The sequence below is a fragment of the Brienomyrus brachyistius genome, unplaced genomic scaffold (genome assembly GCF_023856365.1).
Source record: "Brienomyrus brachyistius isolate T26 unplaced genomic scaffold, BBRACH_0.4 scaffold37, whole genome shotgun sequence".
Classification (NCBI taxonomy): Eukaryota; Metazoa; Chordata; class Actinopteri; order Osteoglossiformes; family Mormyridae; genus Brienomyrus; species Brienomyrus brachyistius.
The window spans coordinates 3,357,665-3,429,469 of NW_026042312.1; the positions used below are offsets into that span (position 1 = coordinate 3,357,665).

The 71,805-nt window shown below is 44.7% G+C and overlaps 3 protein-coding genes across 4 annotated transcripts; 1 reads left to right on the plus strand and 2 right to left on the minus strand.

The window, feature by feature from the left end:
* Window positions 1–18,909: 18,909 nt before the first annotated feature.
* LOC125722177 (E3 ubiquitin-protein ligase rnf213-alpha-like) lies at window positions 18,910–33,206 on the minus strand. Its single transcript, XM_048998363.1, has 10 exons — window positions 32,983–33,206; window positions 32,560–32,698; window positions 23,843–23,911; window positions 23,447–23,603; window positions 23,101–23,299; window positions 22,847–22,918; window positions 22,524–22,721; window positions 22,153–22,242; window positions 19,999–20,165; window positions 18,910–19,688 (listed from the first exon to the last, which is right to left on the minus strand). The coding sequence occupies exons 1-10, from the start codon at window positions 33,085–33,087 to the stop codon at window positions 19,535–19,537; spliced, it is 1,350 nt and encodes a 449-aa protein (XP_048854320.1). The 5' UTR covers window positions 33,088–33,206; the 3' UTR covers window positions 18,910–19,534.
* A 1,090-nt stretch (window positions 33,207–34,296) lies between these two features.
* On the minus strand, window positions 34,297–43,619 carry LOC125722178 (E3 ubiquitin-protein ligase rnf213-beta-like). Of its 2 annotated transcripts, none has more exons than XM_048998365.1 (8): window positions 43,467–43,619; window positions 41,346–41,448; window positions 41,085–41,190; window positions 39,711–39,894; window positions 37,858–38,042; window positions 35,927–36,019; window positions 35,354–35,437; window positions 34,297–34,671 (listed from the first exon to the last, which is right to left on the minus strand). In XM_048998365.1, exons 1-8 carry the CDS (start codon window positions 43,528–43,530, stop codon window positions 34,312–34,314), a joined length of 1,179 nt encoding a protein of 392 aa, XP_048854322.1. In that variant the 5' UTR covers window positions 43,531–43,619; the 3' UTR covers window positions 34,297–34,311. The 2 variants fall into 2 exon arrangements, with proteins under 2 accessions (XP_048854322.1, XP_048854321.1); XM_048998364.1 differs by having other exon boundaries at window positions 37,858–38,048.
* A 10,528-nt stretch (window positions 43,620–54,147) lies between these two features.
* Window positions 54,148–55,905, plus strand: LOC125722189 (serine/threonine-protein kinase pim-1-like). Its single transcript, XM_048998374.1, has 5 exons — window positions 54,148–54,310; window positions 54,757–54,851; window positions 54,995–55,039; window positions 55,130–55,508; window positions 55,673–55,905. The coding sequence occupies exons 1-5, from the start codon at window positions 54,208–54,210 to the stop codon at window positions 55,888–55,890; spliced, it is 840 nt and encodes a 279-aa protein (XP_048854331.1). The 5' UTR covers window positions 54,148–54,207; the 3' UTR covers window positions 55,891–55,905.
* Window positions 55,906–71,805: the final 15,900 nt, after the last annotated feature.

Below are 71,805 nucleotides of genomic sequence, written 5' to 3' on the forward strand. Positions count from 1 at the left end.
TATTACTGTAATCGTAGTTATTGTGCACATGATATTTTGGATTATTTCAATTAAGTGTATGTCACTGATTTATGTTATATATGATTATTATGCTTTACAGTAATTTTATTTAATGTTAATATTTATTTACAATGTTGTGTTGAATGATTAGATTTAATTATTATCTTATCTTATTTATTCTCAGTTACAGTACTGTATTATTTCATGTATTACATTATCGTTCAGTATGTTCCCTTAGTTAATTGTAATATTAGTTCCTACTTGCCCTGGTACACGGGGGACAGTTTAGAGTGGAGACGGAGAGTGGAGACGGAGAGTGGAGTGCGGCTGGAAGGTTGTCAGTACTGTATTGCCGAGTGGTGCTTATTAAAGAGAATTGTAATCAGGAACTGTAGCCCGCTCATTACCCACAGCCCACAGAAGAGACTGGCACACGCTACCCAGTGTCAAGGAATAAGGGTTACAGGCTGGTGGCAGCGGTGTTTCTGTAATTCAGAATAATTCGCCAAGGCATTCAACTCTTTTTTTTTTTGGTATGGAAAATGGCCGCGGTGTACGCGCGTATTTTGTGAGTCGTTTGTGTAGTGACACGGACTCTTGCGCAGTTAATCGGGCACTGCCTGTAGTACAAAAAGTGGAACGTATTCTTTTTCCCGTTAATCTTGAGTTGCGTAGTACTGAACTATGTCGCTGCAGTCGTTGGTTAATGATCTCGAGGACGACGATATGCTTCAAACCGACGGCGCGTGCAGAGCGACCCAGCGAGGCGCAACACCGAAGGCTGCGATACATTACAGGGTGGAGCTGCTGCCATGTTTTCATGGAGACGGTAAGGACAAGGACAGTTTTTCTCTGTGGAAGACTAGGCTGGAGCTAGCCGTTAAAGCTTGCGCAGACGGACAACCCCTAGATATTGCCACTATTCTTCCCACTCGTCTTAGTGGGGACGCATTAGCCTACTGGCTATCTTTGCCACCACACGTACAGCAGGACTGTGAGGAGTGTGCAGCTAAGCTGAATGACGTTTTTGGCCGGAAGGAATTTTTGCTTCACTTCCAGACCTTTGTGAATGCCCGACAGCGTGCGCCTAAGGAGCCTTTAGAGGTCTACGCTGCAGAAATCACAAGGCTGGTGTTGGAAGCATTTCCTAATTACGGTAAGCCAGCTGTTACCATGGAACGTTTTAGAAGATTTGTCGCTGGTCTGGATCCGGTCCTTCAAGCTAAATGCCATGAACATGGTGCTACTACTCTGGAAGAGGCGTTGGCTGTGGCATGTAAGTGGGAACGTGCGCAGGAAGCTTTAAAACTCCTTCCTCCACCAATGGTTTCACAAACGCCTTCATTTCCTACCACCTCCCTTGCATCTCAAGGGGAACCACTCTCAGCTATGGTACATACCAAACATGACCATCGTCAGTCAGACCAATCTGCAGACCTTTTTAATTTTGTTAAACAACTTTCAGATGATGTTCGTGCACTTAAATTGGAAGTCACTCAGCTTGGGAGATATCGTCCCTTCTCGGCCAGTTCTTGTGGTCCCCATGCTGATTTTCCCAGACACAAGTACGATCTGGCATCTGAACTGAGGCATGAGCGTGGAAGAGAACGTTCTCAACGCTCCCCATCTGTGTCTCCTGAACGGGGTATCTACTCCTCTGCATCTAACTACCATAGATCCAGTGGATCATACGGCGAACATCGCAACCCCAGGTACTCGCACCGTGATGGACATCGCTCTCCTACACCCCCACCTTCCCCATATCATCAATATGACGATCGCTCTACCAACAGCCATAGTTATTACAGAAACTACAGCACAGATAGGCATCGCTCTCCTGACCCCTACAGGGAAAGGGAAGCACCCCGAGGCGATTCCTCTAGATATGCCTCTTATTCTCCTCCACGTTACGCTAGGAAACCCAGATATGACTCACCCCAGGCACGCTCATCTAGAGAACGATACCTTGTGAATAGGGAAAGGAGCCGTCGTGTGAGTTTCACGGAAGATCCCTCTGAGTCGGGAAAAGACTGGTAGCAGATACTGAGGGCCAAGTGGCTGCTACTACGGGTGTTAAGGCCCAACAACAGGTGTTGCCTTCCGAATGCAGGACTCCAACACGTTATGTGATGACGGTTATTGAGAACGTTGCCACTAAAGTATACCTGGACACAGGTTCAGACATATCACTGATTAGTGAGGCCTTTAGAATGTCTATTCCATCTCTCCAAACAAAGCCCATGCAGCGCTCTCAACTCTTTCCCCGGTCAGTGACTGGTGACTATTTAGACAACCTTGGCACGCTTTCCATCACGATCAGACTCGGTAATGAGGTTTTCACCCACACAGTCCAAGTAATCAGAAACATTACACAGCCGGTAATCTTAGGGTGGAACTTCCTACTCCTGCACCATGCTGTTATTGACTTGCGTACAGCTGTTTTTAAGGTAGGGAATCGCACTAGTGTCCCCCTCCTGTGCGATACAGAGACAGCTCTTCTGAGCTGCAGTGCTGTCACCCTAGCTCCTGTCTTAGTTTCCGCCATGTCACAGATGACCGTTCTAGCTAAGGTTCGGCCAGCTGTTGGCATGCCTGATAGTGAAGCCGATTATACGGGTATTCTAGAGCCAGAACCACCAGGCTACCAAGGTCTGTTGGTGGCACGTACGCTTGCTCCTGTACAGGCAGGACTGATTTACGTCAGAGTGATGAATCCAACTAATACTGACCTTCAGATTCCAGGTGAAACTAGGCTAGGAGATTTCCATCCGCTGGGAACAGTCAGTGATCATGACTACTGTGTAGTAGAAGCTAAAGTAGCCACAGTTACTTCAAAAACAGGACCCTCCCTTCAGCAGTCAGTACCAAATGTCGACCTGAATCAGACAGAACTTACTCCTGAGCAGAGACAACAGCTTGACGCTTTACTGCTGACTTACAGTGACATTTTCAGTGTTGATGATCATGACTATGGACGCACTGACGTAGTCCAACATCGCATCAAAACCGCGGAGGTTCCACCTATCAAACAAAGAGCATACAGAACCTCTCCAAACATGAGAACAGAGATAGACAGGCAAGTGCAGCTGCTCCTTTCACAGGACATCATTGAGGAAAGTTGTAGCCCTTGGTCCTCGCCAGTTGTTCTTGTCCGGAAGAAGGATGGCAGCTACAGATTCTGTATTGATTACAGAAAATTGAATGCAGTGACCATTAAAGATTCATACCCCCTGCCACGCCCGGCAGATGCACTTGACAGCCTGTCCGGCGCATGCTGGTTCAGCACAATGGACTTATCAAATGGGTATTGGCAGGTCAAGCTTGATCCACATGACAAGGAGAAAACTGCATTCAACACAGGAAGTGGCCTATATCAATTTAAAGTTATGCCCATGGGTCTTACTAATGCCCCACCTACTTTCCAAAGACTGATGGAGTTAGTGCTTCAGGGTCTGCATTGGAAAGAATGTTTAATTTACCTGGACGATGTCCTTGTGTTCAGTCGTTCCTTTGTGGACCATCTACACAGCCTTGGAGAGGTGTTCAGTCGGTTCCGTGCTGCTGGTCTCAAGTTGAAAGCCAGGAAGTGCCAAATAGCACGATCACAAGTCACCTTCCTGGGACACGTGGTCTCCAGCTGTGGACTCCAGCCGGATGCAAGGAACCTTGAAAAGGTTTGTGGATGGCCTATACCCAGAACAACTACAGAGGTGAGAGCATTTATTGGATTGTGTTCCTATTACCGTAGATTTGTCAGGAACTTCTCTTCCATTGCTGCCCCACTACATGCTCTCACCCAAAAAGGGGCAATATTCAACTGGATTGTCGAATGTGACGATGCTTTTCAGTCGCTGAAACATGCTCTCACTCAACCGCCTATTGTAGCACACCCCATATTCACTCAGCCCTTCTTGCTGTACACTGATGCTTCACAGGACAATATTGGCTCAGTGCTGGCTCAAAGACAAGACAATAAGGAACGTGTTATAGCCTATGCAAGTCACACGCTCAGCTCTTCTGAAAGAAGATGGTCTACTTTTGACCGTGAACTTTGGGCAGTTGTTTGGTCTGTGAGGCATTTTAAACACTTTTTGTCCGGTAACTCTTTCACAGTGGTCACAGATCATAAACCCCTCCTGAGTCTGAAGAAAGCTTCAGTGGATAATGATCCGACTGGCAGACGCAGTCGATGGATACTCGAGCTGGACGTATATGACTACAACATTGTACACCGGGAAGGTAAACAACACGCCAATGCAGATGCCATGTCCCGGCGTCCCAACACTGAAACTCAAAGCAAAGCTGTTCAATGTGTCATCTCCACTATCACCTCCACAGACAGGATTATTCCCCCTGTTCAGAGTGACAGGAATGACAACACTGCCTCAGTTTTCTCTGAAGTGCGTCACACCTTTTCAGTGGACTTCGCAGAGTTGCGGGACCAGCAAAGGGAGGATAGATGTCTCATGGAAGTTATTGCATGGTTAGAGGGAAGTGAGTCCAAACCACCGATAGGCCATTTGAGACACTCCTCTCCCACCTTGCGGAAACTTTGGCATGAGTTCCCTAGATTGGTACTTCAGCATGGGATCCTGTGCAGGAAGTTCAAAACAGGCCCATACGCACCTGCTTCTTTCCAAGTTGTTCTGCCTGCTACTCTCATCCCCACAGCTCTCGCAACGTTGCATGGTAACCCATTTAGTGGTCACCAGGGTGCAGAGCGTACACTGTTGAGGGCCAGACGCCTCTGCTACTGGCCATATATGTCCCGTGACATCCAAGTTTTGCACAGAATGCTTGCCATGCCAAAAGCGAGGATCTCCTGTTCCACGTGAAAGAGCCCCACTACAGCCCATTCAAGTGGAGGGACCCTTCCAGAAGGTTGCTGCAGACATCACTGAGCTGCCTGTCACCACACAAGGTAACAGGTATGTGCTGGCAGTAATGGACTATTTCACACGATATGTTAACCTCTTTCCATTAAAGGATCAGCGTGCAACTACCGTGGCAAAGTGCATTTTTGAGGACTACATAAGACAACATGGCTTGCCGCAGTCTATCCACACAGACCAAGGACGGCAGTTTGAATCAGACCTCATTAAGCATCTCTGTTCCTTACTGGGTATTACCAAAACACGCACATCTCCATATCATGCGCAGTCCGATGGTATGGTAGAGAGACTGAACCGGACACTGAAAGATCAGCTTGCAAAGTATATATCGCATTCTGGTGGTGAATGGGATCAGTATTTGCCACAAGCTGAACTCGCTTACCACTCAAGTGTTCATACAAGCACCGGATTTTCCCCCTTCTTCCTAGTTCATGGCAGAGAACCAAATTTGCCTCTCGATATTGTGTTGAACTGTAGTCCAGCTGTGACGTCCCCCACACCTGGTTCACCAGCAGAATATGCCAAGCTGATTGCTGTGCGGTTGTCATGTGCTTTCAAGGAGGCAGCCCTGAACAGTGATGCGAACAAACAGCACCAAAAGACTCAGTATGACAGGAAAGTGGTGTTTCATTCTCATCAGCCGGGTGACCTGGTTCTCTTGGATGACCCAGCGCAGAAGATGAACAAGCTTGCTCCCAGGTGGAAGGGGCCATTTGTGGTCCAGCGTCGGTTGAGCAGAAACAGACACCCCGGTGTCACCTATGAGATCACCAACCCGGGGAACGCTTGCTCCCGGACATGGATTGTTCATCATAATCAGCTAAAAGCCTACAAAGGGACTTTGCCAACCCCTCCTACCGGTACTCTGGCACCCTCTGTGCCAACTGATGGGGATGGGGCAGTGATCTCAGCTCCTCCTCTTACTGCTTTGTCAGGTGCCCTGCCTTTTTGCCCCCCTGTTTCCCCACAGGTTTCTGCTTCGGCCAGAAGGCAGCCAGTGTCCAATCTGCCCAGGGCTGCTCCTCTGAACCATGTCCCCTCCTGTTCGCAACCCCCCAGTCCTTGCCCCTCTGTCCCGGCATCATCGGTTGCCCCGATGGATGGTAGTACGCCCAGTTCATCACCTCAGGTGCCCCTGCTCGTCACGTCCCGCTGTGGACGCTGGATTCGACAACCAGCTAAATACAAGGCCTTTGTTACTTAGAAGGTTTTGGTGGGACATGTATGGTCCCTACATGTTTTTTTTGTGTTGTGGTTACATATTGTACCGTCTGCACATGCCGGAAATATTTGCGTGTGTTTCAGGCCGTGGATTATTTTTATTTTTTTTTCCTCCAGCGCAGGTGCTCTGTTTTCGTTATCAATGTTTTCTGTAGTGTTGTGTTAGACAACCAAGACCTACTTTAATGAAGTCCACGGAATGTATGTATGTTGAGTTGTTAGACGGGATAGTTAGTCGTTGATGGCTGTATATAGGGTTTATCTTTCATCGTTCTGTTTGTACGTGTTGTGTTGAAATGAGGACATTTCTACCCCCCCAGCAGGGAAATACTGTAATCGTAGTTATTGTGCACATGATATTTTGGATTATTTCAATTAAGTGTATGTCACTGATTTATGTTATATATGATTATTATCCCCTCCTGGAGCCGACACCTTATCGTGGTGGAGGGGTTTGCGTGTTACAATGATCCCAGGAGCTATGTTGTCTGGGGCTTTATGCCCCTGGTAGGGTCACCCAAGGCAAACAGGTCCTGGGTGAGGAACCAGACGAAGCACGGCTCAAAAACCCCTTATGATGAGAAAAATCCTGGATTCACGGTTTCCCTTGCCCGGACGCGGGTCACCGGGGCCCCCCCCTGGAGCCAGGCCTGGGGGTGGGGCTCGATGGCGAGCGCCTGGCGGCCAGGCCTACACCCATGGGGCCTGGTCGGGCGCAGCCCGAACAAGGCACGTGGGTCCCCCCTCCAATGGGCTCACCACCCATGGGAGGGGCCAAAGGGGTCGGGTGCGAAGTGATCTGGGCGGCGGCCAAAGGCGGGGACCTTGGCGGTCCGATCCTCGGCTGCAGAAGCTAGCTCTAGGGACATGGAATGTCACCTCTCTGATGGGGAAAGAGCCTGAGCTGGTGCGCGAGGTTGTGAAGTTCCGGCTAGATATAGTCGGACTCACCTCGACGCACGGCTTGGGCTCTGGAACCAGTCTCCTTGAGGGGGGTTGGACCCTTTTCCACTCTGGAGTTGCCCGCGGGGAGAGGCGCCGAGCGGGCGTGGGCATACTTATTGCCCCCAGGCTGGGCGCCTGTACATTGGGGTTTACCGCAGTGGACGAGAGGGTAGCCTCCCTCCGCCTTCGGGTGGGGGGACGGGTCCTGACTGTTGTTTGCGCTTATGCGCCAAACAGCAGTTCGGAATACCCACCCTTTTTGGAGTCCTTGGAAGGGGTGTTTGAGAGCGCTCCTCCTGGGGACTCCCTTGTTCTGCTGGGGGACTTCAATGCTCACGTGGGCAGCGACAGTGAGACCTGGAGGGGCGTGATTGGGAGGAACGGCCCCCCCGATCTGAACCCGAGCGGTGTTTTGTTATTGGACTTCTGTGCTCGTCACGGACTGTCCATAATGAACACCATGTTCAAGCATAAGGGTGTCCATATGTGCACTTGGCACCAGGACACCCTAGGCCGCAGTTCGATGATCGACTTTGTAGTCGTGTCGTCGGACTTGCGGCCGCATGTTTTGGACACTCGGGTGAAGAGAGGGGCGGAGCTGTCAACCGATCACTACCTGGTGGTGGGTTGGCTCCGCTGGTGGGGGAGGAAGCCGGCCAGGCCTGGCAGGCCCAAGCGTATAGTGAGGGTCTGCTGGGAACGTCTGGCGGAATCCCCTGTCAGGGAGAGTTTCAACTCCTACCTCCAGCAGAACTTCTCCCATATCCCGGGGGAGGCGGGGGACATTGAGTCCGAATGGGCCATGTTCCGTGCCTCCATTGTGGAGGCGGCTGACCGGAGCTGCGGCCGCAAGGTGGTCGGTGCCTGTCGCGGCGGTAATCCCCGAACCCGCTGGTGGACACCGGTGGTAAGGGATGCCGTCAAGCTGAAGAAGGAGTCTTATCGGGCCTTTCTGGCCTGTGGGACTCCAGACGCAGCTGACGGCTACCGGCAGGCCAAGCGGAATGCGGCTTTGGCGGTCGCTGAGGCAAAAACTCGGGTGTGGGAGGAGTTTGGTGAGGCCATGGAGAACGACTTCCGGACGGCTTCGAGGAGATTCTGGTCCACCATTCGGCGGCTCCGGGCGGGAAAGCGGTGCAGCATCAACACTATTTATGGTGGGGATGGTGCGCTGCTGACCTCAGCTCGGGACGTTTTGGGTCGGTGGAGGGAGTACTTCGAAGACCTCCTCAATCCCACCGACACGCCTTCCAATATGGAAGCAGAGTGTGGGGACTTGGGGGTGGACTCGCCTATCTCGGGGGTGGAGGTCGCTGAGGTGGTCAAAAAGCTCCTCGGTGGCCGGGCCCCGGGGGTGGACGAGATTCGCCCAGAGTTCCTCAAGGCTCTGGATGCTGCGGGGCTGTCCTGGTTGACACGCATCTGCAGCATCGCGTGGACATCGGGGGCAGTACCTCTGGACTGGCAGACCGGGGTGGTGGTCCCCCTCTTTAAGAAGGGGGACCGGAGGGTGTGCTCCAACTACAGGGGGATCACACTCCTCAGCCTCCCTGGTAAGGTCTATTCGTGGGTCCTGGAAAGGAGGGTCCGCCGGATTGTCGAACCTCGGATTCAGGAGGAGCAGTGTGGTTTTCGCCCTGGCCGTGGAACAGTGGACCAGCTCTATACTCTCAGCAGGGTTCTGGAGGGTTCATGGGAGTTTGCCCGACCAGTCTACATGTGTTTTGTGGACTTGGAAAAGGCATTCGACCGTGTCCCTCGTGGGGTCCTGTGGGGAGTGCTCCGGGAGTATGGGGTACCGGGCTCCCTTTTAAGGGCGGTTCGGTCCCTGTATGACCGGTGCCAGAGTTTGGTCCGCATGGGCGGCAATAAGTCGGACTCGTTCCCGGTGAGGGTTGGACTCCGTCAGGGCTGCCCTTTGTCACCGATTCTGTTCATAGTTTTTATGGACAGAATTTCTAGGCGCAGCCAGGGCGTTGAGGGCGTCCGGTTCGGTGACCTCAGGATTAGGTCTCTGCTTTTTGCAGATGATGTGGTTCTGTTGGCCTCATCGAGCCATGACCTTCAGCTCTCGCTGGAGCAGTTCGCAGCCGAGTGCGAAGCGGCTGGGATGAGAATCAGCACCTCCAAATCCGAGACCATGGTTCTCAGCCGGAAAAGGGTAGAGTGCTCTCTCCGGGTTGGGGATGGGGTCCTCCCCCAAGTGGAGGAGTTTAAGTATCTCGGGATCTTGTTCACGAGTGGGGGAACGATGGAGCGGGAGATCGACAGGCGGATCGGTGCGGCGTCGGCAGTCATGCGGGCGCTGCATCGGTCTGTCATGGTGAAGAGAGAGCTGAGCCAAAAGGCGAAGCTCTCGATTTACCAGTCGATCTACGTTCCTACCCTCACCTATGGTCATGAGCTTTGGGTAGTGACCGAAAGAACGAGATCGCGGGTACAAGCGGCTGAAATGAGTTTCCTCCGCAGGGTGGCTGGGCTCTCCCTTAGAGATAGGGTGAGGAGCTCAGTCATTCGGGAGGGACTCAGAGTAGAGCCGCTGCTCCTCCGCATCGAGAGGAGCCAGATGAGGTGGCTCGGGCATCTGATCAGGATGCCTCCGGGACGCCTCCCTGGGGAGGTATTCCGGGCATGTCCCACTGGGAGGAGGCCCCGGGGAAGACCCAGGACACGCTGGAGAGACTATGTCTCTCGGCTGGCCTGGGAACGCCTCGGGGTCCCCCCAGAGGAGCTAGACGAAGTGGCCGGGGAGAGGGAAGTCTGGGTCTCCCTGCTGAGGCTGCTGCCCCCGCGACCCGACCCCGGATCAAGCGGGAGATGATGGATGGATGGATGGATGGATGGATGATTATTATGCTTTACAGTAATTTTATTTAATGTTAATATTTATTTACAATGTTGTGTTGAATGAGTAAGGAATAATTGACGGGGACTCCGCTTCGCGTCGTGGCCGCATTACCACCTCGGGTGTGCATTATTTTCTAATAATTCAACGGTCCGGAGTCAATTATTCCGCTTATACTACGGTTGCCACACCTCAAGACATCGATCAGATGATATATTTCAAGGGATTCCTCCGGTTTTTCTACTTAAATTGCTATTGTGAGTAGGATTATTTCTTCCGCATCTCATCCAACGACTCTTTTGCTAGTTCCAAAACATCATTTTAAAGCTGGCAATGTAAGCTTGAGCCGTTGATAGCAGACTAATGCAGTTAATAATGAAGTTATTAGAAAGAGAGCGAGAGAGACAGACACAGAGAAAGAGAAACAGAGAGAGAGATAGAGCTTGTATGCATTAGGCTACCTCTGTATTTCCCTCAACAGTGTTCTGAAGCACCGTCTCTAAACTGTAAGTCTGCTTTAAGATGCAGCGCTGTTATTACCTCGCTAGTGAGAAATGTCATGTGTAGCCTTTAAGTTGGTACACTAGGCTAACTAATACTGCTGCAGCCCAGTTGTTGAAAGTTTCATATTCACCGTAAATATTAAAATTTACTTTCGGAAAATCGTCTGTCATATTGTTGTTTTTGTTAGTCCTGCGTGCTGTATAGGTACTGTATGCTAATTTCCGTTATTACAGTTAACTATGCGAAGTGATATGGAACTGTAATGCGGTCAAGAGAGCTACCTGGAACTACGTTCGCCGTGCGTTATAATAATTGCACACCTCAGAACGTTCGTCAGCCAATCAGATTCAAGCATTCAACGGTCCCGTAGTATAATTAGATTTAATTATTATCTTATCTTATTTATTCTCAGTTACAGTACTGTATTATTTCATGTATTACATTATCGTTCAGTATGTTCCCTTAGTTAATTGTAATATTAGTTCCTACTTGCCCTGGTACACGGGGGACAGTTTAGAGTGGAGACGGAGAGTGGAGACGGAGAGTGGAGCGCGGCTGGAAGGTTGTCAGTACTGTATTGCCGAGTGGTGCTTATTAAAGAGAATTGTAATCAGGAACTGTAGCCCGCTCATTACCCACAGCCCACAGAAGAGACTGGCACACGCTACCCAGTGTCAAGAAATAAGGGTTACATTACCAAAAAAAAAAAAACCTCATCTGATAAATGTATACAATTTGTGTAACATGTTTGAAAAATAAACAATGTACAACTATGTTCAAGTTAAATTAACAACAACACATTTGATAAATGCATACATTTGGTGTAACATCTGTAAAATGTTACGCTACTTGATAATGGTTGTCCGTTCTTCCCCATTGCTAGCATTCCGATCGTTTGCTCACCCCAGACATGGATATTACATTATAAGTTTTTTCAACTTTTGCATCTCCTTACGCCCCCGACTCTCCTTAAACAGCGCTTGGAAGTAACCGGACTTTTCTTTAATCATCCAAATCACGAACGGTATTCTCAGCCCAAAACAGTCGCATTTAGGCTGCTGCCATATATTCAGCATTCTCTTGTGCAGCTCCCCGGTCGCGTCCCACTTCATAAAGGTGCTACGTTTTTTACCATTGCCAGCATCTCTATAGTGCATCTCCATTCTACCAATGTCCGGCTGAAAGTCGGGGTCGGTGCTCTCCTCCATTATCGGGGTAACGACAGTCTTCAAGTTTCCCCATTCCGTTTCAGAAAAAGTCACCAGATATGGGTCGTCTTTCGTGGGGTCTGGGCCGTCTCCGGTGACCTGAAAGACGCGCAGATCCTCCGCAACGTTGTCAAAGAGGCAGACCAGTTTATCCCCGTTGGGCAGCTCCCAGGTAGCCCTCGGGTCTTCCGATGCTCGCATCATAGGTACCCGTCTACTTGCCGTATCAATCGTCCTAGGAGCCCCCGGAGGCCGCATAACGGCCTCCTGCTCCTGCTGAGTCTTAGAAGGTGAGGTTGAATCTTTTCGGGAGTGCCGGACATGTCTGTATTTTTTTAAAAATTAGTGTTGGCCCTACAGCGCAAAGCTCCCTATATTCTCCGTTGGTGGGGGCGTGGTACGGGTGATAAGGCCTCGCGCCTCTACCCTAGGAGGAAAAAGCCCCCCGCTCGACATAATATTAACCAGGTGCACTCATATCGTTTCTCTATTAACCCATATCTGTACTTGTGCGAGGTCATATATGAAAAACAAAACTTCAAACAGATTTTATGTATGGCCCAAGTTATTAGAGATGACCTTCAAAAGTGTGGCCCCATACGCTGATGTAATACAAACACACATACACTGTCAAAACTACCGCCAAGCGTTTTTATTGGACGACAGACCCTCCGCCTCCTCCTCTCATTCTTTGCTCCAACTTTATAATTTTCTCCCAGAGTCTCAGTCTCTCAGAGTTTCTCTCAGACTCGCGCAGCGGCACGGCTCTCAGCTCTCCGGCATCAGACTCGCGCAGCGGCACGGCTCTCAGCTCTCCGGCATCAGACTCGCGCAGCGGCACGGCTCTCAGCTCTCCGGCATCGCTCTCTCCGAGGATTATCCAAGGCCGTGGGGACCTTACCGCAGTACCGCACCAGACACTGAGTTCTAAGTCCTTTGGTGATTCTCCAAAGCCCGGGACCTTACCACAGTACCGCAACACCAGACACAGCGTACGCTCACGCTCCATCAGGTAACCCACCCCGCTCAGTCCCGGCGGCGCCCGACAAAATAATAACTTATTAATATAACACACACTCATAAGCACTCTCCTCAATATAATTAAAAAAATAATAATAATTAAATAATTAAATCATTTAAAATAATAATAATCATTTAAAATAAATAAATAATAAAAAATAATCAAATAAATAAATAAATAAATCCAACTCCCGTGACGTCACATCCTACCACAATCAAGCCCCGCCTCCACAAGCCCCGCCCCCAAGTGACCTTTTGACCCTACCTGTCAATTTGATGGAAGCGGTATCCTTCCTCTCTCTCTACTCTGGGAACCGAGTTCGAGTCTCCACCTGCATCAAATGTGTGCGGCGTTTGCATGTTCTCCCCATGTCGCCGTGGGGTTTCCTCCAGGTACTCGGTTACAGGTACCTCGGTTACAGGTACAGTTTCCCGCCACAGTCCAAAAACATGCTGAGGCTAATTGGAGTTGCTAAATTGCCCGTAGGTGTGCATGTGAGAGTGAACGGTGTGTGAGTGTGCCCTGCGATGGGCTGGCCCCCCATCCTGGATTGTTCCCTGCCTCGTGTCCATTGCTTCCGGGATAGGTTCCAGACCCCCTGCCAGTAGGATAAGCAGTTTGGAAAATGGATGGAAATTGTTCCCAACAAGTTTCCAATTGATACTACCAAATTCATTAATCCATCTGTCAAAACTTGTCAAAAAGAAAACAACTTTCGCATTTCTAAAACGATGTTTTTGTCAAATCCCTCCAACTCACTGAAAAACAACAGATCAAATTCACATATTATGACATAAATAAAAATATAATGTAGACATATAATATAGACAGTTCCTGGTGCATTTTGTAACACTCAAGACACTCCAAGGCCATGCAGAGTGCATACTGATAAAAGGGAGGGGAGGGGAAAAACTTCAATACATTCTCTGTATCACAAGTGTTACGTCCAACAATTCAAGGTGGTCTGTCTTACAATTGTCATGCGCCAACATGAACGCACCACAGTCCACAGAATCTGTCAAGGAACATCCTGCGAAGTACAATATTATAATACTAACGAAGACGTTTGTTAAAATTCTAATACAAATGTAACGACAGAAAATGCTGAAATCCACTTCACCATGTTTTTCAAGTATTTTCCAGTGTCCTGGGCTTATTCGGTTTGTCAGTTTGCTGCAAAAAGAAATTTGGAATTTTCAGGGGCACAATAACTGCAGCTTTTCATGTAAACTGGATTAAAACTCTATGTAGGAATGAATGGACACACAGAAGACCTTTTGTCACATTTGTACATGTTTGCAAACTGTTGCGCCGCGTCTGGCTGTGACTGTTACCCAGAGCATATGACAGTCTCTGCCCCAACTGTCGGCAGGAATGAACGAAGAAAATTATGATTAAAAAAGACCCAACAATACGACTTAAATGTTATAGCATTTATTGTACAATATACTATACATATGATCAGGAGCGCACATAACTGCATGGTGCGCAAGTACGCATTCCCCGTACACGCGTGGCAATTCCTGGTTGTAGCAGCGCAAATACGTATTTATTTTATGGGCATTCAAGCTGTTATGACAAGAAATTACCGTGCATCTTTACATTTATGTGGCTAATTTGAACTTCTTTCGTAGCCGGAAGGCTAAAATACACAATGATTTCTTGTCATAACAGCGCGAATGCACATAAAGTAAATACGCATTTGCGCTGCTACAAGACATTACCGCGCGTATCGGTTTAAACAGCGAATAAGTACTTTCATACCAGTTATGTGCCCCCTGCATATGATCATTTTTGCATATAAAATAAAGGGTCGACTTACGCAGGGTTGCCAACTTTGGTCAGCTGGTTGGCGTGAGATTTTCAATTCGAGACAAGTCTACACACGTATTCACAAGTATGAAACAGTTTTATTACCTTATAAATAGTGTGTAGGGTTTGAAACTGCCCCAAAGCTTTTGATGTAGCTAATTTTAGGTTTAAAATGGATTAATAGTGATTCGCCGTAAGATTTCTTGCTGTGAGCGTTTGAATCTGAAAGCCAGAGTCTCGCGCCAGATGCGTCAGAGTTGGCAACCTGCTTACGGCCGAATCGGACCTGCGACCGGTCAGTCGGAGCCGAACGCGGCCGAAAGTCACCGACGAGCTGCATAGTATTGCATTGTCTGTTATGGTACGAATAGGCGTCCGTGACAACAGCTTAATTACTTTTGAATCACATGTACTTATCTTCTCACACTTCTTCCGATCATCTGAGGGAAAGCTTGTATTTTCAAGAGAGTCTTCACAATGGAGAACAACGACAGCAAAATAGTTAAGATTAAAATCCATCCATCCATCCATTTTCCAAACCGCTTATCCTATTGGGTCGCGGGGGGTCCGGAGCCTATCCCAGAATCAATGGGCACGAGGCAGGGAACAACCCAGGATGGGGGGCCAGCCCATCGCAGGGCACACTCACACACCATCCACTCACACACACACACCTACGGGCAATTCAGCAACTCCAATTAGCCCCAGCATGTTTTTGGACTGTGGGGGGAAACCGGAGTACCCAGAGGAAACCCCACGACGACATGGGGAGAACATGCAAACTCCACACACATGTGACCCAGGCGGAGACACGAACCCGGGTCCCAGAGGTGTGAGGCGACAGTGCTAACCACTGCACCACCATGCCGCCCCTAAGATTAAAATTAAAATCATAATTAAAGTGAAAATATCAACGAAGGAAGGTGTGATAAAGAAGGAAGAGACGGAAAAGCATCGATTGACACGGAGGGTGTCTGACATGCCGAAGGTAAAGCCCTGGCTTAAGAGACTTTATTAGAGCACTTTAATTAGAGCATAAAATGTGTTATGTCAATAATCTTTCCTTGTTTTAACAATCGGCTGTCCCAGACTGGAAGAGAAGAAAATCACCGTGGCCAGAGGGTTCGTCCATGGAGCGCGAGGGACAGGCCACCCCCCCTGGAGGAAGCAGGAGCGACGAGGAAGAGGCCCCAGCTGAAGTTCCTCCATCGGACAGACAGCAACGGCTCCTGCGCCCTGCGAGCAGAGAGAGCCCAGGGGCAGCGTCAGGGATCGGCGGAGCAGCAACTCCTTCAGCGGATTCACGGACTTATGGGTTATGGCCGGGGACGGAGGGATAATACAGATAATGTTGATGGACTTGTGGGTTATGGCCGGGGACTCAGGGATAATAGAGATGTTGTTTAATGATTATTATAGATATAAGATAGGATCGGATAAGATAGGATAAGAGGCTTAGATGAAATAGATTAAGATAAGCTAAGTTAAAATATAATGATAGGTTAACATATGATAAGATAAAGTAGGCTAAATTAAAACATAATAAGATAGGTTAAGTTAACATATGATAAGTTAAAATATAAGATAAGCTAAGTTAAAATAAGATAGGCTAAGTTAAGATAAGAGATTTGCAATAAAACATATGTTTACTTTTCAAATTGTGTCTTTGTCATCTCTTCAGTGTTTGATAATTTTGCATCTTTAATTTATATTTCACACTCCTAAACGTCAATAAGTAGAGACGGAGGATATAATAACAAGTAAAGAAATACAACAAATGATCAAAATCACAGAGTTACCTTATTTTGACGCAGAAAAAGTCATTTCAGTGTTACTACCACCTATGAGTTAATGGCTGCAAATGTTGGTGTTAGAAGTGCCGGTAAATAACGCGGCGTAAGGAGGTTCCTCGGAGCTCCGAGATGTGTTTGGCTGTAATAAATCTGAAATATAGCTATATGACATAGTTTTTGATAACACCAGCATTTATTTTTTAGGTTTGTCGAGCTCCGTCAAAACAGTTGAATTAGAACGAGCCCATTATGTAACTGGAACCCCTCCCACATGTAAACACAGTGACGCGCTACAGCGTTGGTTTGTTGTCTGAGGCTATGATACTGACCACAAACACAATCACAAATTTCACTGCACCAATCACAGCATATGCAGGCAGAAAAATGACAGCAAACAACATTCAGCATTAGATTCTAAAACCGTCTGTAATGTCTGTGTTTATCCAGTGGACCATAAACTAAAATAAGCTTTTCTATTTCAGATTCTTTCAGATGTTTTAAAATAATAAATAAAAAATCATAATAATTAAACCATGTATTACTGACTATCAGACAACTTCAACAAGTTACCAAATGGATGCAAAATCAAAGATATTCATTTTCGCCTGGCACTAACCATGTATTCCTTCACAGTACTAAGCCATAGAAAGGGCCCCAATGAAACCCCTGCATTCCTGCATCGCAGATACTCTAATCTCAGCATTTATAAGATTATATTTGTTTCTACTGTGCAAAATTATTTGTAACACAAATGTCTAAACTGGCATGAGAGACAGATTCAGCTCTTGTGAAGACTGGCATGTGAAACTGGAACAGGCACTGGAGAAATTCAGTACACATAAAGACAGGCAGTGCCACAGATTAGCATCGATGACAAGGATTCATAAGATCAATCCTGTTAATATTCAACCTTCAGATGAGCTGGAAAGAGCAGCAGCAAGTGAGGAAAAATCTTCTGAACTTAAGCACTTGGCACGGCCAAGAACTGGCCAGATTTGATGTTGCAGCTTTTATTGAAAGACAAAACAAAATTAAAAAGTGCTGAAGTTTGAATGACTGTGTGTTTATTTGTTATTTTATATTGGGCTCAAGGATTGGTTTCATCATACAAATACAGCACAGATAATGTTTACTTGAAATTACTGAAAAGTAAGTGATACCAGAATCAGAGGGTCAATAAGCTTTTAAGTAATAATGTGGATTGTGCTTGGGATAGAAGCTGCACGTTGTGTTGAAGAAAAGCATAGATTTTCATTTTACAAAATATGCAAATTAATTGTAATAAAAATATTAGTGACATTCATCTTTAGATGACATTAATTACATAACTAATAATACTTTGAGAAGAAATGTTTTGTCATTATTGTTTTCTATTATCATTGCTTCTTACAGTAAATTATTCTTGATGCCCCCAGTCGGTAGCCCATGTATGTAAAATATGTGGGTAGGATGCCGGTTAAACCCCCCGATTCACGTGCAGCATTTGATCACAGTTGACCCCATTCATGCTGGGCAGAGTCATCCCGTCTTAGCAGAGTCCTGCTGAAGCTGTCTGTGATCTTATTCTCCAGGTCTCACTGGCTTTTGTGTGGCTCCCCACACTTCTGTCACAGTAGACAGTCCTGCCTGCCTGCAGCTTAACCAATGAAGCGGCTCTTTCCTTGCATATAATTAATGCAGCAGCTATTTACTTGCATCTATCACTCAGGCGGCTGCTTCCCTGCATGTGACCTACTACAGTGTTTTATAAGGTGTTTCCTTTGCTGTTCTCAGTCTCTGCCCCAATTCCCAAGTTTCTTTCGCAGTTTTTCCTGCCATTTCTGCCACAGCTTCAGCTGCATTGTTTGCAGTCTCTCCTACACTCTCCTAAGCAAAGCTTAACTTTACTTATAATTTAGCACAATAAAATATATAGTGTGGCATAAACAATATCAACATTTACACTTTGTTAGTCTTGTTGTCGGATCTGATAAAAATTAGTTATTGGGTAGTGAATGTCCAATCCCACTGTTAATTTAAAATATCAAAAACTTATTAGCCAATGGGGACATGTCCATGAAAAAACCCACCCACCCGAGAAGTTTGTGCCATAATCCATCCGTCCATCCATCCATTTTCCAAACCACTTATCCTACTGGGTCGCAGGGGGTCCGGAGGCAGGGAACAACCCAGGATGGGGGGCCAGCCCATCACAGGGCACACTCACACACCATTCACTCACACATGCACACCTACGGGCAATTTAAGAATTCCAATTAGCCTCAGCATGTCTTTGGACTGTGGCGGGAAACCGGAGTACCCGGAGGAAACCCCACAATGACATGGGGAGAACATGCAAACTCCACACACATGTTACCCAGGCAGAGACTCGAACCTGGGTCCCAGAGGTGTGAGGCAACAGTGCTGACCACTGCACCACCATGCCGCCGCTGATAAACAACCAATGAATACAAATGAACAGATGAGGTTGGCCTCTGCCCAGCCTTGAAGCCCTGATCTGTAGAATCCCACCTTCTGAACGGTAGTGTTCACCCCTCTCTCTCACTGTCTCTAGGGGTCATTCTTGTACTGTCCTACTGAGGCAGCATGATGCTCAGCATTATGGATTGCAGCTCCTGTACCAAGTCAATAAAAAGCAGCTACCTGCTTGATAAAACAGCAAAACGGGTTTTGAAAGATCAATTTTATTTCTGAAATACTTGGAAGGTCTAACAAAAAGAGGAGCCCATCAAAAGCAGAGAGAAGTATGTTAACTCATAAAATAACGAATAAAATAAAGAGTTTTTACTGTTTTAAGAAAGGATAAATGCAAGTTAAAATGACACAATGAGCAAGTTCACGCATCAAGGGCCAAGTAATAACTGAAATTGTAATTAAAATCAACAGCCAGGTAAAGCAAGCAGAAATGTGTATTCTTCTGATTAATATGATTTATAATAATAATATATGTATATAAATGATAGCAAGATCACATATAAAATGTAACCATCCAGATGCATTCATTCAAAGTAAGCATTCAAAGGCAAAGCAAACTGAAAAAATAAAGGTTCTTGGGAAAGACCTTGTTTGCTACTTGCCACACAGTAATTATTTTACTTTGAATAAGAGCAGAAGAAGAGGAGAAGGTTAATCTTGCAAACACAGCATGTGATTGGTTTGATCTCTCTATTACCATGATCATTAAATGTAAGTTTCACGTTTACAATAGGGGACATTCTTATGTTTTTAAACTAGTCTAATCACATTTAATCTAAAGCTAATCCCATTACACACACTCTGATTGCTGGTGTGTTTTATGCTGTTCTTCTCTCCACTACTAGTTTCCACAGAGCTATGATGTTTTCCATCTTCAGGTCTCCAAGTTCTCTGAGTGGATTCAGCAGGCGCTTGATGCACTCATCATGCATCTCCTTCCTCTCCAAGAAACCCGTAAATGTCTCCATGATACTGTGTTATAAAAGTGAATAACTGACATTACAGCAAAGCCCCAGTAAACTGTGCAGGATAAACATGTGGAAGATGGAGGGATAGATACAGTCTATCAAGGAAGGAATAATAACTATATATGTAAAAAAACAAATCTATGCTGTAAAACATAGCATATTTAAATGTGAAAAGCATGACTGACATAAAAGGAAGTATCATTTTTAGAAAATGTGAAACTTTCAGTCATGATATCTAAATATACAACAATTTTATGAGTCAAAGAGGAAATAAGTGAAGGTAAAATGAAATGATAAAAATACAATATTCTTACGTCCAAACTGGCTTAATTTCATTCATCTCCATGTTCATTATCATGTCATGAAGTTCAGTGATAAACAAATCAATGTTTCTAAATCTTGACAACTGAGATGCCAGTTCATTCATGTCTGTCTCGGTGAGGCGAATGTGAAACTGTTCATCAATCATGTAAAATGGATTCTGAAACAAAAGTGAGATCAAGATCCAGTGAATCAGATTCCTTTTTAGTACAAGATCTCCAGGTTTGAACTTTACATGACTTGCAATATGTGCCGTATGATACCCAGAAAGAGGCTTTAAAGCCACAGAGGGTGATACTACAGTGAACCTTCTAACCCAATGATAAGTAATAAACTGACCAGTTGGAAGCAGACCAAACCTGCTGCCGGCTGACAGCACTGATACCATGGCACTGCTGAATTCATGAATCTGACTGGTCAGACGTGTCATTGCTTTTCTATAACAGTACACATAACCTCAGCTAGGTGCATCACAACAGTGAATTACCTGTGGTCAGTGACTTCATACCAAAATTATTTACTGATGTAATAAGCTAGTGTATATATACACACATCTCTTTGCCTCTGCTGCAGTACATTTTAAAAACATACATGGCCTGGCCTGGACGGCATTGATCTTTGCACAGGTGTTTTTGCGCATTGTGGGTTTTGAACACTTCTTTATCCCATCACTGGATGTAAGCCCAGTACTTCATTCATAGCATAGCATTCATGGCAGGTAACTTTAACAGATTCAAAAGGATTGTACAAGGAGTTTTATGGTCCGGTCAGGTTGGGGAGCCTGCACTGGTACAGCCACACCCACCACATCACAAAACACCCCGGGATCCCAGTTGCCGACCCCCCCCCCCCCCCCCCCCCCCAGGGTGACACACAGCCCAGTCCCACCCTCCATAAATGCCCATCTATCTGCTGCAGCCAGGGGTGATGTGGGTGTCCCCTCGGCCTGGTCCAGCCGTTTGGGTCCTCAGCAATGAGATCATTGATGCTTCCATGTCCCATTCTCGCCAGTGTGGGGAAGCAATAAAAAAGGCCAATAGGATGTTGGGGTATATCTCCAGGTGTGTGGAGTTTAAGTCAAGGGAGGTAATGCTAAGATTATACAATTCCTTGGTGAGACCTCACCTAGAATATTGTGTGCAGGTTTGGTCACCATATCTTAAAAAGGACATTGTGGCCTTAGAAAAGGTGCAGCGTAGGGCCACAAAATGATTCCTGGTCTTAGAGGAATGTCATACGAGGAACGGTTACTTGAGCTAAATCTGTTCAGTCTCAAGCAAAGGAGACTGAGGGGGGACATGATCCAGGTATATAAGATTTGGAGCAGCGTGTGGCTCTGTGGGCTAAGCCTGTGTGCCTGTAATCAGAAGGTTGCAGGTTCAAACCCTGCCTCAGACTGTGGGTCCTTGAGCAAGGCCCTTAACTCCCAGCTCCCTGGGCGCCGCTACGGGTGGCAGCCCTTCGCAGACAACTTCCTCTATGAAAAAGAGCAAGTTGTGGGAGGCGTAAAGACAATTTCCCTACGGGGACAATAGAAGTATCGATTATTATTATTCTAACAGGTTTGGATGCTGTTCAACCAAATAGTTACTTCAGCATTAGTTTAAATACACAAACTCGTGGCCATAGGTGGAAATTAGCGGGAGAACATTTCAAGCTGGATTTAAGGAAGCACTTCTTTACACAGCGCGTAGTCAGAGTATGGAATAGCCTTCCTGATAATGTAGTGCAAGCTGAATTCTTGGGTTCCTTTAAATCAGAGCTAGATAAGATTTTAACGGCTCTGAGCTATTAGTTTAGTTCTCCCCAAGCGAGCTTGATGGGCCGAATGGCCTCCTCTCGTTTGTATAGTTCTTATGTTCTTATGTTCTTATCACCCTTAGGGAATCGCGCCACATGGCCGTAGTGCCGTAACTGGAATTTTTTATTCAATTATTTTTCATTAATCCTAGAAAATTAAATACCAACTCAAAATTGTCTCTTTAGGTGCAGTATATATACATAAAATACATATTTATATTATAAATATACCTGTACATCTATAATGACATATTATATGGAAATACCGAGCTCTATGCAGGCAGGACACAGTGCTTTCTGAACGTAATCGCTGAAAAATCGATTATTTGGATGATTAATAAAAATACCTGCTTCATCTGAACAAGGATCATGGACCTCCGTGCTGACAGAACTTCCCAAAGGGACTGGATATGCTTCACTCTGCTCGACTGCAGAACCTGAGTCAGACCACAGTGGCATGTCAGTAAAAGCTGTCAGTAAAGGATAACATTGATCTACTATCAATATCACTTAATATCTCATGAAAAATAATGGGTATAACTCGTTAACATCTGCAGAAAGATTAACTAATTCATACATTTAATGTATTTAATGTTTTCATATTTAAAAAGTGCCATATTAATTCCAAGACACTATTCCAAATTATGTAATTAACTTTTTTGTTACTTTTATTGTGGAATATCACATAAAAATAGGTTGTGTTATTGCTGGTCTCTACCGGCAGACTTAAACGCCGCGCTCCATCCTCCATTCTCAGTTCCTTCTTCATATAGTCCACCAGCAGCATGTCTGGATCTCCAAATGACAACTCCAGAAACCCAATGGTGATTTTCAGAGTGGAAAGTGCCTCAGAAATCTCATCAAGGTTTTTGAATTCATTCATTATGTAATTCTTGTTGTCTGTGTTCAGTGGCTCCTGTGAGGGACGATTCCATGATCAATACACAGACAGCACAATTTAATTCTAATAGGATTTTACAAGAGAAGCACGTTTCTGTACTCTGAATGTTATAATGAATAGGGGGAAAAAATTATCCATACCAAGTTGTCTTTTGAGTTGTTGAAGAAGAAATGCACCCCTTTCATAGGATTTAAGTCAAATGACGGCATAGTCTGAAATATGAACATATAATGATGAACAATCCATCTGGGTCCATATTCCGTAACCATGTTTATGTTTGTAATTAGTTTATTTTAGATGACATAGAAAGTGTTACCTAAAATTTAACTCTAGCTTCATATCTATAGGGGTAGTACATTTTTTTTTTGAGTGTTCGTTAGGAGACTTTACTCACTGTTAAGTTAATACATGGTTTGTCAGTGATGAAACGCTTCACCAACAAATTCTCCAAGGTCTTAAAGTTATAATTTGTGCTCTGGGTTCCATCGTCATTGAATGCATAGTCAGTGTTTGATATTGCAATTTGAAGGAAATCCTCCTCAGGATTGCAGATAATTACATGGAAAGGCTTCATTTCCTCAGTTTTGATTTCTCTGCGTAATAATTAAAAAAATATATATCAAATGTATATTACAATTACTAATTTATTGTCTGAAAATTATGTGAATTTTTCAGTCCATAATCTACAAACTACACATTACAAAATATCTAGATAAATGTATTCTCTTATTTTCACTTACCCATTTCCCTGAGTTTCAGCACTGGAGATGCAGTCATTCTGTGTTTTGATGAGGAACTCTGTAATCCAGCGGGTTATGGACTGATCGCTGGGCAGGAGATCAAGAATATTCAGATTTTCTGTGGTTCTGTGTTCCAGGTTGTCTGGAATCCTCTCATCTGTAACACAAATTGCACAATGATTGAAATGATTCCCAGGCACTTTTCCTAATGCAGGTTACATCACATGTGTTTTTTCTCCATTTTCCAGCTCAGATGGATAATGACAGCGCCTTAGTCTAAGGAATAACATATATTAGATTTCCTGATTATATTATATTCTTCGAATGTGTGCCTGCAGTGTCACCAAAAGGCTTTGCAGTGCATGTCAGTGCAAGCCGGAAAAGCAGATGACTTACGACTCTCCTGTAAATAGTCCCAGATTTTCAGCAAGATCCTGACATGTTCCGAAAAGGCTGGTGCTTCATCTAAACATACATGTAATGCAAATGAAAAACAGTCATGTACATGCTTACTGACAAAGGAAGCTGCCCATACATGCTACCGACCAGGAGAGAGCAGACTGCACAGAGAAGGGAGCTGCTGAAGCCCCTTGGCTTTTCCTGTCAGTGCTACCACTCACTGTACCTGCTGAAGCCCCTAAGCTTTTCCTGTCAGTGTTACCACTCACTGTACCTGCTGAAGCCCCTTGGCTTTTCCTGTCAGTGTTACCACTCACTGTACCCGCTGAAGCCCCTTGGCTTTTCCTGTCAGTGTTACCACTCACTGTACCCGCTGAAGCCCCTTGGCTTTTCCTGTCAGTGTTACCACTCACTGTACCCGCTGAAGCCCCTTGGCTTTTCCTGTCAGTGTTACCACTCACTGTACCAGCTGAAGCCCCTTGGCTTTTCCTGTCAGTGTTACCACTCACTGTACCTGCTGAAGCCCCTTGGCTTTTCCTGTCAGTGCTACCACTCACTGTACCTGCTGAAGCCCCTAAGCTTTTCCTGTCAGTGTTACCACTCACTGTACCTGCTGAAGCCCCTTGGCTTTTCCTGTCAGTGTTACCACTCACTGTACCCGCTGAAGCCCCTTGGCTTTTCCTGTCAGTGTTACCACTCACTGTACCCGCTGAAGCCCCTAAGCTTTTCCTGTCAGTGTTACCACTCACTGTACCTGCTGAAGCCCCTTGGCTTTTCCTGTCAGTGTTACCACTCACTGTACCCGCTGAAGCCCCTTGGCTTTTCCTGTCAGTTCTACCAATCACTGTACCCGCTGAAGCCCCTTGGCTTTTCCTGTCAGTGTTACCACTCACTGTACCCGCTGAAGCCCCTTGACTTTTCCTGTCAGTGTTACCACTCACTGTACCAGCTGAAGCCCCTTGGCTTTTCCTGTCAGTGTTACCACTCACTGTACCTGCTGAAGCCCCTTGGCTTTTCCTGTCAGTGTTACCACTCACTGTACCCGCTGAAGCCCCTTGGCTTTTCCTGTCAGTGTTACCACTCACTGTACCCGCTGAAGCCCCTTGACTTTTCCTGTCAGTGTTACCACTCACTGTACCCGCTGAAGCCCCTTGGCTTTTCCTGTCAGTGTTACCACTCACTGTACCCGCTGAAGCTCCTTGGCTTTTCCTGTCAGTGTTACCACTCACTGTACCAGCTGAAGCCCCTTGGCTTTTCCTGTCAGTGTTACCACTCACTGTACCTGCTGAAGCCCCTTGGCTTTTCCTGTCAGTGCTACCACTCACTGTACCTGCTGAAGCCCCTAAGCTTTTCCTGTCAGTGTTACCACTCACTGTACCTGCTGAAGCCCCTTGGCTTTTCCTGTCAGTGTTACCACTCACTGTACCCGCTGAAGCCCCTTGGCTTTTCCTGTCAGTGTTACCACTCACTGTACCTGCTGAAGCCCCTAAGCTTTTCCTGTCAGTGTTACCACTCACTGTACCTGCTGAAGCCCCTTGGCTTTTCCTGTCAGTGTTACCACTCACTGTACCCGCTGAAGCCCCTTGGCTTTTCCTGTCAGTTCTACCAATCACTGTACCCGCTGAAGCCCCTTGGCTTTTCCTGTCAGTGTTACCACTCACTTTACCCGCTGAAGCCCCTTGGCTTTTCCTGTCAGTGTTACCACTCACTGTACCAGCTGAAGCCCCTTGGCTTTTCCTGTCAGTGTTACCACTCACTGTACCTGCTGAAGCCCCTTGGCTTTTCCTGTCAGTGTTACCACTCACTGTACCCGCTGAAGCCCCTTGGCTTTTCCTGTCAGTGTTACCACTCACTGTACCCGCTGAAGCCCCTTGGCTTTTCCTGTCAGTGTTACCACTCACTGTACCAGCTGAAGCCCCTTGGCTTTTCCTGTCAGTGTTACCACTCACTGTACCTGCTGAAGCCCCTTGGCTTTTCCTGTCAGTGCTACCACTCACTGTACCTGCTGAAGCCCCTAAGCTTTTCCTGTCAGTGTTACCACTCACTGTACCTGCTGAAGCCCCTTGGCTTTTCCTGTCAGTGTTACCACTCACTGTACCCGCTGAAGCCCCTTGGCTTTTCCTGTCAGTGTTACCACTCACTGTACCTGCTGAAGCCCCTAAGCTTTTCCTGTCAGTGTTACCACTCACTGTACCTGCTGAAGCCCCTTGGCTTTTCCTGTCAGTGTTACCACTCACTGTACCCGCTGAAGCCCCTTGGCTTTTCCTGTCAGTTCTACCAATCACTGTACCCGCTGAAGCCCCTTGGCTTTTCCTGTCAGTGTTACCACTCACTTTACCCGCTGAAGCCCCTTGGCTTTTCCTGTCAGTGTTACCACTCACTGTACCAGCTGAAGCCCCTTGGCTTTTCCTGTCAGTGTTACCACTCACTGTACCTGCTGAAGCCCCTTGGCTTTTCCTGTCAGTGTTACCACTCACTGTACCTGCTGAAGCCCCTAAGCTTTTCCTGTCAGTGTTACCACTCACTGTACCTGCTGAAGCCCCTTGGCTTTTCCTGTCAGTGTTACCACTCACTGTACCCGCTGAAGCCCCTTGGCTTTTCCTGTCAGTGTTACCACTCACTGTACCAGCTGAAGTCCCTTGGCTTTTCCTGTCAGTTCTACCACTCACTGTACCCGCTGAAGCCCCTTGGCTTTTCCTGTCAGTGTTACCACTCACTGTACCCGCTGAAGCCCCTTGGCTTTTCCTGTCAGTGTTACCACTCACTGTACCTGCTGAAGCCCCTTGGCTTTTCCTGTGAGTGTTACCACTCACTGTACCCGCTGAAGCCCCTTGGCTTTTCCTGTCAGTGTTACCACTCACTGTACCCGCTGAAGCCCCTAAGCTTTTCCTGTCAGTGTTACCACTCACTGTACCTGCTGAAGCCCCTTGGCTTTTCCTGTCAGTGTTACCACTCACTGTACCCGCTGAAGCCCCTTGGCTTTTCCTGTCAGTGTTACCACTCACTTTACCCGCTGAAGCCCCTTGGCTTTTCCTGTCAGTGTTACCACTTACTGTACCAGCTGAAGCCCCTTGGCTTTTCCTGTCAGTGTTACCACTCACTGTACCCGCTGAAGCCCCTTGGCTTTTCCTGTCAGTGTTACCACTCACTGTACCCGCTGAAGCCCCTTGGCTTTTCCTGTCAGTGTTACCACTCACTGTACCCGCTGAAGCCCCTTGGCTTTTCCTGTCAGTGTTACCACTCACTGTACCAGCTGAAGCCCCTTGGCTTTTCCTGTCAGTGTTACCACTCACTGTACCTGCTGAAGCCCCTTGGCTTTTCCTGTCAGTGCTACCACTCACTGTACCTGCTGAAGCCCCTAAGCTTTTCCTGTCAGTGTTACCACTCACTGTACCTGCTGAAGCCCCTTGGCTTTTCCTGTCAGTGTTACCACTCACTGTACCCGCTGAAGCCCCTTGGCTTTTCCTGTCAGTGTTACCACTCACTGTACCTGCTGAAGCCCCTAAGCTTTTCCTGTCAGTGTTACCACTCACTGTACCTGCTGAAGCCCCTTGGCTTTTCCTGTCAGTGTTAACACTCACTGTACCCGCTGAAGCCCCTTGGCTTTTCCTGTCAGTTCTACCAATCACTGTACCCGCTGAAGCCCCTTGGCTTTTCCTGTCAGTGTTACCACTCACTTTACCCGCTGAAGCCCCTTGGCTTTTCCTGTCAGTGTTACCACTCACTGTACCAGCTGAAGCCCCTTGGCTTTTCCTGTCAGTGTTACCACTCACTGTACCTGCTGAAGCCCCTTGGCTTTTCCTGTCAGTGTTACCACTCACTGTACCTGCTGAAGCCCCTAAGCTTTTCCTGTCAGTGTTACCACTCACTGTACCTGCTGAAGCCCCTTGGCTTTTCCTGTCAGTGTTACCACTCACTGTACCCGCTGAAGCCCCTTGGCTTTTCCTGTCAGTGTTACCACTCACTGTACCAGCTGAAGTCCCTTGGCTTTTCCTGTCAGTTCTACCACTCACTGTACCCGCTGAAGCCCCTTGGCTTTTCCTGTCAGTGTTACCACTCACTGTACCCGCTGAAGCCCCTTGGCTTTTCCTGTCAGTGTTACCACTCACTGTACCTGCTGAAGCCCCTTGGCTTTTCCTGTGAGTGTTACCACTCACTGTACCCGCTGAAGCCCCTAAGCTTTTCCTGTCAGTGTTACCACTCACTGTACCTGCTGAAGCCCCTTGGCTTTTCCTGTCAGTGTTACCACTCACTGTACCCGCTGAAGCCCCTTGGCTTTTCCTGTCAGTTCTACCACTCACTGTACCCGCTGAAGCCCCTTGGCTTTTCCTGTCAGTGTTACCACTCACTGTACCCGCTGAAGCCCCTTGGCTTTTCCTGTCAGTGTTACCACTCACTGTACCCGCTGAAGCCCCTTGGCTTTTCCTGTCAGTGTTACCACTCACTGTACCAGCTGAAGCCCCTTGGCTTTTCCTGTCAGTGTTACCACTCACTGTACCTGCTGAAGCCCCTTGGCTTTTCCTGTCAGTGTTACCACTCACTGTACCTGCTGAAGCCCCTAAGCTTTTCCTGTCAGTGTTACCACTCACTGTACCTGCTGAAGCCCCTTGGCTTTTCCTGTCAGTGTTACCACTCACTGTACCCGCTGAAGCCCCTTGGCTTTTCCTGTCAGTGTTACCACTCACTGTACCAGCTGAAGTCCCTTGGCTTTTCCTGTCAGTTCTACCACTCACTGTACCCGCTGAAGCCCCTTGGCTTTTCCTGTCAGTGTTACCACTCACTGTACCCGCTGAAGCCCCTTGGCTTTTCCTGTCAGTGTTACCACTCACTGTACCTGCTGAAGCCCCTTGGCTTTTCCTGTGAGTGTTACCACTCACTGTACCCGCTGAAGCCCCTAAGCTTTTCCTGTCAGTGTTACCACTCACTGTACCTGCTGAAGCCCCTTGGCTTTTCCTGTCAGTGTTACCACTCACTGTACCCGCTGAAGCCCCTTGGCTTTTCCTGTCAGTTCTACCACTCACTGTACCCGCTGAAGCCCCTTGGCTTTTCCTGTCAGTGTTACCACTCACTGTACCCGCTGAAGCCCCTTGGCTTTTCCTGTCAGTGTTACCACTCACTGTACCCGCTGAAGCCCCTTGGCTTTTCCTGTCAGTGTTACCACTCACTGTACCCGCTGAAGCCCCTTGGCTTTTCCTGTCAGTTTTACCGCTCACTGTACCCGCTGAAGCCCCTTGGCTTTTCCTGTCAGTGTTACCGCTCACTGTACCCGCTGAAGCCCCTTGGCTTTTCCTGTCAGTGTTACCGCTCACTGTACCCGCTGAAGCCCCTTGGCTTTTCCTGTCAGTGTTACCGCTCACTGTACCCGCTGAAGCCCCTTGGCTTTTCCTGTCAGTGTTTCCACTCACTGTACCCGCTGAAGCCCCTTGGCTTTTCCTGTCAATGTTACCACTCACTGTACCCGCTGAAACCCCTTGGCTTTTCCTGTCAGTGTTACCACTCACTGTACCAGCTGAAGCCCCTTGGCTTTTCCTGTCAGTGTTACCACTCACTGTACCCGCTGAAGCCCCTTGGCTTTTCCTGTCAGTTCTACCACTCACTGTACCCGCTGAAGCCCCTTGGCTTTTCCTGTCAGTGTTACCACTCACTGTACCCGCTGAAGCCCCTTGGCTTTTCCTGTCAGTGTTACCACTCACTGTACCCGCTGAAGCCCCTTGGCTTTTCCTGTCAGTGTTACCACTCACTGTACCCGCTGAAGCCCCTTGGCTTTTCCTGTCAGTTTTACCGCTCACTGTACCCGCTGAAGCCCCTTGGCTTTTCCTGTCAGTGTTACCGCTCACTGTACCCGCTGAAGCCCCTTGGCTTTTCCTGTCAGTGTTACCGCTCACTGTACCCGCTGAAGCCCCTTGGCTTTTCCTGTCAGTGTTACCGCTCACTGTACCCGCTGAAGCCCCTTGGCTTTTCCTGTCAGTGTTTCCACTCACTGTACCCGCTGAAGCCCCTTGGCTTTTCCTGTCAATGTTACCACTCACTGTACCCGCTGAAACCCCTTGGCTTTTCCTGTCAGTGTTACCACTCACTGTACCAGCTGAAGCCCCTAAGCTTTTCCTGTCAGTGTTACCACTCACTGTACCCGCTGAAGCCCCCTGGCTTTTCCTGTCAGTGTTACCACTCACTGTACCAGCTGAAGCCCCCTGGCTTTTCCTGTCAGTGTTACCGCTCACTGTACCCGCTGAAGCCCCCTGGCTTTTCCTGTCAGTGTTACCACTCACTGTACCCGCTGAAGCCCCTTGGCTTTTCCTGTCAGTGTTACCTACCGCTCACTGTACCCGCTGAAGCCCCTTGGCTTTTCCTGTCAGTGTTACCACTCACTGTACCCGCTGAAGCCCCCTGGCTTTTCCTGTCAGTGTTACCACTCACTGTACCCGCTGAAGCCCCTTGGCTTTTCCTGTCAGTGTTACCACTCACTGTACCCGCTGAAGCCCCTTGACTTTTCCTGTCAGTGTTACCACTCACTGTACCAGCTGAAGCCCCTTGGCTTTTCCTGTCAGTGTTACCACTCACTGTACCCGCTGAAGCCCCTTGGCTTTTCCTGTCAGTGTTACCACTCATTGTACCCGCTGAAGCCCCTTGGCTTTTCCTGTCAGTGTTACCACTCACTGTACCCGCTGAAGCCCCTTGGCTTTTCCTGTCAGTGTTACCACTCATTGTACCCGCTGAAGCCCCTTGGCTTTTCCTGTCAGTGTTACCGCTCACTGTACCCGCTGAAGCCCCTTGGCTTTTCCTGTCAGTGTTACCACTCACTGTACCAGCTGAAGCCCCTTGGCTTTTCCTGTCAGTGTTACCGCTCACTGTACCCGCTGAAGCCCCTTGGCTTTTCCTGTCAGTGTTACCACTCATTGTACCCGCTGAAGCCCCTTGACTTTTCCTGTCAGTGTTACCACTCACTGTACCCATAAATTCATGAAAGGAGTTATTACAGTACGTCTGAACAGTTAGTGTTTTTTCCTTTAATTTGCAATATCGTTAAACCAGTTTCATCCAGGTTTAACCTTTAAAAACACCATCGAGTACAATTGACATATCAAGCTTCAACACTAAAAATATGGTATGAGAGAAATACATAAAATGTGCCTTATGTATTTAAAAATGTAAAAATTTGTATTGTATATCACAATGATATCTATGCAGATATTCTTACTTTTACATTTTTTGCCTCATAAATAATATGCATACAGTAGATTTTGACAAATTATCATTGTTATGTGTAATGTACTAATATGTTCTTGGTCACAGTGTAATGAAACTTGTAACTTTTTAAAATTTATAGTTTTGCGCAGTAGGTGTTTTGAGGAGGGGTGGGGGGGGGGGTTACCATTCCTACCATTGCTACCATTCCCTTAACTCATCACCTCTGCAACCTACTGCCAAGACCCCCTCCATTCTACAAACAAGTAAACCAGCTTCCTTTCATTCTAACAACCTAAGCAGTTCTGTTAGTCTGCTATATGACTTTATGGTCGTGTTTCCACAAACTGTGCTTGATTTGTTGAACAGTATTTCCATTTTAAGGTTACTCATTCAAATCTGGTCATTGCATTTCCATAATTACATTGTTTATATTCCGTTATTTTGTGTTTGTTGTTTTTGTTAAGTGTAATGTCTGTCTTATGTTAGTTGTAGTGTTAATTAGGAATAAATTCATGTCTTTTACACAACTTCAGCCTCCGTTCATTGAGTGCTCACAATAGTCCTGCCTCTGTACGATCTGGCTACTAAGCTTTGAAACCTCAAACTCGCCTGAAATATCACGAGACTCTCTCTCATTGGCCGTAAGGGGAGCTTCGCTACCGATCGTTTACATTACCTGGTGATGCGGCTCGCTGGACGAGCCTTCTAACCCAGGTTACTAAGCCATACTGGTAACTTGTGAATCCCATGTAAGTCTCACATTAACCGACTCACAGGGATTCGCAATTGAGTTTGGAGGAACCAGCCATTTGGCATAACAATTAGTTAATAAACATCATTAAATAATATTAATTAAAGTTTAATTAATTTCAGAGCATATTGGTGGAGATATTAAAATTTACCTGAGCTACGAGTAATAATTCCTACACAACCCAGCGGCAAATTAGAGACTGGTGTACTTTTCTCACTAACCTGGTTATCGGGTAATACACCAGGCTCAGTGGTCAATCTGCAAACGCACTACATCTACCGTGTGGACCGTGCAGCAGTGTCCGAAAAGAGAAAAGGCAGCGGTGTTTGCATTTACATCAACAACAGGTGGTGTTCAGATGTTCAGATCGTCAGCAAGCACTGCACAAATGACTGAGAATTTCTGCTGCTGAAATGCAGACCTTTTTATCTACAGAGGGAGTTCACTGCTGTTTTTCATACTGACTGCTTACTGTTTGAAGGATGGAACTTCTTAATCTAATATGGATGGGATTATGGGACCAAATCAAATTCTTGCAGGTTTGTTTACCCTCACATAATTAGATATTTCACACACGTTAAGATGTCCAGAAACAATGTACTTTTTACATTTTACTTCAGTGTGCATGTTGATTGGTTGTGTGTAGTCAATTGATTAGTTGTGTGTAGTCAGGGGTGTGCCCTGATTGGCTGTCCCCTCCGTAAAAAATGGAACAAATTACCTATTGGTTATGTGGGCATATATAGTATACTATATATGGTAAAATGTGAGGTACCTTCATCCAGGCTCTTTCTGAACTCTTCAATGGACACTTCTCTCCATTTTTGTAAGTCTTTGTATTGGAAGAAACTGACCAGTTTTTGTTGTAAATTCAGGATCTGAGGTAAATATTGTATTTTCTGTATATGGCCATGCTAAAATAAAAAGAAAATACATTCCATTGGCAAATGATTAAACCAAGTAGAAATACAAATATTAAACCATATATAGAAATTTAATCTTTCTTATAAATATATTGTGATTCATCCCACGTTAATTATTAATAAATGTTTTGATAACCCCCAAAATAACATATCCATGGTACCGGATAAGGAAACATGTTGTAAAGATGGCTACAGTAAAAGTTGGAGCATGATGTTTGAAGACTTCCTACAATTGGATTGTTTTCACTTTACCAAATGCATTACAAGTAATATACCTTTTTGAGAAGTTTCAGGAGGATGGGGTGGTTTTTCTTGCCATTGTCCTGTTCAACTAGATGAGTCAGGAGTTGAATGCTGAGTTTATGCTCAAATTTCCACATTTGAGGTCGAGTAAAAATGTTGGCCGTTTGGTAGTCTTCCAGCTTAGATACTTGTGGATATGTAGATATGTAAATATGTAGATATGCATCTGATAGTTTTTCATCAATATTCTGGAAGATAATGATAAACAGAAACTAAAGATCATGTAGTTACACTCCTGGTAGCAGGACAAAATAAATAGGTATTCTATAGTGTATACATATTACTTGTTTTTCTGAGAGTATATACATTTTACATGCTTTCATTAATCAAAGCATTTTCCTAAATGCTTGTCCTATTCAGTGTTGTGTGGGGTCTGGATCCTATCCCAGAGCCTACAGGTGAAAGGCAGGGAGCAGCCCCCCCACACCATTCACACTGATGGGCAATTTGATAACTCCAATGAACTTCAGCAATTTTTATACTGTGGGAGGAGAAGGACCTGGAGAAAACCCCGTGACAACATGAGGAGATCAAGCAAACACATGGAACACTGGTGGAGACATGAACCCAGGCCTCAAAGGTGTGAGGTAACAGTGCCAACCACAGCATCAGCATGCCACCCCACTTACATTAGTACCCCACTTACATTAGTACCTCACTATTATGCTTATGTATGAGCTGGAGCACAGTCAGGGGAAATGTCCCATAATTTAACAACAAACTGCTCCAGTTTAGGACAGGACCCTTTTGGGTCTCGACCAGTAATCAGGATTACTGGCAAATGCAGGACTCATTCAACAATGAATACATTTAAAAATACTCCATCCAAATTATAGCCAGTTGTGCAGTGACGGTGAGCCTGGATCCTATTCCAGGAAGCACAGGACCCAAGGCAGGGGACGCCCCGGATGGGATGCCAGTCCATCACAGGACCCAAGGCAGGGGCCGCCCCGGATGGGTTGCCAGTCCATCACAGGTCCATAGGTAATCACATGCTAAGGGAAGCTTACATGTACAGGCGCACCTAATGACATACCTTTGGACTGCTGGAGGAAACTATGGTAACCAGAGAATCACAAACCTGAATAATACTTTACCAACCCCCGATACACATATATATGCATATATAAATGCATGCAGACGAAAACTCATGTTCCTGGTTTTGTTGGTTGGGGAGGGGGGTACCCTACTTCACTGGGTTTGGCAGGTGTGAGGGTGCATTTCCTTTGCCCAGGGTTGCTGTTGTTAACTATTTTATGAAAGGCATTCTTAAACATTCAGACTGCACGTCCCTGTCCATCTCATCTGTCTGAGGGAACTGACAGCAGAAGCCACCACCCAATATTTGTCATATTTTCCATACTTTTTGCCAAAGAATACAAAATATCACATATGCAAATGTTCAACAGTAAAACATGCATTGTGGCACAAACCTCAGCACTGCTTGGGTGGAAGCAGAGAGCTCTGAGAAGGTGCATCTCAGGCTTGGAGGACAGGTGGGCCACCAGTGCAGTATGAAGCACCAAGTGAGCCAAGCTGGAAGCATGAAGGGCCAGCTCCTGTGCCACCCCTTTCAGATGGTCCTCACTCATTCTGTCACAGATCTGCGCTGGTACCTTCCATTTCTCATCTGTTTTGCGGTGCTTTTTAATCACAGAGATCTATGAGTAAGAGAAAGAGTGTATGAGTGAGTTCTGCCAGTGATTACAGTTTATTCCATCCATCCATTCTCCAGTCGCGGGGGGTCCGGAGCCTATCCCAGAAGCAATCGGCACGAGACGGAACAACCCAGGATGGGGGGCCAGTCCATCACAGAGCACACTCACACACCATTCACACTCACACATGCACACCTATGGGCAGTTTAGCAACTCCAGTTAGCCTCAGCATGTCTTTGGAAAACCGGAGGGGGAAACCGGAGTACCCGGAGGAAATCCACGATGACATGGGGAGAACATGCAAACTCCGCACACATGTGACCCAAGCGGAGACTCAAACCCGAGTCCCAGAGGTGTGAGGCAACAGTACTAACTACTGCACCACCATGCCGCCCCCTTACAATTTATTATTGTAAAGAATACAAATATGTTGCTAATGTCACACTATTTCATGTGCACATTATAGCACATTCTGGTTTGCTTTACTTGTCATTAGCAATTCACTTGTAGCAGAGTTCTCCCCAGCAGACAGGCTCATCTTAGCCATGGCCGGTTTGGAAACCTGCCAGTTCGCCAGTCTGGGTATGGAACAGTATACAGTATCTAAGCAAACCAGAAACAGCTAATCTGCACAAATTGCTTTCCTGTGTGACGGTAGCATAGATGGTGTTAAAAAGCAACTTACCAGTGAATCATCACCATAAATATGTAGCTTTACTGCCTTCAGTGTTGTGCACAGAATGAGCATCTCCTGGTTTTCATCAATATCCTGAAGAGAGAGAATAAGAGGAGCTACAAAACTACCCTGACTGACAAAGGAGGGGGAGATAAAGATATATCCTGTTAAAATAAAATAAAATAGCAACTATCCTCTGCATCAAGCTCAGTGTTGCCCTTTTGCACTTCAAGCTGTCCATTGGACTTCTGAGGACCCGCAAGAGAAGTGCTTTGTTAAGAACTTGGCTACTAAGGCTATTAAGAAATTTCAATATTATTAAACAGGAAAAAAGCAACACATCTAAAAATAACAGTGATGTCAATCTGAGATTTGGGTTTATGATTCATCCTACATATTACTGATTGCTAATGGCAAACGTCATGCTCATGCAGGACTCTCGGGGGGGTAGTTTCCGCTGTCAGGTCCCCCAGACAGATGAGATGGACAGGGAATCAAATTTCAAGTTGAAAAAGGAAAAAGTTGCTATTAACATAATTCATGTAGTATTCATATAAGTTTATTACTTTAAAAAATAATTACCTTTTTCGTGTTGGAGATAGGATTTCCAAATGAGGTCTTATCATAAATTTCTCCATACACCATGAGCATTTCACAATTCACTGCATATTTCTCCTGAAGAGTAAACAAGTGACAGAACACGCTCAGTGTTAAAAAAATACCCTTTTTCATTATGTATAGATGCATGACAAATCACATAAACAGTAACCAAATACATAAACATCATTCAGAATAGAATAATAGCTTGTCATGCTAAATGGAAAATAGATTTAAAATGAAATCTATCCCTAATTTTCATAAATATTTTTCTCTGAAAGTAAGATATTAATCTAGTTAATGTCACAAAACCAAAATAAATTAATCCAGTATAAAAAACCTTGTCAAAAAATTCATTTCAGGGACACATTTACAAAAAAGAGACTCTCTGTGTCAAAGATTTTCTAAAAATGACTAAGGGGTCGATTTTCCCAAGCACTTGGGTCCAAAAAAGCGCATAGTCGCGCTATTTTCCTGTTGACTTAGGTGTGGGGTTTAGATGCACCTGGGTAATTTACATGCTTTGGGCAGGGAAACATGTTGCATGTAAATGACCCTTAAGCACACCCTGCCACTGACTTCAGTGCATTTTTCACTATGCGCTCTACAGGGCTGCATTAAGTCACATGCCTCTATACCAGGGGTCTCCAACTCCAGTCCTGGAGGGCCACCGTCCAGTAGGTTTTCTATCCTACCAGGCTTCTGATGAGTCACACCTGTTCCTGGTATTTGCCTGAGAGCAGGTGTGGCTTCTGATGAGCCAGAGTATAGTTAGAGTATGGAATAGTCTTCCTGCTAGTGTAGCACAAGCTAAAACCCTGGGTTCCTTTAAATCAGAGCTAGATAAGATTTTAACAACTCTGAGCTATTAATTAAGTTCTCCCCAAACAAGCTTGATGGGCTGAATGGCCTCCTCTCGTTTGTAAATTTCTTATGTCTTATGTAAACAGCTGTGCTAAAATTAATAAGTAAGGAATAACTGACAACGGGCCGTTGAATTATTAGAAAATAATGCACACCCGAGGCGGTGATGCGGCCACGACGCGAAGCGGAGTTTTAATAATTTTTAATAATTCAACGGTACGCTTATACTACGGTTGCCACACCTCAAGACATCGATCAGATGATATATTTCAAGGGATTCGTCCGGTTTTTCCACTTAAATCGCTATTGTGAGTAGGATTATTTCTTCCGCATCTCATCCAACGACTCTTTTGCTAGTTCCAAAACGTCATTTTAAAGCTGGCAATGGAGGCTTCAGCCGTTGATAGCAGACTAATGCAGTTAATAATGAAGTTATTAGAAAGAGAGCGAGAGAGACAGAGACACAGAGAAAGAGAAACAGAGAGAGAGAGAGAGAGAGAGCTTGTATGAATTAGGCTACCTCCGTGTGTCCCTCAACAGTGTTCTGAAGCACCGTCTCTAAACTGTAAGTCTGCTTTAAGATGCAGCGCTGTTATTACCTCGCTAGTGAGAAATGTCATGTGTAGCCTTTAAGTTGGTACACTAGGCTAACTAATACTGCTGCAGCCCAGTTGTTGAAAGTTTCATATTCACCGTAAATATAAAAATTTACTTTCGGAAAATCGTCTGTCATGTTGTTGTTTTTGTTAGTCCTGCGTGCTGTATAGGTACTGTATGCTAATTTCCGTTATTACAGTTAACTATGCGAAGTGATATGGAACTGTAATGCGGTCAAGAGAGCTACCTGGAACTACGTTCGCCGTGCGTTTATCTGAAAATAATTGCACACCTCAGAACGTTCGTCAGCCAATCAGATTCAAGCATTCAACGGTCCCGTAGTATAAAACACCTTAAAATATTTTACACAAGTGATTCACAGGAGAGAAAGTGTGATGTCTGCAGTTCAAATGAAATATCATTGAAATCTGACTGCTGTTCTGTGTCTTGTATACCTTTTTCTCTTTGAAGTCACTTGGTAAAACCCATCTGAAGTCTTCAGTCTGAAGAATGAGTTGAATATTCCTGGAGCCAATCAGTTTGTACAGGTTGTGAAGCAAAAACGTCTGGATCCATAAATTCCTTGGTACGACTTCCTTCAATATCTGTAGAAGATCTTGTTTGTTCAACCCATGTGAATCTGCATCTTAAAGCAAGAAAATACTTGATTTAATTAGTTCACTTTTCCATTAAACACACAGACAAAACATATATGTGACAAAACACATGTCATGACATAGGAGTTTAAGCCACCCTAGAAAATCTGATCCAGAGCTGAACTTTTTTATTACTTCAATCATGTATTCTTTCAAATGCCTTTTCAGAATGGAAACAGAGGCAACCCTTCACCCACTAAAAGGTAAGGTAATGAATAATATTGAATAGGCGCCTTGTATTGTGATAGGAGTTCTGACCCTTGATAAAACCCATCTGATCTGTACCCCCAATGGAAGGTACAACCTGCTCTGGCCTGAGAGCCACTATCTGGATCTGGATTCCTGTTTTACTTCACTATTAATATCATATTGGTTCTGTACATCAATGCTCTGAGTTTAGAATCTTCATATGATTAATTAAAGACCCTTAATATGAGTTTATTAATTTCCCCCTTCTTTACTTTAAAGAATTCAACTGGGAATCCATCCTTTCCTGCACTGTAAAACCAGATGAATTACTTCAACTCCAATAATTCTGTCTCTGCAAAATTGCACTTTATACAATATCATAACCATTCATGAGTATGATTATATTGCACTAATTTACCAGCACCTTATTCACTGTGAATGTGTGTGTGTGTGTGTGTGTGTGTGTGCGTGCGTACATATTTTGTTCTTTGGATTTTATTCTAAATTTTGTGTATCTTCTGCCGCGCTCCAACCGAAATCTCATTGTACTTGTACGACGACAATAAAGCATCTTTATCTTTATCTTTAAGGGTTTGCAATTTATGAAAAATGATTCCAGGTTGGAGTAGCAGTGCTGAAGAATCACAGGCACATCAGTACACCAATCGTTGTTTATAAAAAAGTATATTCCGTCGCCCTTTGACTTGCTGGAGAGTTCCACGTCACGGTCTGCGCGTAGTTGGAAACCTGCAAGCTGCAGCGCGAAGTCCGGTATGAGTCCACACAGCCACGTCTCAGTGAAGCACAGGACGGAAGATGCGGAAAAGTCACGCTTTCTCACCACCAGTATCTACAGTTCGGCCAGTTTCTTGCACAGTGATGGGACATTGGAGAGGAATATTGCGGGGAGCGGTGTGCGGAGCCCCTGCCAGCATAGGCGCACGAGCACACAGCCGCATTTGCTTCTCCTCCAAGATAGAAATGCCCTAAGATGCACTTTGTACTGCATTTTTTCCAAAATTCACTGCATACTATTCAAAATTCACAGTGTTGGACTGTTGCAGTACCTGAGGCAACTTGCCATTCGTTATTTTTTGATGTGGATTTGACTCCGATTCCTCCTGAACAATAAGAGTCTTTAAGACTTTAAGACTTGAAATTCCTACACATTTGAAGCACTGAGTGTGCAACCATCTCAAACCGTAAGGCGCTAAACACATCAGGATGCGCGTCTGTGGACTGAGCGCAGGAGTTGGAGCCGGAGAAGCGTGACGCCAGGCGGTATCAGTAATCTCTAACATGCTTTTCTCTTTTCTCACTTACTGAGCATTGCATGCTAGGTAATGTGCAATTTTTATAATTAATATAAAATAAACAAACAGGTGAAAACACTGAAAACAGGAATGCCACTTGAGGGCATATTCTTTAAATGATATTTAATAAAGGTAAAAAGTCAGATTTACCTTTTGACACCAAACCTTCAATTACACTTGCCGCTACTGTGATGCCAAACCTTATTTTGGCTATGGTGTGCAGATCTTCATATGTCACTTCTGAAGCTGTGCGCTGAAATACATCCTGGTCAAAACAAAGGCTTTCTGTGGCCTTTGTTATCAGGGATTCTTGGGCTGAGGTGTAAATCTGATCCTATAAAACAATAAGCATTAATTAAGAAAGGAAATACTTAAGGGTGACATGCAAACAAACATATGATCGTTTGTTAATCGAGTCTTAACGAGAGTTATTATACTTTTGATTTTTTTTATATTGTTAATATTTTTATTTTTCATTAGAAATCAATTTTAGTGTTAGTGTGGATTTATTTGTTTCATTTTAAAGAGCTTTTATATTTTTAGAGAGAGTCTGAAAATTGTGTATTTTAAATTGCAGCGCTCGGCAGACCAAGGCATCGTGGGAGCAGCAGAGGACAAGGAGACTTGCTTGTCAGAGAATCTATGCTCTTTTATAGCAGTCCTTAACATGTCTACAACAGGCACCAAATGAGCACCAAGCCAAATACAAAGAGCAGAAACACGAGGTTGTCAGACGCTGAGCCATAAGGCGCACACACAGTGGGAGATTTACACAGGCTACAAACACGCGAGGATCAGACAGGGTACACACAAGACACGGGCAAGCACACACGCGACAACAGGGAAATGCAACTAACAACAGCAACAATACTGATACAACAGCGGCTATTTACACTTACACACGGGGCATTCTGGGACATGCAGCCCGCCGGCGGTACAATATGTATTTTATATGTTTGATCATTAGAGAATCCTACATGAACCCAAAGTGCACAAAATATTAAAATAGTATTTGGAAGGAAAAGTGTTTGTTTAATTTCTTATTTTATTTTTGTATTTTATTTCAGTTTAAATAAGTGTTTTTTTTTTATAGTTTTATAGTCTCATTAATGATAAAAATCCAGGTGTTAACTAACATCCAACATCCATTCCATCCATTTTCCAAACCACTTATCCTACTGGGTTACGGGGGGTCCGGAGCTGGCCCCCCATCCTGGGTTATTCCCTGCCTCGTGCCCATTGCTTCCGGGATAGGCTCCGGACCCCCCGTGACCCAGTAGGATAAGTGGTTTGGAAAATGGATGGATGGATAGTTATAGTGTCCCCTACCTGCCTTTGTTTAGACCGCTGGTGGACACTTTGTTTTGGGAGTATTCGAATTTAGTGACCAAAATTATAGAGATAAAAATAAGATCATAATAATAAAAGCGTTCCAGTGGCTGCACTAGAGGATCCCCTTTAAGTTACACTTTGCGTGTTTACCAGCCCTCCCTAAAGGTCCACTTACTGTAAAGGGTTACTGACCTCTGTACTCCGAACAACCATGAAGTAGAATTCGTCAGTATTTTTTTCATTTGATTTCACGGCCTCTTCGATAAACCGCTGCAGGTGAGGCTTCATTTGGTCCAATCTGTGACCAATGAATAACATTGCAGAAACAAATTAAATCTAGAAATTAATTAGCATATCAGTCTCTCACTTATTCTTTTCAACTATATTAAGGAGTAAACAGCATAAAAGAAAAGTGTAAATGTACTGTGCTGTGTTTGACTGATGAAGATTTACCCGCATCTCAGAAGGATTTTCAGCACCAGCGACTGTACAGCAGGGCTCGGCTCCATGCACTCGTGAATCGGGGACAGTTCGGTCGTCCTTCTGCAAACTTTGACTAAATCAAATAAACACACAACCAAAGGAACTGGTGAAAAATCATCCATCCATCCATACGATAAATGTTTAATTCTAGTCAGTGCACCCATATTTTTAATTATAGTATATGGAGAAATGTATTGGAACACCTGGCAATTACACCTACTGGAATGTTTAAAACATCTCATTGAAAAACTGACTGGCATCAATATGGAGCTGATCCCCCCTTTTCAGCTAAAACAACTGCCTCTCTTCTGGGAAGGTTTTTCACAACATTTTGGAGTGAGTCTGTGGCAATTTTTGCCCATTCATCCAGAAGAGCACTTGTGAGTTCAAGCAGTGATGTTGGATGTGAAGGCCTATCTCAAAGGCCTAATTCGATGGGGTTGAGGTCAGGGCTCTGTGTGGGCCAGTCAAGTTCTTCTACACCAGACTCACACAAACATGCCTTTATGGACCGTGCTTTGTGAGGCACAGTCATGCTGGAACACAAAGGGGGCTTCCTTCCCCAAAGTGTTCTCACATATTTGGAAGCATAGAATTGTCCAAAATATCTTGGTATGCTGAAGCATTAAAAATTCCCTTCACTGGAGCTCTGGGGGAGCACTGGGGCCCAGCCCAACCCCTGAAAAACACCCCCATACCATTATCTCTCCTCCACCAAACTGTACAGCTGGCATAATGCAGTCAGGCAGGTAACGTTCTCCTGGCATCTGCCAAACCCAGATTCAACCACCAGACTGCCAGACAGAGAGGCGTGATTCATCACTCCATATAAAACAGTCCCAGTGCTACGGACTCCAATGCCAGTATGCTCCATTCGTTGCATGGCACTGCACTTAGTGATGTGAGGCTTGCATGCAGCTCCTCAGTAATGGAAGCCTATTCCATAAAGCTCTGAGTGCAGTTTTTCTGCTGAGGTTAATGCCAGAGGAAGTTTGGAACTCTGCAGTTATTGAGTTAACAGAGCTTCACTATGCACCTCAGCACTCCATGACCTTCCTCTATTACTTTACGTGGTCTGGCACTTTGTGACTAAACTTTTGTTGTTCCTAAACACTCCCCCTTTGCAATACTACCACTTACAGCTGACCACAGAATATCTAGCGGGGAAATAATTTCATGAGCTGACCTATTGCAAAGGTGGTATCCTATGACAGTATCATGCTTGAATTCACTGAGCACTTCAGAACGACCCATTATTTGACAAATGTTTGTAAGCCTGACTGCACGACTAGGTGCTTCATTTTATACACCCAGGCAATGGGTCTGAATGACAGACCAGAATTCAGTGATTGAGAGGTGTGTCCCAATACCTTTGTCAATATGGTGAATTTGATATACCCTAAGATGCAGTTACAGTACTGTGCAAAAGTCTTAGGCAGTCAAAGGAAATGTTTTAAGCTGTTTATCTGAATAGCAAGCGTATATTTTCTCAGAACAAAGTGCAATTTTAACATTAGAACAGTAACAATAATTTCTATTGTTCTTCATCAAGTTATTGATGGCTAGAAAAACACCACTTTAGTTCGCAAACCTCTCCTCAGGGACACCCCGGCTATTCCACGTATTTATTACATTTCACCACTAGTTCCAGTAGTCAGTCAGTTAGTTAAATAACTCAATAGCCAAACATGGTAAAATTCATGGGTGTATTGGACGGTTACTGCAAATCCTTGGCTGGATTTAGGAGAGGGTTTGAAACGGCTAAGCTATCAGACTTCAGCATGTTATCATTTTACAGCAGCATGAAGATCATTTAAACATCATTTTATTTCACTGCCCTTGATTTTTGAACAGTATTTTATTTAACAATATTAACAATTATATGCACATATGTATACTGTACACATACGACAACTTTGATGAGCACATACAAGCAAATATAAAATATTAGAATGTTAAATTAAAAATGTGCAAAATTAGATGAATGTTGCATAAGAAAGTTTTTGTTTTTGGGTGGGTGATAGTAAAACATCAATTAAAGGGAGATATATATCATATTGTTTAAAGAAAAATGTAACACTGTGCATGTACCTTGTTGTGCTGAAGTGTTCCTTTTAACAAATTCCAGCAGCATGTTAATTATTATATCAGGCATTTTATGTTTGCTGTTAACACAGCACTTCAAGAGAAATTCCACAAAGAAAGAGTTGCACTTCCTTCTGAATCTGCTGAGTTTTCCAATGGTCTCCCTGGAAGCAAAAAGGCAATATTGTGTTCATAACTGCTATAAAACCACAGAAGTCAACCTGATATTTTTAAGTATCTTTTTGTATTATTTTCAGTAATAAAAATGCATGCTTGATATATAGCATCTACCCAATATCTAGTGTTACAAAAATAACACATTTTAGTTTTATATGAGTCAGGTTGGGGTGGCATGGTCCTGCAGTGGTTAGCACTGTTGCCTCACACCTCTGGGACCCGGGTTCGAGTCTCCGCCTGGGTCACATGTGTGTGGAGTTTGCATGTTCTCCCCATGTCGTCGTGGGGTTTCCTCCGGGTACTCCGGTTTCCCCCCACAGCCCAAAAACATGCTGAGGCTAATTGGAGTTGCTAAATTGCCCGTAGGTGTGTGTGTGTGAGTGAATGGTGTGTGAGTGTGCCCTGCAATGGGCTGGCCCCCCATCCTGGGTTGTTCCCTGCCTCGTGCCCATTGCTTCTGGGATAGGCTCCGGAACCCCCCGCGACCCAGTAGGATAAGCGGTTTGGAAAATGGATGGATGGATGGATTAGTCAAGTTTCCATCACGGCAATAAAATAAACGAACACAACAATAATTCATACACACCGCTTCCCAGGGTCACATGGGTTGAGCTCAGTTATCTCTTTTTGACATTTGAGGCACTTTTCGGCATTTACTTCTTCCAGACAAGCCTTGCAGAAAATGTGTCCACACTGTAATTCAGCTGGGTCTTTAAATTCTTGCTTGCAGTATTCACAGTGTGTTATACCATCGCTAGAGTGAGAAAATACATTTAATGCAGCCTTAATGTCATTCCACATCTGCACTGCAAAACCTGCAGTTCACAGAGGAACAACTGAGGAAATTTGTTGCCTCAAATCATTTGTTTTGAAACTCAGTTTTTCAAGTTTCTTGAACTTGAACAATTTATTGAACACACTGAAAGATTTTAGTGGAATGAATTATAATGTCCCTGAATGTATTTAATTGTTCTCTTTCTAGCTCGCTTTTCGGAGGGAAGTTAATGCCGTAGTTTTTATGAGCAGTCCGAAAATGCCGCTCCACATTTCCCTTCTTCGGAATAACAATGGTAGACTGACAGATGAAACAAACGCACTTCGAATATGACCTTGTGGGGAAAAAATACTCCTCCTTTCATTCCGTATGGAAGTGGTAGGTTATTGGCTTCGTACTTGGTCCTGCTCCCCCATTCAGTTTTATACCCTCTCTTAAGTTTAGTAGAAATAAATTGGAGGCGACTCGGTTGCTTACTGGAGTTTTGCAGCAGCTGGCGCGGTTGATCGCATCATCCTTCCTCTATTTTTTATGTCATGCGATCTACTCAGTCTTTGCGATCGACCAGTAGATCGCGATCGATGTATTGGGCACCTCTGGTATAGAGACAAAAATGACAAGGTGTTGTGCAAATAAGATAAATAACAAAAGGCTATTTAATCTGTTTATTAAAATGACAATGATATAGAGCTCGTCTATAGTAAAGGTAACCTTACAGTAAATAACTTCTGCTGTGATCTGACGCTATATAGAAAATGTAATAAAATAAGATTAACTTGACCTTCTGCGGGGGGGCACCCTAATATAATGATAGGGGAAACACTGCTGTTTGTCTGCCATAAAATAAATAAAAGGGGGAATTGGAATTGCATATGACTATGGAGAGAATGGTTGGCTATGGTGAAAAAGGTGTGGACATTTTTACTAATTCACATAAGGGACAGCATAAAGGGTTGTTTAATTCAGTATCAGAGGAATTCATATATTTGTGTGATTATGATAATCACACTATTATAACTTGATTGTACATCTCTTGAATTGAACTAATTACAGTGTCATGTATAACACTGCACTTTTTAATACATTGTCTGGCAGAACAGACTGCAAAACTGTAGTCTCAATGGAAAGCTGGATGAAATTCCTAGGGTGGCGTAGTCAGCTGTCCACTGAGTCTACAGTTTTGTAGTTCGGTCTGTCGCAGTCTGGCGCAGTTGGCAGGATCATCGTCCTGAGAGCAGAGACGCGTGTTCAGTGTGAATGACTCTTCAGTTGTTTTTCTATTTTTAATTACTTTTTTATTCCTATCCATGCCTTTTTTTCTTTTTGTATGCTCATTATTTAGCCAGTACAGCTGTTTTTATTGTAGTCGAAAACAACAGTGAGTGCCAGTCACTGGCAAATCCCTTGGTTCCTGGTTCCACTCCATCTGTCCTCTGGTGGTCCCCTTGAGCTGTGGACCCTCAAGTACACAGAGTATAAGGTGCAATGAACCAGCAAGGTTACCGCTCTGTTTTACAACTCATGCCACCCTCTGTGATCAGCACTTCTATCAAGCAGCAAGGCTGATTCAAAGCACACTGGTGAAAGATGAGGAATCCAGAGAATTGTCCTGCTTGACTGGCCTACAGAATCATCACATCTCCAGCCTATCAAGCTCATGTGAGACCAGCTTCACCGTGAGGTCAGAGAAAATACCAAGCCAGTCCCACCTCTGGGAATAGCAGGATTGAAATTTCCCCTAATATTGTCATAAACGGACAGCTCTAATGGAAAAGGACTGCAAAGCTGTAATTGCTGCAAATATAGTTTTCATACAGTTTGATTCATTGAAAATGAAGAAGAAACTTATTGCAATATTTATTATATCACAAAGCAGAAGGCAGCAGGGAAAAGTAAAAAAAGAATCACCCCAGATGGGACTTAAAACCACGATATCCAGCTCAGAAAGTCAGGGCCGTGGGCGTTTGGCCAGTGGGGCAACCGGCAGACCTGAGCTTATGACCGGGACACTTGACTCACAATGGAAGCTCAGCAAATTATAAGCAAGCCTGCAAAAGTGACATGAATGGATCTGTGTAATCTATGGTAAAATGCATCTTGGGGCTGAGACATTAACACTCACAGTCGAGGAGAAGATGACATCCATCCATGGATCTCAAATGCGCTCATCGAGTTTCCGCTATGCCTTTGGCATTTAATGTTTGTACTTAGCTATAGAGTGGCAGGAACACAAATGAATGGGAAGTTAATAAAGAAATAATTGCATTACAGCAATACGTCACACATGACTATGTAAGGGAATAGATGAAACCCTGCATACATCACTATAGCAGTGCAATTCAGTACGAAGTGCACTGACATGATTCATATGATTTCTGGTTTGTTTGGAAAATTTAGGTCCACCATAAGCTATGCGTTTTATTTATGATGCATATTGATGACACTATTTGGCTGACACAATATCAGACTGAATTTATTTTATAATTTTAAAGGTTTAAATACAATTCTGGGTGTTGGACATCCTGTTAGCCTTAGAAATCTATAATGCTCCCCCTCAAGAGAGAGTAAACGACTGCAGGGCATTACAAAGGTCCAGAATGGATTTTTCATTTACAGATGTCTTCTTTGCCTCTCGTGACCAGTATCTCACTCCGGACCAGTGGTGGATCTCGTACTCAGGCACAGAGAATGGGTCCTTCCTCCCCGTGGATTTCCGCATTCCCTCAGCCACTGATTCCCTCCAAGCTGATGGGGTAACTATGGTTGGCAGAACTGGGGTTTGCTGTTCACTGTCATCCGCTTGACGTTGATGGACCACTTGCTAAGGCTGAGGATGGTGGTCTTTACGTATCCTCACTGTTAGGCCTCTGCACACCCATTTCTTTTGCTGACCAGTTGCACAGAAACATTTCATAGTAAACTGTAACATGATTACAGCAATTATTTCAATGTTGTTCAGTCAGTGAGAATCATTTACATAGTAGGGACCAGATAAGCAGGAAGGGAGGTGGTGTTGCAGAATATGTAAAAGAAAACTTGCAGGCAAGGGAGCTCACTGATAAAAATATAGCTAGAGAAGCTACTGCGCCCTCCACAATTATTGGCAGCCCTTGTAAATATTTGTGAAAAGGGTTAGAAAAAATGTACATTTTCTGAAGTAGCTTCATCTCACACTGAAAAAGTTAGAAAAATAATGCAGTCATTGGTATAGAGTGTAAAGAGGAAGGGGCTGAGGACACACCCTTGAGGGGGTCCAGTGTTGTTGATCACAGTTGCTGATTTGGCTGTGCCTATCCTTACAATCTGTGGTCTATTGCTGAGGAAATTATGGACCCAACGGATGACAGATGGGGATATGTTCAATTGAAGCTTCTTGATCATCTGGTGGCGTTGAATGATAATAAAAGCGGAACTGGAGTTAATGAAGAGGACAGTAGCGAAGGTGCCTGGAGATTCAAGGTGTTGGAGAAGGGAGTGGAGGAGACATACTACAGTATCCTCTGTTCCGCTCTTCACCCAGGAGGCAAACTGGTTTGAGTCCAGCTGCGGTCTGACAGCTGGCTGGATGATATGGAGTATAATTTTCTTTAGGCATTTCATTATTATCGATGTGAGTGCTACTGGCCGGTAATGATTTAGCTCAGAGGGACGAGGTTTCTTAGCACCCGGGACGATGGTAGAAGTTTTTCAAATTGCAGGAATGGTCACCAATCTATACGAGTTCCAGAAGATGGAATGAAGGATGGGAGCTAGTTCTGTGGCGAATAGCTTCAAAACTTTAGCTGGTACACGATCAGGCCCGGCGGCCTGGCCAGCTTTGCATCTGCTTAGCTGCTGCCTCACGTCCTCTACAGTAAAGGGAGGGTTTGCAGGATCGTCAGAGGGAAGGCCATTGAGCAGCTCCTCACAGTCAGCAGAGTAGTCCTGCTTATCGAACATTGTATAGAAGGAGTTTAAGGAGTCAGCAAAAGTTGTAAGATCAGTACCTATGGGATGAAGGTCATGGTAGGGTATTTGACCAGTGTGTAACCAAAAGGCCTGTTTGATGTTCATTGTACTGAACTCCTGCTCCAGTCTATTCTTATATTTGAGTTTGGCATTGATTATCTCATTCTTTACTTGTCTACTGAGTGACTGGACAGACGACCAGTCCTTGCATAGAAATTCTTTGTGTTTTTCCTTCAAGCTGTGCTTAACATGGGAAGTGATACTGGGTCTGTAGGTAGAATATCTCCAGACAGTACTGGTGGGAATAGTGGAATAAATACAAACTTGATGTAGTCTGTAATTACAGAAACTTTATGGTTTTGATCACCCTGGAAAATGTCCCAATCTGTACATGCAAGTGAACCTTATAGTCATTCAATTGCCTCCTCCGACCAGAGGGTGGCCAGGTGCACATGCGGTTTAATGCGCTTCAGTTCTGGTTTGCAGTGAGGTAGCAGGAGGACAACATTGTGGTCAGAGTGGCCAAGTGGAGGATGTACACGCGCGATGAAGGCGTCAGAGATCTTACTGTACCATAAGTCCAGAGTATTAAGCTTCTTAGTCCACATACTGATAAAAAGATGGCAAAACAGCGTTAAGATTACAGTTTTTAAAATCACTCGCAGTAACTCCGGGGCGTCGGGATATCTTGCCGTCATGGAGCTGGCGTCCTCACACACTAGCTCCGCCGCTGCCTTGGTGTTGGCGCTTGGTGGAATGTAGACACAGCTAATTACTACAGTAGGGAATTCCCACGGAAGGTAGAAGGGGCGTACAGATAGAATCAGCATCTCTGTCAGGTGTACAAACAATACGGTGTACTTTAATATTCGTGTACCACCGCTCGTTGACAAAGATGCAGACCCTACCACCCCACTTCTTACCTGACCGAGACATCCTGTCAGTCCGCCAGATCATAAAATTAGAGAGACTAACCTCAGAGTCTGAGATGGTGTCATCAAGCCAGGTTTCAGTCAGGGCAATAACACAGGTGATACCGCTCCACCCGACACTTGGCATGCAATAAGTCCATTTTATTCTGGAGTGAACATACATTGGCCATTATGATGGGGAGTAGCGGTGCTCTGAAGGGTCGCCTCCCCAGTCTGGAGCGTACACCTCCTCACCTACCTCTTTTCCTCAGGCGAAACTCCGGAGGAAGAGCAACTGCCGGCCATGAGGTGATAGACGACCGCAGTTGGAGAAGCTCCCCTCTACTGTAGGTGAGTGGATTGTGGCCATTACCCATGATTGGCTGAATTCATGTTGCTATGTGCCTATCTTGTGTCAGCAATTAGGCGCTGCTGCATTGACTGGCCGTTTTCTTTAGTGCCCCAGAAGACATACTAAGAGAGAGGGGATGAACATGAAGCTCCCCCCAAACACGATAATTTATATTTTATGAATTTAACGCTATCGTGCATTTAAAACACACAAATAGTTAAAATCAGCAGTTACAGATTATTAAAAACAAATATCCTTTCCAGCAGGAAGGACAGTGCCCTAGCGCCCCCAACTGGTCAGCCTTGGCTGTCCTCTCCTAGTTCTGAGAGATATGGCAAAATATTTTTTTTTATATCAATGGATGCCGATAATTATTACAGTATAATTCCAATCAGAATTTCTTATTCAGCGGTATGATTCAGGTATGCACCGGCTTCACCTTTAAATTTCATATGTGCAATAACTGTATGTTCGTTGGGGACACTTTATATTTTTACATTTTTAAATAAAAATGTATGATTATCTATAGTGAGTAATTTTTACACTTTCATTAAGCTAGATCCATCCATCCATCCATCCATTTTCCAAACCACTTACCCTACTGGGTCGCGGGGGGTCCGGAGCCTATCCCGGAAGCAATGGGCCAGAGGCAGGGAACAACCCAGGATGGGGGGCCAGCCCATTGCAGGGCACACTCACACACCATTCACTCTCACTCACAAATAGTGAGTAAATAGTGACTCTGTCCTTATATTCATGTAATAAATATACAAATGGAATTATATGGTAATCTGCCTGAGACATAAAGAAGGAAAAAGACAATATTAAAGACCAGCCGCATATAATGATCAATTTCACCCAGACAAACATGATCATTACAAGTGGTTTCCAGTGTATTTCCATTTAGCAGAATACGACTGGCTTTCGGTGATCTGCTCTTGTTCACTTTTCTCCTCCTCTGTCATTTTTGTTAATTTTTCTCCCAAACCAGATAAACTGTTTATGACTGAGCCAGAAACATTAGACTGCTTTTAGTATGTGATGGGTTTAACAGTTTAGGGCACTTTAAAAAAAAATGGTTCTCGTCCCCTCCCGACCTGCCAAAATGCCTCCGACCCGAATTTTTATTTTTTTTTATTTCGTAAAAATCGCATGGAAAATGCCCAAGAATGATGAAATTTGAATTTCCCGCGCATTCCACATCGACGATTGATCCACATTGTGTAATCCTAGTCTTGGAATGGTTTCATGAACCTAAATTTGTCTCTACCTGAGATGGGCTGGTGCAAAGATTTAAATCTGGGGAAGTGATGTGGTACATGTTCTTAAGTACTTGTTTGTAGAGTTGCATTTCCTTGTTCAACCATTCAGGTTCCTGTATTTTGTAAATTCCTCGTGTTTTAACATGTTTTAATACACTTTCTTTCTAGATATATATTTTAAAATCTTGGTTGTTCATTTATACTGAACAAAAATATAAACGCAACACTCTTGTTTCTGCTCCCATTTTTCATGAGATGGACTTAAAGACCTACAATTCATTCCAGATACACAATATTACCATTTCTCTCAAACATTTCTCACAAATCAGTCTAAATGTGTGATAGTGAGCACTTCTGCTTTGCTGAGATAATCCATCCCACCTCACAGGTGTGCCACATCAAGATGCTGATCTGACATCATGGGTAGTGCACAGGTGTACCTTATACTGCCCACAATAAAAGGCCACCCTGGAATGTGCAGTTTTTTGCTTTATTGGGGGTCTGGGGACTCAGAACCGGTCAGTATCTGGTGTGATCACCATTTGCCTCATGCAATGCAACACATCTTCTTCGCATAGAGTTTATCAGATTGTCAATTGTGGCCTGTGGAATGTTGGTCCACTCCTCTTCAATGGCTGTGCGAAGTTGTTGGATATTAGTGGGAACTGGTACACGCTGTCGTATACGCCGGTCAAGCACATCCCAAACATGCTCAACGGGTGACATGTCCAGTGAGTATGCTGGCCATGCAAGAACTGGGACATTTTCAGCTTCCAAGAACTGTGTACAGATCCTTGCAACATGGGGCCGTGCATTATCTGTCTGAGTGGCTGGTCTCAGACGATCTTGGAGGTGAACCTGCTGGATGTGGAGGTCCTGGGCTGGTGTGGTTACACGTGGTCTGCGGTTGTGAGGCCGGTTGGATGTACTGCCATATTCTCTGAAACGCCTTTGGAGACGGCTTATGGTTGAGAAATGAACATTCAATGCACGAGCAACAGATCTGGTTGACATTCCTGCTGTCCGCATGCCAATTGCACGCTCCCTCAATGCTTGTGGCATCTGTGGCATTTTGCTGTGAGACAAAACTGCACATTCCAGGGTGGCCTTTTATTGTGGGCAGTATAAGGTACACCTGTGCACTACCCATGATGTCAGATCAGCATCTTGATGTGGCACACCTGTGAGGTGGGATGGATTATCTCAGCAAAGCAGAAGTGCTCACTATCACACATTTAGACTGATTTGTGAGAAATGTTTGAGAGAAATGGTAATATTGTGTATCTGGAATGAATTGTAGATCTTTAAGTCCATCTCATGAAAAATGGGAGCAAAAACAAAAGTGTTGCGTTTATATTTTTGTTCAGTGTAGAATGGGAATGACAAATAGAATATTAGTTTCAAATAGTATCATTTTTATATTCACGAATGAAACATCAGCATAAAGTATCCAAATCAATAGTTGGGAAGGCATTTATGAGATACACATGGATCAAGGAATTTACATTCTTGTATTTTCCTACATTTAATATATTTGAAACGCAACAAACTGGAAGAACTGAGGAGGCGTACTAAGTAGGTCTGCTCTCTTCGGTATATATTTTCAAATATGTATTTTCTTACATATTTGAAAGTCCAAACAGTCAATCAAAATTTGTAAAAAAAAAATAAATAAAAAATCCCGCCCGCCCGACCCACCCCCTCCAAAAAAAAAGGAGAACCATTTTTTTTTTTTAAGTGGCCTTAGTTGTAGCTGAACAGAACCGCAATGGCAGATTCCTGGTCACTTCCTGATTTTTGGTGTACTAGTCGGAGATACTTTTAGCTTTAGAACGAAAGAACCACGGCTTATTAGAGAACAGAGTAACAATTATTCATCCATCCCTTTGGGTCTTGGTCAGTCACGTGTCTACACTGTCTGACACGCCCCCATTCGCCATTTTTAGTGTATCGTGGATGTAAACACATTTGGTTAAACTTGATATTCAGTGTTTTTTTTCTACACAAAAATGTAATGTTTTATGTAATCAGTAATAATCAATTTTCATTACGAAAACACACTAGTAATTTAGGTGTTTACGAAAGGAAGAGAGTCAAGAACACCACAAAAATATCATTGGACATATATTTTATTTTAAATATGACCAATAAGGTTAATTGCCAAGTAGAATACAGGCTCGATATACAATGAGTTTATACAGCTCCTTCCAGACATCATGTGAAACGTTAGAAACCGTACTTGCAAATGTTTCTAAACTTAAACTATAGTTGGGCATTGGTTTGTCAGTGGACAGCAGTGACAGCCTTATCCTGAACTGTGTCTTATAATCCACGCACGCGAATATACACATACATGCACTGACAAACGTGTCATTACAATTTTGCTGTTTACTTTTGTCTTTAAAAAGCATTCACTCTGTAACGCTAATTTAACACGAACAGATTAACCAATTTCTGCACCCTCTGTAGTTAGGCTAGCTTGCTAGCGTAGTTTAATTAATGTGAAAATACTTCAGAAGACAAAAAAATGCATATTCAGTAATAATACAAATACAAAAAAACATCTTGCTTGCCTTTATGAAAATGCCGAGAGCAAACACGCATTAAGGGAGATATCGTGTTGACAGTGATCTCCTTTCCTCTCACCGCTGCGACACAGGCCACCCGACGCCTCTTCGTTATCTCCTCTACCTGCTGTCCGTATCCCCTTTTCCAAGTGGGAAACCGAAAAAATGTCATGCGGTGCTACACCTTTCTGCCATGTCACTTAGTATGACAGCCTTTCACACAGCATAATGGCCCATCTTAAAAAGAATAATGCTACAAGCAAATGCTGCCACTTGAGTTATATACATCCAAAATGGCGATTCGACCCACAATACACTGCGCCTTTAGCGAGTGACGTCACCTGTCAATGACCTACCGAAAAGCTGTAAAAACTATCAATTTATATAGTTTTTGAAGAATGCTTTGCAAATGAGAAAGGATGTGTACTGCTCCTTCTTTAAAGTGTAGTTTGTATATGTTATGCATCTTGCATTATGTTTGTATATTGTTAAAAAAAATTAAAAAACAACTCTAACCATGAAAAAAACACGTAGAAGGGGGAGAATATGCAAATTAACAACTAATTATATTACTGCAAAATAATATCATCAAGTATCTTTTTTTCTATTTTGCAAAGGGGGGGGGGCTCTGGGCTGCAGCCCAGGAAAGCCCGTGCATGATGACGTCAGTGGTTCTAGAATCTACAATATTCGAATGACGCTCACCTATCCTGCGCAGCTATAAAACTTTCATTTGCGTCCTGCTTTGAGAAACGATGGGTGTCAAACGATCACGTTCCGACTCTGACTGTGAATCTCCTCCCAAGAAAAGGAGAGAGAGTACGGAAGGCGATTTGCGGTTTAAAGGGTCCCGCAAAGGTTGGACGACTGGCTTTGATAGTTCATGAAAATTACACATAACTTATTTATTATTAAGAAAGCAATGTAAATCTTTTTAATAAGGCTTGCTGCAAGAACAGATGTAAACAATGTACTGGACCTATAGATTAAACAAATAAATTAAAGCAATAATTAATTCATTAATTGATAAAAATTGCCACTGAATGTTTTGAAAACAAACATGTACCCAAATTGATTCAATATTGTGGCTGCTTTGATTCTGAACCTGAGCCTATTCTGACTGTAGCATGTAATTGGCACACTAAAGATAATACTGAATGAACAGACCAAGTTCAGGGTAGGCATGCAGTAAAGAAATATTAATGCATGGTATTTAAAGTTAGTAGTGAATTTTCAGCAACTGTGGTATGGTATAGAAAATGCTGTGTGGACTCTTTCTGAAGTGTACCTGCTTAATGTTGTAGAACATTTGGAGGACCTGTACCACCAGGGGGAGCTACTGGGAGAGGGTGGTTTTGGAGCCGTGTATGCCGGCACTCGCAAGGCCGATGGCTTCCCAGTAAGTCTCCAAATGGTGAAGTCATGACATGCATAGTTATATCTCTCCAGAGATCCCTTTTATTATACCTGTTAGATGCAGCTGTAAAAGCCTATGTTTTCTCAATATATACTACACTAAATTTGTGATTTTTTTCCCTCTAGGTGGCTATCAAATATGCCCGAAAGGATGACAAGGAGCTAGAACTGGTAAGTGTTTTCATTCATGGAGCTTGGTTTATTTGCAAGAATTTCTGCCTTAATATATGTAATAATATATTTCTGCCCTCCCATTCATAGCCTGGACTTGACGAGCCCATCCCATTGGAAGTGGCGCTAATGATGCTCGTCAGCCATGAGTCATCTTGTGCCAACGTGCTGAAGCTCCTGGACTGGTTCAGTGGCCCAGAAGATTACATTATGATCCTGGAAAGGCCGGATCCATGCCAGGATCTGTACGAATTCTGCTATAGCAAAGGGGGCTACCTCTCAGAAGATGTTACAAGGCACGTGCTGATGCAGGTGCTTCAGGCTTTGCGTCACTGCCAGGACTCAGGCGTCTTCCATCGCGACCTCAAAACAGAGAATCTGTTAATCAGGACGGACACTTTGGAGGTTAAACTAATTGATTTTGGCTGTGGAGACAAATGGAAAGACACCCCCTATGTGGAATATTCAGGTCAGTAAGGGAGGCTAATTAAAAACCTGTCAAACTAACCCCTGTTTTTAACAGCAAGTAGCAGGTAACCTGGACCTGCGATAACTCCCTGCAGTGGAGTTGGATGTGTATTCTTCAGTCCTAACCTAACTCATTGCAGTAAGTCATTTGCCTTGTTGTTTCAGGAACAGAGGACTTTGCTCCCCCAGAGCTGTTCCTGAGTGGGGAGTATCTAGCTGGCCCCACCACGGTCTGGTCTGTAGGTGTCACACTTTACGAGCTAGTGTGCGGTTACTTGCCCTTCCGCAACAAGAGGGCAATCATCTCAGGCTGCCTGATATTCCCCTCATGGGTCTCTCCTGGTGAGCAGCTTACTTTTTGTCCCACGACTAGAGTCTCCTGACAGGGAGTGTTCTTTTTCTGACTAACTCTCTGACCCTGCCAATCTATTCTCCAACAGACTGCTGCAGTCTGATTCGCCAGTGCCTGAGGCGTAAGGTGGCGGATAGGCTGACATTGGAGGAGATTCAGGTCCATCCATGGCTGCAGCAGACGTGACTGCTGACCTGAAGGTCAAACAAGAAATCACAAATATTGTTAACCTTCTGTAATCATGATCATCTTAAATAATGCGCAACTGTCAAATAAAAGATTTACTTTCACAAATGCTCTATATAGGTGTTTCTCATTTGTTCTGATTTCTTGGTAACAGTGGTTAGTTGATGCACAATATCCTGGTTCCCCGAATATCCAAGTCATATCATAATGATTTGACCTGAATTAAGACAATGGTTGGGCCAGAGGGAATCCAGACATCTTGGGGTGATACGTGTTCGATACCTTACTTCGGATTGAGCATGATTGATTGAGAGTCGGAGTCTGTTATATTTTACAAGTAGAAGCTTTGCTGAGCACCACATTCTGTAACAGCTACAATGATTTGCACAACAATGGCTTTGCACCTGCCTTAGAGCCAAGGTCATTCTTGCTGCAAACACCTTCATTCTGTCTCTCATGCTTGGCCTCAATGTCTTAAAGGTTGTGTAAGCTAAAGCTAATGTTGCTATGCATAAGAAACACTAAGTGTTAATAATTCTGTACTTGTCTGGAAAGAGATTATGTTGCATGATTTCGCCACACCAGCCTCTGTTTCTCATTTGGCCAGCACATTTCATCAGAACAATTCTCTGCATAGCTTAGCATTTGCTATATCATGCTGAGCAGAAGGATGTCACACTTCTGCTCCAGCTTGTGGGAGCAGTTCTTCACTGCAGTTCTTCTGGAACCACTCAGATCACACATATTGCCAGAAGAGCACTTACCTTCTGGACCTGTGGGGCACCATTAATGAAAATTCCCTGTCGAATGCACCTTTATGATGATGCTGAAGATGGTGGCGCGCACAGTCGCAGTGGCTTGTGGCTCTTCATGTTTAGTGCTACTTCTTTGTTTGTCGCGCATCTGTGCGTATCCAAAGCGATACAGCCGTCAGGAGGTACTGGCCATGGGCCTCAGCAAGCAACAAAAAATCACAGAGGAGCCTCGCCGCTCTTACAACTTTCCAAACGAGATAGCGAGACCTCCGGGTGCTCTGTGAATTGTTATCGCCACCAGCAGCCGGAGACGTGAGCGTGAGCATAAGCGGGGATGTCGCTCCGGCTTGCTAGCGAGACTGCGGAAAGACCCCCACAAACCACCTCTCCCGAATATGTACATCAGCAACGCGAGATCCATTATCCACAAAATGGACAAGCTGGAAGTTCTTATGGAGGGGAATCGCTACGTTTGCGACTGCTGTGTTTCAATAATATCGAAACCTGGCTTCACCCACTGATCCCCGGACGCAGCCGTACAACTAGAGGGCCGCACCATGCACCGCTGGGACAGAAAGAAAGACTCCATTAAGAACAGAGGAGGCGGTCTGTGCATTCCTGTACATAAACATTGGTCTAAAGATAGTTTAACCATACATACACACTGTTTACGGGACCTGGAGTCCATCTCTATTAAATGCCGTCCTTTTTACTTACCGAGAGAGTTAACAGTCGTGCTAATCACAGTTGTGACTTACTACCCAATGCTAACGTTACCATAGCTCTCTCTTTGTTGTCAGACACCATTAATAAGCTACAACAGGCTCAGCCTGATGGCGTACACATCATAGCTGGTGACTTTAATCAGGCAAACTTAAAGTCCGTTCTGCCTAAGCTCTGTCAGCATGTAAAGTACCCGACCAGAGGGGAGAACATATTAGATCATGTTTATACAAACATTAAGATTGATTAAGACCAACATCACATGGCCCGAAGAAGTACTTTCTCAGCTCCTCAGCAGGGTGAACCCCAGGAAAGCCACTGGACCTGATGGTGTTCCCAGGAAAGTACTCAGAGCCTGTGCTGACCAGCTCTCACAGGTCTTCACCATCATCTTCAATCTATCTCTGACACATGCCACCATCTCAGGCTGTGTGAAATCGGCCACCATCATCCCGGTACCCAAAAAATCAGTCACACACAGTCTAAATGACTTCCGACCAGTCGCACTAACACCCATCATCAGTGTTTAGAGGGGCTGGTCCTAAACCACATCAAAACCCACCTCCCTGCATCTTTTGACCCCTATCAGTTTGCCTGCAGAACGAACAGGTCAACTGAGGATGCCATAGCGATCGCCCTTCACATCGTACTGAGCCACCTAGACCATCGGGAGAGCTACAGAATGCTCTTCATCGACCTCAGCTCTACCTTTAATACCATCATCCCCGACATCCTGATCCCTAAATTGCACAACCTGGGACTCCCCCCACTCACCCCAGATAGTAAGACTTGGACCCCATCTCTCCTCCACCCGGGCACTGAGTACAGGCTCCCCACAAGGCTGTGTGCTAAGCCCACTACTCTACACCCTGTACACCTTCCCGGATCCACTTCCCCTCCACATCAAGGGCGACTGCGTGGAGAGGGTCCAGACCTTTACCTTCCTGGGCACCACAATCTCTTCTGACCTCTCCTGGACTGAAAACATCACAGTTGCCATCAAGAAAGCCCAGCAGCATCTGCATTTCCTGAGAGTGCTCAGGAAGAACAACATCAGTGAGAAGCTGCTGGTGACCTTCTACTGCTCCACCATTGAGAGCATTCTAACATAGAGCATTCTAACATACTGTATCACAGTATGACTTTCCCGCTGCACTAAGGCAGACTGGAGGAGAAAGATCAAGACAGCGCAGAAAATCATCGGCTGCCCCCAATTTAGCATTTCCAACTAGCCTCAGCATGTTTATGGACTGTGGGGGGAAACCGGAGTACCCGGAGGAAACCCCACAATGACATGGGGAGAACATGCAAACTCCACACACATGTAATCCAGGGGGAGACTCGAACCCGGGTCCCAGAGGTGTGAGGCAACAGTGCTAACCACTGCACCACCATGCCACCTCCTATGTAATAACCGATTAACATATTAAAAATTCAGTAACAAAAAAACCTATACAGTGTTATCTCAGTATTTGAACTCATTAGAACTCAAATTTCTTAAAAATCGAACAAACCAGTTAAAAAAAATTACCTAGAACTCAATCTGAATCTCAGAAGTCAAACTGTGAATGCCGACCTAAAATAACTTGTACGCATGGGGAAATGAGTCACACAGCACGCCTCTCAGCGGAAACAAAGGGTAACGCTTCAGTCTCAGCCTTGCATGCGCTGTGATAGAATCGTTTGTTGGTGATAGTGCTTTTTTATTGAAAATATCAGGTAATACACTGAACTTTATATCATTTTGGTAGCCATTGCTCACCAAAAAGTTACGCAATAGTTGTACAAATGTTACAACCTAAAAGTTTGCGATTTACGAACAAATTAACGAATACGGAGAAATAATACAAATAAACAATGAACCTTCAGTCATTATGGAAGGAATAACCCCCTCTTCTCCCCCCGGAAAAAAATCCTCTAGCTTCGAATATTGTCAGGGGCCGCGGTTAAGGTGCGGTAAGCGAACGGGCAGCAAAGCGGACAGGAAGCAGGTAAGGAGACGAAAGTCGGGGAAAACGGGTATTTATTAAGGCTGTGGGGAGAGCGGGACAGAACACTAGTACTCACACCGACTAACATTAAGGCTGTGGGGAGAGCGGGACAGAACACTAGTACTCACACCGACTAACATTAAGGCTGTGGGGAGAGCGGGACAGAACACTAGTACTCACACCGACTAACATTAAGGCTGGGGGGAGAGCGGGACAGAACACTAGTACTCACACCGACTAACATTAAGGCTGTGGGGAGAGCGGGACAGAACACTAGTACTCACACCGACTAACATTAAGGCTGTGGGGAGCACGGGACAGAACACTAGTACTCACACCGACTAACATTAAGGCTGTGGGGAGAGCGGGACAGAACACTAGTACTCACACCGACTAACATTAAGGCTGTGGGGAGCACGGGACAGAACACTAGTACTCACACCGACTAACATTAAGGCTGTGGGGAGAGCGGGACAGAACACTAGTACTCACACCGACTAACATTAAGGCTGGGGGGAGAGCGGGACAGAACACTAGTACTCACACCGACTAACATTAAGGCTGTGGGGAGAGCGGGACAGAACACTAGTACTCACACCGACTAACATTAAGGCTGTGGGGAGAGCGGGACAGAACACTAGTACTCACACCGACTAACATTAAGGCTGGGGGGAGCACGGGACAGAACACTAGTACTCACACCGACTAACATTAAGGCCGTGGGGAGCACGGGACAGAACACTAGTACTCACACCGACTAACATTAAGGCTGTGGGGAGAGCGGGACAGAACACTAGTACTCACACCGACTAACATTAAGGCTGGGGGGAGCACGGGACAGAACACTAGTACTCACACCGACTAACATTAAGGCTGGGGGGAGCACGGGACAGAACACTAGTACTCACACCGACTAACATTAAGGCTGTGGGGAGCACGGGACAGAACACTAGTACTCACACCGACTAACATTAAGGCTGTGGGGAGAGCGGGACAGAACACTAGTACTCACACCGACTAACATTAAGGCTGTGGGGAGCACGGGACAGAACACTAGTACTCACACCGACTAACATTAAGGCTGGGGGGAGCACGGGACAGAACACTAGTACTCACACCGACTAACATTAAGGCTGGGGGGAGCACGGGACAGAACACTAGTACTCACACCGACTAACATTAAGGCTGTGGGGAGAGCGGGACAGAACACTAGTACTCACACCGACTAACATTAAGGCTGTGGGGAGAGCGGGACAGAACACTAGTACTCACACCGACTAACATTAAGGCTGTGGGGAGCACGGGACAGAACACTAGTACTCACACCGACTAACATTAAGGCTGGGGGGAGCACGGGACAGAACACTAGTACTCACACCGACTAACATTAAGGCTGTGGGGAGCACGGGACAGAACACTAGTACTCACACCGACTAACATTAAGGCTGTGGGGAGCACGGGACAGAACACTAGTACTCACACCGACTAACATTAAGGCTGTGGGGAGCACGGGACAGAACACTAGTACTCACACCGACTAACATTAAGGCTGGGGGGAGCACGGGACAAAACACTAGTACTCACACCGACTAACATCAATCGACGGATGAAAACTAAGGCAAGACATGGACTGAAATAGACAAGGCTGGGCGAAAATAATCGGACACAGCTGGGCAAGATCAGGGAAGCACACGTGGATAATCAGGGGGTGTGGCACACACGAGGATCGGACGAGCCGGGCATGACAAATATGCAGATTAAGTCTTGGACAAGGTAAGTGTATTTTTCTAATTTTTTTTATTACTACTGTAAGTGTTATTTGTGCATCTTTTTTCTCATATTGTACACTCAATGTTTCTTTCTCATTTCTTTAAATGTTTTGCTTTTGTTCCTACAATAAATACAAACCCTTAGTATGACTCAAGGTAGTAGTGCTGTGTCTGGGTTTATCAAAAAGGTGACATTGGCTTGTTTTTAACTTGTTTGGATAGATTTATTTTCTTACTTTACAAATTACTGCTTTGATAAATGTGCTTAGATGTGTTTAGTATATGCTCTTCTTGTTTTATCCTGTTCATTTTGTGCTCAAATGCAAAAAAAAACAAAAAACATATTTAGGTGTAAATTTTTGGGTCTGGGAACGAATTCATTGGTTTTCCATAATTACTTATGTCATAATGTCCAGAAAATTTGGTCTTTGGTTTTTGAGTTATTGCTGAGATATCATTACTCATCTGAAGTGTGTATCAAAACCACAATTCCTGACAATGCTGTTAGCAGTAGCAGAATAGCAGTTAGTGATCAATGCATGGTACGGGATTATCTTTTTTCATGACGGCTACTATTGCCAGAACTAGCTCTGGAAATATAATTTAAATTGCTAAGTTTTAAATGACTATTAAAAATGAATAAAATGACAATGTTGCCAAAGTAACTGAAAAAAAGAGAATTAGGCCTACAGTAAAAGAGCTTTCTTCAGGGTCTGCGGAACTTACTGCAGGCAGCTATCGCGAAGCGAGGTCACACAGTATTCAAAACAATCTCTTCTTGCCTAAGACATAACAGACCCAATATGCCTCCCCTCCCGGGCTACCAATGTACAATTTTACTTCCACAAATGCATAAGTTACATACAAGCAGTACTGTTTAAAGGGAACGTGGGAATGTAATAAACAATTGCTATGCTCTCAATTTATAGTCTATCAGAGCCTTTGATGCAGCTATTGTGTCTTTGCTTGAAATTGTGAAAATGTCCACCCTGTTGCTGTCACAGATTCAACTACTAAATGCACATCCTGATGATCTGTAACAAGTCTATCAGGATGGCATGGGAATGAATAGGATGGAGATGTTCCATAAGGATGTATAAAGCTCAGTCTCAGCTTTCCAGTGCTGGGCATAGCTTCTTCTACACATCCTAGCCACCAATCATCATCATATGCAGCCGCAACGTAACCTTTGGTGCTTGTAAAGTCGAGTGAATCCGTAAGTGTGCACTTACACTGGACTGATTTGCACACCTCTGATGAATGCAGGGCATTTATTAGCCATATTTACTAGCCATGTGGGCCTTTTCAGTGGTGTGGCAAGTACAGGTGTCTGCAATGACATTAATGAAGCTTCCATTAAATTCCATTGTAGCATATTTGTAACTGTCACGACCACGGCGGAGGTAAGCGGTGATCGTGTGGGTTGGCTGGTACAGAGCAGGCAAACAGGCAGGTATCGGGGCGAAGCTGGGGTTTATTGTGGAACGGGGACTTGGAACAGGAAACAAGACTACCATCACCAAACCACAACTAACTACAATGACGGACAAGGGGAACAGGTCAGACCAGGACTTAAATACACAAAGACTAATCAAAGGAAGCGGACACAGCAGGAGACGATCAGGGTAGTACACGTGGGTAATCAGGGGGCGTGGCACACACGAGGAGCGGACGAGCCGGGCATGACAGAATCCTTAACTAATGCTGTTACTTACACCTGTGCTTGTTATACTATTCCATGTCAGTTTGGCTGCCATTAAAAAGGCCCATTAGTGATATGAAACCATGTGACGCTACGTTTACGTCATGATATCTCAGCAACACCTTAAAAACCAAAGGCCAGATTTTCTGGAGATGTTCATGACATTATGATCTAGCTTTAGTAAAAATGTATCAATTTTGAAAAAGAGATTTTTTTTTTTGTTATTGAATTTTACTACTTTAATCAGTTATTACATAGTAATTATTCATATGGGGATGGCATATAATTTGGTCAATCTATAGAGCTGGACAAGGTAAATATAGCCAGTCAAAGTCATAGCCCCCCCTCCCCCCCAAAAAAAATAAGTTAAAACTTTGTTTGCTTAAATCTCCCCCAATATTGATCCCAGACACGTCCAATTTCAGTTTCATGAGTTACTCATGTGACCAAATCAGCTGCCAAGTTTCGTTAAAATCCATGATGATGAGGTCCGAAAGTGTGATGATTTGACATGGTGCCCCATCCTGCAGCTGAATCAATGTTGGGAGACGATCCTGGCGCTTGCTGGAGTTTCTGCTTGGTTTTGTAAATGGACGGCACCCAGTGGCAAGTCATTGGTACTATTGGTACTATTGGTACAGAGAGAAGCAGATGAGCCCCTCTGTCCTGTCTGGTGACTGTGTGTGGATCCCCCTACAAAAGCACATTTCTGTATATGAGTCAACTATCTCCTATTACTGTGCCTTTGTTTCCTCGTCTGCACACAGACTACACACGACTGAACCACATTTCTTAGGATATCCTAAGATGGCGGCGCGTGCACACACAGCGGCTCAGCACTCCGTAAAGCGCTTCCCGTTCTTAGGTATTTTATGGTGTTTGTGGGGACGTGGCTCGGTTCGACAATCCCGGAGGAGGCTATCCAGCTACCCGGACGCACTATACACGCGCCAACAGGGCGATCGACTCCGGTAAGAGCAGAGGAGGTGGACTGTGTGTGTACACAAATAACAGCTGGTGCACAGACGCTAAAATCACTGACACTCATTGCTCCCTGGACTTGGAGTATTGGATTGTAAAGTGTCGCCCCTTTTACCTACCAAGGGAATACTCGGTTGTTATGATCGCTGCTGTTAATACCCCCCCTCAAGCTAACACTGCTATAGCTCTGGGCTACTTGCTAACTCCTATTAGAAAGCAACAGAGTGCCCATCTGCCAGGGGTGCGTATAATAGCAGGTGATTTTAACCAAAGCGAATCTGAAGACTGTACCAGCATGTTCAGTGTCCTACAAGAGGAGCTGACACTGCAGACCATGTGTACAGTAATATCAAGCAGGGTTTTACAGTATCAGCTTTCCCTCATTTGGGCCAGTCTGACCACATCTCCCTGTATGTAACTCCAGCATATAGACCACTCATTAACATGGTGAAACCAGCTCCTAGAGTAAGACGAGGGTGGCCAGAGGGAGCATCTGCACAGCTGCAGGATTGTTTTGACCACACTGACTGGTCCATAATCGAGGATGCTAACATCGGCACCTACACCTCCACTGTTCTTCACTATATAAAATACTGCATGGTCATTGTCACCAGCACAAAACAAATTTGTATCTTTCCCAACAACAAGCCATGGATGACCAAAGATGTTCGTCTTCTGCTAAAGATCCGTAACATGGCCTTTAGGTCGGGTGACGCACAACAATACAGCATTGCCAGGTCGGAGCTGAGGAGGGGCGTCAGAGACGCAAAGGCGACCTATAGAAGGCGGATTGAGAGCCGCTTCTGCAGCTCCGATCCCAGACGTGGATGGCAAGGGATACGGCACATCACAGACCAAAACAGCAGTATCAACTTATCTACCAGCAACAGTGTTCCTTTGGCCGAAGAGCTCGATCACTTCTTCGGCCACCATGAGAGGGTGGCTACAGAGACTGTTACGGCCCCAGCAGCAGCCATTAACAGGCAGGAGCTCATCCTGCAGAGTACTGATGTAGAACGGACACTTCGCAGTGTCAACATACGGAAAGCAGCTGGTCCTGATGGCGTCCCAGGGCGGGTGCTAAGAGACTGTGCCTGGGAGCTGGCTGGGGTTTTCACAAACACCTTTAATACATCTCTGTCACTGTGCTCTGTTCCTGCCTGTTTAAAAACCTGTACAGTAGTGCCATTATCAAAACAGACCATAATAACATCTTTTTTTTTTTTTTCATTTTCGCCCTCCACCCCTTCCGGGGTATGGGCCGCCAAAGGTAGATCTCCAGAGGTTTCTGTCCTGGGCCATTCTTTCTAGTTGACTCCAGGTGTAGCCCATCCTTGTCATTTCTGCCTCGAGGTCTCGTCTCCAGGTGTTTCTTGGACGGCCTCTCTTCCGCTTGCCTTGGGGGTTTCATCTGAGAGCCTGTCTGGTGATGTTGGTTTGTGGTTTGTGGAGGGTATGCCCTATCCATCCCCATCTTCTCTTCCAGATTTCTGCTTCTACTGAAGGTTGGTAGGTCTTTTCCCATAGGTTGGTGTTACTGATGGTGTCTGGCCAGCGGATGTGGAGAATCTTTCTGAGACAGGTGTTGATGAACGTCTGAATTCTTCGGATGTTGGTTTTGGTTTCCTCCAGGTTTCGGCCCCGTACAACAATACTGACTTCACATTGGAATTGAACAGACGGATCTTGGTGGTCAAGGTCAGTTCTCTGGAAGCCCAGATGTTCTTGAGCTCGATGAAGGCGGCTCTTGCTTTGCCGATCCTTGCCTTGACGTCTGTATCTGTTCCACCCTGCTGGTCGATGATGCTGCCCAGGTAGGTGAAGGACTGTACCTCCTCCAGGGAACTTCCATTCACCGTGACTGAGTTGTTGCTGTTGGAGTTGGTCTTAAGAATCTTGGTCTTCTCCGTGTGGATGTTGAGTCCAACCTGTGATGATGTGGTTGCCAGCACATTGATCTTCTCTTCCATCTGCTGCTGACTGTGGGAGAGAAGAGCGAGATCGTCTGCAAAGTCTAGGTCTTCCAATTGGCTCCACAAGGTCCACTGGATTCCATTTCTGCATTCACTGGTGGATGTCTTCATGATCCAGTTGATAGCGATGAGGAAGAGGAACGGGGATAACAAGCACCCCTGTCGGACTCCTGTCTTCACTTGGAAAGTGAAGAAAACAAAGGAACTCATCATTGATTTTAATAGGAAAAGGGTGGATCACCAGCCTCTGGTGATAAATGGGGAAGTTGTGGAGAGGGTGTCAACATTCAGGTTCCTGGGCACATACATATCGGAGGACCTCACCTGGACAAATAGCACAAATTGCTTAATCGGGAAGGTGCAGCAAAGACGTACAGTTCTCAGGAGAATCAACCTGCCACAACATCTGCCGGTGTCCTTCGATCACTGCTCCATTGAGAATAATAATAATAATAATAATAATAATAAATTGTATTTGTATTGCACTTTATATTCTAGCAATTATATTCAGGCTGATACAGTTTGTAAAAACCCTGTAGCTTTGAGCTTAAGGACTTCTGGAAATCTAATAATTCAATGAATCTAAATGGTGGTGAGTTATTTGTGTTCTCTACCGTGAACACCCGTGTACAATAATCATTAAATTCATTTACTATATTAATTTCATTTTCAATTATAAAGCCCTTACTATCCTGTAGATGAGTGATTTCAGCTTTTAGAGCTTTTTTGGAGATAAAACATTGGAAGAAACTTTTAATGTCATTCTTAGCTTTCAGTCTCATACCATTAAAGTTTGCCTTCCTCACAATATACTTTTTTCTTTTGGATTTTGCTCTTCTGACACGAAAATTAGCCTGAAATTTAACCATGTTATGATCATTACTGTCCAGTGGTTCTAAAACCTCCAATCCTGTCCTGGTTATTAAAGAGAACAAGATCAAGAATGGCATCTCCCCTGGTAGGGATGTTAACAAACTGAGTAAAAAAACAATCCTGTACCACTTCCACCATCTCCAGTTCATTTACAGAAGAGCCAGAGACTGTGTCCCACTGTATCCCTGGTAAATTAAAATCACCCATAACCACCACATCATTTTTATTACTCATAATCCTGATGTCGTCATACAACATTCTGCTTTCCTCTGCAGCTACATTAGGTGTCTATAACAAACACTGACAATTAGGCCATTTGAGTCTTTAGCATCTATTTTAGCATCTGTCATTTCCGTACTGGGCATCTTCCCAGTGGGCTGAGGGCTACGGGGACCTTCAGAATTCATTATGCCCCCCCGCTCCCCATTATGTACTGGGGATTCCAAAGTGGGGGGGGGGTGGGTTTTAGTCCCACCTAAGATGACTCCTTTTCTTTATCATATTGATTGTTGCGATGAACCAAGGCAGTAGAAAGTGTAACAGGAAGCTTCATCACCAAACCAGGTCTGAGGCTTAGAACGGCCATGTCTTCTGCTGGGTCTCACTTTGTCTATGGCCAACAGCTTTTACCTGCTTGTCATGCTTACATTAGGCATCGCTTGAGGAAGGCTCATGCTGCACCTCACGGGGGCTTTATAACCTAGGGGTCTCTGAAAAGAAGCACTAAGTACCATTATGTGTGTCCAGAGCCCCTTTGCTGTTTAAAGTGGACACACTAAGAAAAAACTCACACAGCCCCAACTATGCAGCAGAGTGGCGCAGAGGAAGTGTGCTGGGCCCATAACCCAGAGGTCAATGGATTGAAACCATTCTCTGCTATGTTGTCTGTCTTTTCTTATGCCAAGTTTAAGTGCTTCACAGCAAATAGCTGATCTTTCCTTCATTAAGGCTCTTATCCCCTAGTGTTCAGAGGTTTTCAAAGGGGGGTGTTTTGCCCCCCCCCTTTCATCAGCTCTTCTTTGAAACTCTGCTTCTAAGGTCAGCATCCCAGACACCTTTTCACTGATGCTGATGACACTGATAGAGATGGTGAAACATGGCACCAAGATAGAAGAATGAGTGAAGTACCAAGTACTCTAAAGTGTGTTATGATACCCTTTGCTCTTTAAAGTAGAAACACTGAGGAAAGACTCAGCTGGTCATTGTTCTACTACCTGCAAGCCGATCATTAGTGCATCTCCAGCCAACCGCCTCTGCTGTTTTACAAAATTCACAGCTAATCAGCTCAAAAATTTGTCAGACTTTTTCCATTTTCTGTTGGCATTTAAACCCCTGACCGCTAGATGGCAGTGATGTAATCTATCTTCAGCCATCTGACTCATCCACTCCAACGTAAACAAAGCCAAAAACCAAAATGGCAGTGCATGCAGGCACAGCGGCCCGGAGCTTTTCAATGCTACGCTTTTGTTGTGTAATATCTGACAATGTGCTACTGGTTTCTTTGCTTCTAGCACCAGAATTTTTTCTTTATTTTTATTCTTTTTTATTTTTGGTGTATGTATCTTTAGCTTTTTAATGTATTTTATCTGTATTTATACTCTGTAAGTGTTAGTCTGTAGTTTTATGCTTACTATGGCGTCTACAGGCTTGCTCCAAATGACATCTCAATGTATTTTCACAGTGACAATAAAAGCATCTCACCTTATCCAAGGTTGGAGGTTGGATAAGGGCGCACCGCTAAAGTTTAGCTTTAGCAAACCTAGCAAAGAGTGCTTCATTACAGGATGCAAGACGGCCAGGCCCACGGGCAGCCTGGCCCACTCATTTCTGATTGGTCAGAAATTACACTGTCTCTCAGATCTGATTCATGACTATTTCCTCTATGTATTTCTGCATCGTCGTGCTCCGTGAAAATTAGCAACAATTTTGTACCAAATTCAATACAGGAGAGACTTCATGCTAATCTGTAGAAAATAATCTGAATAACCTATCAAGTCAAGAGCTTCAGGATGAATGATCTAAATAAAAAGGTAAAAGTGAAAGATTTTGCCTGACTTTCTCCAGCTTTGTCTGAAACATCATCTCTATCTTACAGAGGTGTTAAATACCGTTATATCATTATGGAAGGTTTACTGTTGATCACTTGAGATTACAGTCTTCATGTGCGTCTTTTTATTCATATAAACCCTCGTCTTTAATGTATAAGAGCAGGGTATCCGCAGATTCTTAAAAAATGTTACACTGGATTTTCCAAAATTAAGGCCTTAAATATTTTTTAAAATGACTAGTAGTCCTTAAATCCAGAGTTCAAAGGTCTTAAAATACCACATTCCCAGTAAACAAGATTGCTATATGTTTTTCTGGTAATCTATAAAGAATTTGTTGAATTTCTAATTGGTGTTTTGCATTTTTGTGTATGAGATCGGAATGAGCGGAACCGCCAACATTTCCGGTTGTGTTTGTGGGAGGGGCGCTATTTCAGGGACGCACATTAGCAGTTTGTTGCTAGTGGACATGTCATTCATGGAGAAGTGCAAGTTTAACGTTAACTGGGTTGGATAATCCCACATTTGCGACATGGTTAAAAGCAGTTCCAGGTAATAGCTATGAGACCCCCTGTATGCTGTGCAAGAAGCTTTTTAAACTTGGTTCAGTGGGAGTTAAAGCTGTAGAGTCACATATGCACAGCGTGAAGCACAAAGCTGCTGCCATAACCCGCCAACAGACGCCTGCCATTTCTCACTTCTGTTCCGTCTCAACAGTTTCTCAGACTTCAGCTCCATCTCCGAACCCAGCAGCGACCGCCACATCAGTTACAGTGACAGACCTCAGGACTACCTTTGGGTCCAGCGCTACCCTCCAGGCAGAGGTACTGTGGTGCCTGCACAGCGTAACAAGACACCAATCCTACAGCGCTAATGAGGGAGTTGGGGATATGTTTCTGTGTGTCCATTCATTCCTACATAGAGTTTTAATCCCGTTTACATGAAAAGCTGTAGTTATATTGCCCCTGACAATTCCAAATTTCTATTTGCAGCAAACTGACAACCCGAATAAGCCCAGGACACTGGAAAATACTTGAACAACGTGGTAAAGTGGGTTTCAGTTTTTTATGTTGTTACATTTGTATGTTTCCCGACTAGGAAATCGCAATAAACTTCACGTGTGGTAAAGACAAAACAGCCTATTTCACAAGATTTGATTTGGCTCCTGACATCATTAAACTCAGTGCCAGTTTTACTTTGATGTTTGATGAGACCCTCAACCAAACAACTAAAACCAAGCAACTGGACCTGCATGCTTGTTACTGGAGAGAGAATCAAGTCCAGTCCAGATAGCTGGGATCCCAATTCATGGGTCATAGAACACCCAAGGATTTACTACACCACTTTAAAGTAAGTTATAAGCCAACACTAATATCTAAATCTAAATACCTGTAGTCCAACTATAACTGTTTTGTTTTGAAATGATGCATTATTATTATTCTTGCATTCGTGTTGGAATCTGTAACAGAGAACACATTTTATTTTTCAACTGGAAAATGTGTAAATCTAAAAAAAACAACACATTTTTGAAAATTTCACAATAATAAAATACGACTTTCCGTGCAGCAATTCTAAGTTTTACTTGTTGTGATAGATGATTACCTAGTCTATATATGCTTGATAAATGACACTCAGTTTTTCATCAGCTGCTTTCAGTCTCCATGGATGGACCAAATGTAAACTGGAAGTTTTTAGAACTGCTTCATGAAGAACAGCGTGAGCAGTGTGAGGGCACTCAGCTGATTGTGGTTGGGAGCTGTGGCCTTCAAACCCCATATAATGCCAGCAAATGTGGTTTCTCCATATGGCAGCTAGAGGAAGTTTGAAAGCCATTTGTATTCTCTTCCATAGTGTGCCAGCAAGGAGAGAGGACTTCACTGTTTTTACTAAATCTGCAAAATTTCCACTTGCATCCTGTAGCCACCGATGGCTTAAACTTACCAGTAGCAGAGAGCCCTGGAGGTGTGGCCGTCTCTGACCAGGTACCTGGATGCAGTCAGAATGAGGAAGCTACCAAATCCAGGAACTGCATCGTTTGACACCCTTGAAGCTGCTCAGACAGACCCCTCATCTTCGCAAAGCTACATTTCTACATTTCTGCCATCACCAGGACCTTCACTCCTTTCTTGACAAGATATCAAACTGATGAACCAGTGATGCCATTCTTAGCCACAGACTTGGCTGAGTTGATGAAGGTAATATCCTAGCATTGGACAGGTTGATGTTACAAATTTATTTCAGTGTGTGTACATTTCTCCCTGAACATAATCAGTCCTCAGGTTAGTGTTTTACCTTTTATCTGATTAATATGAATGATTTATTAATTATATACAGATACTCACACCCACACATCCATCCATCCATCCATTTTCCAAACCGCTTATCCTACTGGGTCGCGGGGGGTCCGGAGCCTATCCCGGATGCAATGGGCACGAGGCAAGGAACAACCCAGGATGGGGGGCCAGCCCATCGCAGGGCACACTCACACACCATTCACTCAAACATGCACTCCTACGGGCAATTTAGCAACTCCAATTAGCCTCAGCATGTCTTTGGACTGTGGGGGGAAACCAGAGTACCTGGAGGAAACCCCATTACGACATGGGGAGAACATGCAAACTCCACACACATATAACTCAAGCGGAGACTCGAACCCGGGTCCCAGTGGTGCGAGGCAACAGTGCCAACGACATGGGGAGAACATGCAAACTCCACACACATATAACCCAGGCGGAGACTCGAACCCGGGTCCCTGTGGTGCGAGACAACAGTGCCAACGACATGGGGAGAACATGCAAACTCCACACACATATAACTCAGGCGGAGACTCGAACCCGGGTCCCTGTGGTGCGAGGCAACAGTGCCAACGACATGGGGAGAACATGCAAACTCCACACCTGATGAACCAGTGATGCCATTCTAAACTCCTGCACCACCATGCCACCCCA

Excerpts from the sequence above, each read along its gene's own strand:
- LOC125722177 (XM_048998363.1), bottom strand. The coding sequence starts at position 33,087 with ATGTGGAAATTTGAGCATAAACTCAGCATTCAACTCCTGACTCATCTA. Across the intron at positions 23,912-32,559 it reads CAGAAAGAGCCTGGATGAAG|ATGAAGCACCAGCCTTTTCG; the intron begins GTACCTCACATT and ends ATGTATGTTTAG. Across the intron at positions 23,604-23,842 it reads GGACTATTTACAGGAGAGTC|ATGAGAGGATTCCAGACAAC; the intron begins GTAAGTCATCTG and ends TTTGTGTTACAG.
- LOC125722178 (XM_048998364.1), bottom strand. The coding sequence starts at position 43,530 with ATGCCTGATATAATAATTAACATGCTGCTGGAATTTGTTAAAAGGAAC. Across the intron at positions 41,191-41,345 it reads AAAATCCTTCTGAGATGCGG|ATTGGACCAAATGAAGCCTC; the intron begins GTAAATCTTCAT and ends CATTGGTCACAG. Across the intron at positions 36,020-37,857 it reads GTGACTTCAAAGAGAAAAAG|GAGAAATATGCAGTGAATTG; the intron begins GTATACAAGACA and ends TTTACTCTTCAG.
- LOC125722189 (XM_048998374.1), top strand. The coding sequence starts at position 54,208 with ATGGGTGTCAAACGATCACGTTCCGACTCTGACTGTGAATCTCCTCCC. Across the intron at positions 54,852-54,994 it reads GCAAGGCCGATGGCTTCCCA|GTGGCTATCAAATATGCCCG; the intron begins GTAAGTCTCCAA and ends TTTTCCCTCTAG. Across the intron at positions 55,040-55,129 it reads ATGACAAGGAGCTAGAACTG|CCTGGACTTGACGAGCCCAT; the intron begins GTAAGTGTTTTC and ends TCCCATTCATAG.